The sequence below is a fragment of the Hyaena hyaena genome, unplaced genomic scaffold, assembly GCF_003009895.1.
Source record: "Hyaena hyaena isolate Hyena2069 unplaced genomic scaffold, ASM300989v1 scaffold_1009, whole genome shotgun sequence".
In the NCBI taxonomy this organism is placed as follows: Eukaryota; Metazoa; Chordata; class Mammalia; order Carnivora; family Hyaenidae; genus Hyaena; species Hyaena hyaena.
In genome coordinates, this window is record NW_024081645.1 from 1 (window position 1) to 72,089 (window position 72,089).

At 37.1% G+C, this 72,089-nt stretch overlaps 3 protein-coding genes across 4 annotated transcripts; 1 reads left to right on the forward strand and 2 right to left on the reverse strand.

Moving 5' to 3' along the window:
* Nucleotides 1–5,060: 5,060 nt before the first annotated feature.
* Nucleotides 5,061–12,034, reverse strand: MAIP1 (matrix AAA peptidase interacting protein 1). Of its 2 annotated transcripts, none has more exons than XM_039221785.1 (5): nucleotides 11,516–12,034; nucleotides 9,067–9,138; nucleotides 8,310–8,436; nucleotides 7,051–7,198; nucleotides 5,061–5,311 (listed from the first exon to the last, which is right to left on the reverse strand). In XM_039221785.1, the coding sequence occupies exons 1-5, from the start codon at nucleotides 11,954–11,956 to the stop codon at nucleotides 5,233–5,235; spliced, it is 867 nt and encodes a 288-aa protein (XP_039077716.1). In that variant the 5' UTR covers nucleotides 11,957–12,034; the 3' UTR covers nucleotides 5,061–5,232. The 2 variants fall into 2 exon arrangements, 1 of the variants encoding a protein (XP_039077716.1); XR_005526334.1 differs by lacking the exon at nucleotides 7,051–7,198 and adding an exon at nucleotides 6,860–7,013 and having other exon boundaries at nucleotides 5,251–5,311.
* Nucleotides 12,035–12,189: 155 nt separating this feature from the next.
* TYW5 (tRNA-yW synthesizing protein 5) lies at nucleotides 12,190–32,083 on the forward strand. Its single transcript, XM_039221783.1, has 8 exons — nucleotides 12,190–12,365; nucleotides 16,801–16,955; nucleotides 21,463–21,532; nucleotides 25,432–25,476; nucleotides 26,551–26,688; nucleotides 28,746–28,833; nucleotides 29,265–29,381; nucleotides 31,664–32,083. The coding sequence occupies exons 1-8, from the start codon at nucleotides 12,288–12,290 to the stop codon at nucleotides 31,918–31,920; spliced, it is 948 nt and encodes a 315-aa protein (XP_039077714.1). The 5' UTR covers nucleotides 12,190–12,287; the 3' UTR covers nucleotides 31,921–32,083.
* A 4,058-nt stretch (nucleotides 32,084–36,141) lies between these two features.
* Nucleotides 36,142–48,611, reverse strand: CUNH2orf69 (chromosome unknown C2orf69 homolog). Its single transcript, XM_039221782.1, has 2 exons — nucleotides 48,183–48,611; nucleotides 36,142–39,031 (listed from the first exon to the last, which is right to left on the reverse strand). Exons 1-2 carry the CDS (start codon nucleotides 48,519–48,521, stop codon nucleotides 38,204–38,206), a joined length of 1,167 nt encoding a protein of 388 aa, XP_039077713.1. The 5' UTR covers nucleotides 48,522–48,611; the 3' UTR covers nucleotides 36,142–38,203.
* Nucleotides 48,612–72,089: the final 23,478 nt, after the last annotated feature.

Below are 72,089 nucleotides of genomic sequence, written 5' to 3' on the forward strand. Positions count from 1 at the left end.
GGGGAGAAGAAGGGTGGAAATGGTGGGGGAAGGGAGAGAGGCAAACCATGAGAGACTCTTGAATGCTGACTAAAACTGAGGACTGATGGATGTGGGGGGGAGGGGGGATGGGCATGGAGGAGGACACTTGTGGGGATGAAAACTGAGTGTTATGTGGAAACTAATTTGACAATAAACTATTTGTAAAAAAAAAGAAAACCTTCATGGCTGGTGTGAGGGAGACAAGAGGAGGATTATTGTCCAGGATGACTTTTACTATCACTAATGGAATCACTGCTATCTACTGGCTCAGTGGAATCCTTTTCTGCATAAGGGCCATTGTATTCGCTTGCACAGATGTTGACTACAGTACGGTATTAATAAACTCTTGTCATATACTGTATGCAATGTAACTGGCAATAAGGGAGAAGAAGAAAGGGTCTAAATCTGTAGAAAGCCGACCTAGAATGAAGCAAAGCATTCCTAAGCTTACTCTTGTATGGAAAAGCAAAGGACTGTCCATATGTGCTTTGAATTGACAAAAATTACACTAGTACCCATTGTGGGCACCTTCCCAGTGTTTTGAAATAATCACCAATTTCTACCAAACACCATGACCTGAGACTGTGCATCCAAGCATTGGAGACAATCACCCATAATCCCACAGAAAGAGAGAGAGAAAGAGGGAGAGAATCATTGGCTCAGTTGTGATCATGTGACATTGGATGTCTGTTCTACTTGTAATGCAAGAACATTGCTCATTTATCAAGTTAAAATTTATTAGAAGTGCTTGCTCATCTTTTTAAAAAGTGTTTATTTATTTTTGAGAGAGACGGAGAAAGAGAGAGAGAGAGAGAGAGGCAGAGACGGAGGGAGACATAGAATCTGAAGCAGGCTTCAGGCTCTGAGCTGTCAGCACAGACCCTGATGCTGGGCTCGAACTCACGAATAGTGAGATCATGACCTGAGCCAAAGTCAGACACTTTACCAGTTGAACCACCCAGGTGCCCCAGATGTGTGCTCCTCTTGTGGAGCATTCACTGAAGAAGTTACTTGCAGTCCAGGGTTTTACTGTATATCTTCCTTGGCTATCTAATTTACAGTTAGCTTACTTATTTGCTAGCCTCTCAAAAAAGCAAAAAATGATTAAGAACAGCAGGATGTGGAACAGCAGGAGATTTAAATAACCCAACTGTGCATATGAAAATGGCTTCAAAAGGGGAAAAATATATATATATATGAAATGCACTACATAGGGACATGTCATTTTTCCTTTATGGATAATTGAAGGCAGATTCAAAATTATAAAGAAAGTGATGGTAAATTAATAATAGACTTTAAAAATAAACTTCAGGAAACTTTTAAACAGTTGGAGTTGACAGAGTACACCCAATACCTGAAAGAAAGGAAGTTTGTTCTCTTAGTGTGACTGGGCTTACACCTGAAATAGGGGATTTAATCATAAAAAGTACAATGAAATGAAAAATTGTCAATTTGGAAAGTTTTAACATGTAGCCAAATATTTTCAAAGAGCTTTAGATGATAAACTAGCTAGAAATCAAATCAAACTATGTCCCTTCAGATAAAATATCTTGACTATTGTAAGTAATTCTGCAATGAACATGTTTAAGCTTTTCTAGAATTTCAAATAAATATAATTATCCAGTAAGTACTCTTTTGTGTCTGGCTTCCTTCACTCACTTGTCTATCCATCCATCTACTGAACATTTGAGGGTCTTTCCAGTTGGAGTCATTAAGAAAAAAGCTACTATGAGCATACAACACTTTGTGTAGATGTATGTTTCCACTTCTCTGGGATAAGTGTTGGGAGCCATTTTCTGAATTAAGTTGAGAAAATTCCTTGTGAGGTTAAGGCAAGTTTGCACGATCTCTTGCCATCAGATGACGACTGATATCTACCCCCACTCAATTATTTCTACTTGAGTACAGACCCCCAAGGTACCTTGTTGATTGGTATCGGAGGTAACTTGTCCCCTTATTCTGGCCCTGATATGATGATTGCACCTTGTGAAGGAACTTATTGTGGGAATTTCTTCTTTTGATTATGGGAATAGGCATCATGTCTCCGGTAGGTCCTGTTTTCCTCCATACTTTCCCTTGAGCTATGAACAGGCTAATGACCCTTACTCATAAAAGATTGACTTTTACGTGTATAATTCTGTTTCTACTGTTGTGTTAGTCCAAGAAGTTCATACAGTTCAAATCAACTAACCAAAAATGTTTCTCATGCCCTACCTATTCAAGAATTCATAGACAAAAAACTAGACACAAAGGTAAATGCACTCGAAGAGGCTATTCTATGTATTGGAAATGAGCTAAAACTCTTTAAAAGTATGGTTGGCTCTCCGGTGCCATAAGGAATATAACTGGACAATTAAGTCTTTCCCAGAGACAAAAAGCCTGACTTAGAAGGAACAGATAAGGGCAGAACATTAGTTACTACATATTCCTTTGCTGATGATGTATAGCAGTCCCTTCCCTAAGGCCTACATTCCACAAACACCTTCCCTTACACTAGCAGCTGTGATGAGGATGGATAAGAGTCTACAACTTAACCTATGACTTAGTCTTAGCGTTATTAAAATGTGTATGTTATCCTGTTTTTCACTAAGAACACCCTGTTATTTTCTTAGTTACTCAACCTCCCTATAATTGGGGTAGTTCTGCAAGAATACTTCTGTAAAACCTGTTTCTGTAATTTTCCAAAACATCTTATCACAGAGAACTATCCATTGTAAAAGTTCCATTTTCTGATGCCATGTTAATATTTGACGTATAAATAAAGACACCAAGACGGACAGGGCAGAGATGCCTGCCTGGTGACCAGAAAGAATCTCGGGGTTCTCAATCTCTCTCTCTCTCTCTCATTGACACCTTCCAATCTTCAGGGACACCTGGACCGGCTGGAGTGGACCTCCAGCAGATAAGTACCTAGGAATAGAATTGCTGGATCCTATGGTAAGCACATGTTTAACTTTATAAGAAATTGCCAAAATACCTTCCAAATGGCTGTACCATTTTGATTGCTGACAATATTAGAGAATTCCAGTTGCTTCAGATCTTCACCAATATTTGGTACTTGCAGTTTTTGTAATTGAAGCCATTTTGGTGGGTTTGTGGTGGTATCTCCGTGTGGTTCTCTTTTCCTATTGACTAAGGATGTAGAGCATCCTTCTACGCGTTTATTGGCAATTTTAATGTCTTTCATGGAGAGTCCATTCAAATGCTTTTTGTTTTTTAAATTTCCTTAAAGCTTCTATTAGGTGAGATCTGTCCTGCAGTTTAGATACCTGGAGAGAGCCTTCCTGGTGATTGCCCATGGTCATGTAGCATGCATGCTTTTAGTGGGTTCCTACCAGAGATCAGGACAGATTTTAACTGGAGATTGTTGGAAGCAAGGTCTCTTGACCCTCTGTGAGGGTGTTCTGACCCCAGGAATACCTGGCACATAAGCCCTGAAGGCGGGCCCTTTGCCTTTGGTGTGGCTCTGAAACCAGCACAGAGTTCCAGTGGACACCAGGGAGCCCCCAGGGGCTGGAACTAAGCTGGAGCTTTTCCCTGCTCAATATTCAGCTCATTACTGAGCTATAAGCATCATTTATATATTCCAAATATAGGTCTTTTGTCAAATATATGTATCACAAATATGGCATCTTAATATTAATATATTCCAATTATTGTTTTCTTTCATGATTCATGCTTTGTGTCTTGAGAAATCTTGGTCTCTCAAAAGAAAGCAATTTCAAAATTCAATTTCTTTCTAGAATTTCTAGAGTTTTAGATTTTATCTAAGTCTATGACCTATTTTGCAATCTCAATTTTGTACTAAGAGTATGTATGGTGTGAGGCAAGAGCTAAACTTATTTCCCATTTGAATATATAATTTTCCTATTTGTTAAAAGAGACTACTTTTCGGAGTGCCTGGGTGGTTTAGTCAGTTAAGCATCCCACTCTTGATTTCAGCTCAGGTCATGATTTTATGGTTCTTGGAATTGAGCCCTATATCAGACTCTGCTGTCAGCATGAAGCCTTCTTGAGGTTCTCGTCTCCCTCTCTCTGGCTCTTTCCCACTCATGTCCACACACATGCATGCTCTCTCTCTCAAAAATAAACATAAAAAAAAGACTACCTTTTCCTCACTGAATTACTTTGGCACCTCTGTCAAAAACCAAATGTCCAATAGGCATGGATCTATTTCTGAACTCCATTCTGTCCATTGGTCCTTAACATTTCTTATAAAACACGTCTGCTGGTCTACTAGCAACAAATTTACTCATCTTTTCCCTATCTGAAAAAGTATTTTATCACCTTTTCTGAAGGATATTTTTGCTGAATATAGAATCTAGGTTGCCAGGCTTTTTCTTTAAGCATTTTAAAGATGTTATACCAAGGTCTCTAATTTTCACTTTGAGAAAAGTCATATGCAGTCATTCTCTGTATGGAATGTATCCTTTTTTTCTACAGCACTTTATAATTTTCTCTGGTTTGATTCTGGCATACCTTAGTGGGGTTTTCTTTATGTGTTACCCTGCCTATTGAATTTCTTCAATCTGTGAGTTTATAGTTTTCATCAATTAGAGAAATTTTCAGACATTATTTCTTACATTGTTTTTGTTTCCCCTACCCCAACTTCTAGGATTCAATATACAAGTATGTTAGAAGACCTGATATTATCCCAGAGGTGGCTGAGGCACTGCTGTGATATTTTTCTCTTGATCCTTTTAGTAAGCTTCAACTTCACTGATCTTTAGTTCTGCAGTGACCAATACAGAATTCCCTCTAGTCCTTCTCAAATAGCTAGTGACTAGAGGTAATCAAATAGCAATGGTGATTTTTAAAAATAAATCTTGAATTATTGGTATAGATGTATTAACCACAAAATATTAAGGACTATTAATTTAGAAAGGTATAGTTTTTTCAATACCTTCCTTACTGTCTATAAAATTAGTCTGTGTACATACACAATATAGGTAACACTAGAAATGATACTGAATAGGACACCAACAATGGGCTGCTGTAGTTTTTTCTACTTTGATCTCTTTTATAGAAGGTGATAACAATCTGTGGAAAAGGCTTTATTGTACCATGTCAATATACTACAAGGAATATTTCAAAATAATACAAAAGTGATCCACAGACTTGACTAAGTGAAGATCAACTGATCCAAATATTTTCCCTTAATTTTTCATAGTAATTGCTAAAAGTCCAACAAGGTGATTTTTCCAAGAAAGATCATTCTAATAACTTTGAGTGTTCAATCCGTGCGATGGTCCAGTCAGGTTTTACTCCTTGCGTAAACTCCCTCTGAAATCTAGGGGAAAAATCACAAATAAAGTGAATCTTACATAAGTCCAAACTACATATTGCAGTTTTTTAGCAACAAGCTAATGGTTAATCATGAATAAAAATCAAAACAAAAAGTTTAATTTACCAATTCAATCAGGAAAAATATCCTCACAAAATTAGAAGAATATTCTCCACTAAAATGTTTTTTTTTTTTTTTTTAACTAGAGAGCACGCACAAACAGAGGAGAGGCAGAGGGAAAAGGGGAGAGAATCTCAAGCAGGCTCCATGCCTAGCACAGAGCTCAATGTGGGGGTCAAGCTCATGATGGTGAGACCATGACCCAAGCTGAAATCAAGAGTCAGAGGCTTAACCAACTGAGCCACCTACATGCCCCTAAAATAAGTATTTTGGAGGAATTGGTACATACTCCTACATCTGCCAATCCTTGAGAGAAACTTGGGTATTATTCCGCTGTTAAATACTAGCTGGAACATATGCCTAATATGGGGAAAAATAAATTGGACTATGGTGATGAAAAGAGTATTTTATTGGAATTTGGTTTATATACATTAGATCAATCTTGAAAATAACAGTGTTTATAAGCTGCCCATGGCCTTAGTAGGGAATATCAGAGGAATCAAAGATGAGTACTGACTATATTGTTCTTTAATTACAAGTGATCTCTTTAAAAGGATATGATTCAGTAGATTTAAGTATTTAAATATATATTTTGAATAATTACAAATAAAACATTTTAAAAAAGAAAAAAACATTTCTTTCAAAAAAAGGAAAAAATAAGGATACAATTCCCTTTTACCTTAGTGAAACAGAATATAATTTCTTCCTTAGGTCATCTTTGGGATTTGTTATTTTAAAATTAAGCTTATATAGTTTTGCAACATAATAGTGTTCTCTTTTAAATATTAAATTATGTCTCCACTGACTTGCTTGACTGGTTCAGTGTTCCAAATTTTATAAGCACAAAAATACATGATAGTGTCTCTTTTAAATAAGTTGCTAACCTACTAGACAGTACCTCTTTACAGGCGGGAACCCTTCAATTTTCTGAGTATGGATATAACCATAAGCCCCATCCGACATGCTCTTCTAAATGGGACCCTGCTAGTGCCCCATAAAAGGTGGAATCTCTCCATGTCCTTTCAACCTGTAGGTCCTATGACTGCTTTGACAGGTAGACTAAGGTAGAAATGATGTTCCAATCCTGGGAGAGCCCTTTACCGGCCTAGCTGACCAGCAGGTCAAACAGCTGGAGACTGCCACAGGCCCAAGCTGTGAAGAGAGGCCCTGGAGAATGAGACATTATGTGTGGGAGCCAAGGAGCACCAAGTGGGGGAACATGTGAACGAAGAAGCCACTGTGGAAATGAATTCTCCAGCCCCTGCCATCCTGGTTGATGGCAGGTGAAGCAACGAAAACCCCACAGCTGCACCTTTCCAAAATTTCTGAGCAGTAAAGCAGCAGACAAAAGAAATGGCTGCTTAAGTTTGGGAATGGTTTACGAAGCAGCGATAGGCAGCTAAAACACCCTTCAATTACATTCAGCAGCATTACCTCTTTCTAATTTCTCAACACTTCTGTTTCATGTCCAGTATGCCTTTAGGACTTTCTCTCTTCTTAAATAACTTGTCAAATTTCAATGCTTTTCTTCCTAAAGCTCCCTTTAGTTTTCATACCTTCATACTTCCTTCACACTACCTTCCATTTTCTAGAGAAAGGAAACAATGAAATGGGATTAGACTTACTCATAGCTTGCACTAAGAAGTTGTTTAGTCTCCACGTTCTGATCCCCCAACTTAACCTGGAATACACTGGTTCCACTTAAAGTTTCACTGGGGATATTGGCACTGGTTAGATACCAAAAGCACATCAGGATGTTAACAAACTTCCTTCCTTAGAGAAAAAACACACACACACACACATACAAATACAAATCACAATAATCTATCATCCATATATCCAAAATGAAATTAGAAACTATCAGTAGCAATACAAGTTGTTACAAATCCTATTTTATACTTACTCTAGTCTAACGTAAGATACTTACACTGATCCCTTTTTATTTTTAGAAAATTCTTAAGGTTTATGACATATTTGCCCTCTATGTATCTCAGAAATAGTAGTAATGATTTATTGAGCATGTACTTATTTACCCTCATTCACTCTGCTTTGTGCCTAGTGATTCTAACAAGGTTCTGGGTTAAAGTAGTGGCCATGGTGCCAAGATTTAATTTTCAAATGTTAGGGAGAAGAAAATATTTATCACTAAAAGTACCTATTGAAATGTTTCAAATTAACATGTATATGAAAAATGTTAAACTATTAAAGAGTCCTATATCAGAACTGCTTTGCAAAGTATGTAAGCAAAGGCTAGATTTCCTGTGTGCCTGGCACATAATACATTTACAAATATTTGTAGAAAGAATAAACGAGTCAATAAATTTTTGGGAATATGACAGGGAAAAATGTTTGCATTGCACAAGGAGGAAAACGAGATAACTAGTAAAAGTCCTTTCAATCTTTTTCAGTATCTCCAAAATAAATCCAATTTGGGAGTTCCACAGTTCGTCTTACTTTCAAAACAGCCTTTAATTGATATTTTTCACTTTTCCTTTTACTCCTCAATCCTTCTATTTAAGCTACCGCTGGACATTTAAAATGCTTAATTGTTTCCTTCAAATTAGGAAATCTGAAACACAAATGCTTTCTATTTGAGACATGATAGGAGCCTTAGACAATTTTCACCAATGTAAGTGATGATATCCTCTCTTGTGAATGAACTAAAGTAAAGGAAGGTGCTTAGAGAGGCTTAATTAAATAACTATGACCATATCTTAACTCTTCCATAGCTAAGTCTTTAAGGAATGAATGTATTATTTTCCTTGAATTTCTAAAAAAATCCTCTTGTACCAACAAAACCCCAACAATCATTTCATGATTATCCACTCATTTAGCCTATCTGGGCATTATGTCTCATTTAAAGTTGATTATGCCCCAGCATTACCTTTCTCATCATAGTAAATGGAGATGTCTCCTGTTGATGTGTATACAATATCATCTATGTCAGCAGCAAGGGCATTTTTATGGTTATCGGGTAATGATGCAACCTTTTCCTTCAATACATGTAGCACCTAAGTATGGAAAAAAGCAAACCATAGTTCGCCTATTGGATTTTCAAAAGCCTTTCAAATAAGCAGGTGAATTCTTTATGGAATGAGTTTGCCTAAACCTTTTTTTTTCTTTTTTTTTTTTTTTAGAGAGAGAGACAGAGCACAAGCAGGGGAGAGGCAGAGAGAGAGAGAGGGAAAGACAGAATCAAAAGCAGGCTCCAGGTTCTGAGCTGTCAGCACAGAGCCTGACATAGGGCTCAAACTCACGAACTACGAGATCATGATCTCAGACGATGTCGGATGCTTAACCGACTGAGCCACCCAAGTGTCCCTAAACCTATTTTTTAATTTACTACCATATTTATTCATATTCAAAAGCAAGGCTCAAAGCCATCTAATTGTTCAACAGGTAATTCCTACAGAACATTCAGTACAAAAACAACTGTAAGACATCATATTTACTTAGTTATGTCTTAAGTAGCAAGTCATTCTATGCTTTTATATGACCCAAATTACCCAAAAGATACAGGGACTCTACTTTGGCTGATGGCATACATACTACTTTTAAGCATAAATAAAGGTAATGCATATCATTCTATTGCAAGAGAATAATACACTTATTTTTAAAGGAAAATTAAAAGTATATTTTACCTCTTTGGCCACAAGTTCTTCTAAGAGATCAAATTTACATTGTGACAGCAACTTGGACACATGAGCAAAAGCCTTTAAAAGAAAGTGGGGCGTGGTAACTGTTATTTCAAAAAACCATTCAAAAATACCATACAATGTACAATGCTTATACTTAAATAGCTTAGTATCAACAGACTATTTTATGATAAAGGTGATAAACAATGTCAAATACTATGATATGCTTCAAAATTGGCTGGCTTGTCTCTTCTCATATGGCCTCCGCAAATATACAGTAGTGAGCTGATTGCCAATTATGTATCCACTCTCAGGACCTGGGAAGAGACGGTGTGCGTATAAATACGAACTCCTCAATAAGAACCCTCCTATAAAATTCTTTTTTAAATAATAATTAGGTAATTACTCTTATCACTGTAATGACTGTTATGTGACCCCTCCCCTCTTAACCAAGAACCCAAAGAAATTTGTAAGGAGTACATTCTAGATTGTACTGGGAGTCTAGAGATCTGGGCTGCAATCTGAACTTCATTAAGATACACAGGGAAGGCAGGTTTGGGAAGAGAGGGAGAAAAGATAATGAGTTTACACAGACTAATACAGTGAGATGTATGAGATCTCATTTTTTAAAAATGTTTTATTTATTTATTTTTGAGAGAGAAAGAGACTGCGAGCAGAGGAATGGCATAAAGAAACGGAGACAGAGGGGCGCCTGGGTGGCTCAGTTGGTTGGGCGTCCAACTTCAGCTCAGGTCATGATCTCACAGTTCGTGGGTTCGAGCCCCGTGTCGGGCTCTGTGCTGACAGCCAGCTCAGACCCTGGAGCCTACTTCAGATTCTGTATCTCCCTCTCTTTCTGACCCTCCCCTGCTCAGGCTGTCTATCTCTCAGAGATAAATAAAACATTAAAAAAAAAAAAAGGTATGTTAGAAGTAACCATTGGTTTAAGGGAATTGACAAATATTTGCCATGGATGGCCCAACATTCCTTTTGGAAATCACAACGGTTAAATGCAGAAAAACTAACCTAGATGAGTCAAACCATGTATACAGACTGGCTGATGAAAGGGTGGAGATACTACTTAATAGCAAGGTCGAGGACAAAAATAGCTAACAGCTGGAGACCAGCAGCATCAGAGAGGGGCTAAAAAGTGTCCCAAGCTCCTCTGTATTCAGAGGAAATAGGGCGAAAGGCCTGATTCCTGCCCATAAAGGGGAGAGGATTTCCATTTCTCACTGACACACAGATGAGCTGGTACAGTCATATAATGTGTTATGAGATAGACAAGTTCACATGTCATCAGTGGGCACTGTGGAGGATAGTAGGATCATGCCAATTTACTTCTACATGACAAAAGATTTTGAGAACTGACATAAGCAGTTTACCACTTAAAACACTATTATTCAAGCTTGCCCTTTGCTTTTTAATTTTTTTTTATAAACACATAAATCAGTCAAGAGTTGAATCCTGCAGGAAGCAGGAGTTAATATTGACACTGATTATATGAAGTTGGAAACATTTATTTGTAACTGACAGGTGCCACAAATAAATATAAACAGCTGTGTTTACAGAAATAATCTGAAATAAATTAGGAATAGATCACTATCAGTATACAATCAGAAATGCGAAATGATTACCCTTATAGCCTAAGTTTAAGTTATATGGCAGTAAGAACTGGGAAATAAGCTATGAATTCTATTTATCAATAGTTCTAAAATAAGGCAGGGTATTATCCTCCACTCAGAAAGGAAAATAGGCAAGGGGTCAGGTCTATGAATCACCAAAGGCTATTTCTCAGTGTGTAGGATGCTATGCACTTACCAGCGACTAGGTTGCTCAGCAAATTCTTTGAAAGGGGAAAACTGCTTATCTCTAGGTTAGTCTATAAAGAGTATGATGGGGAAGAATAGTGGGGTGGGCAGATGGGGTATGGAGCTCTGACAAATAGCTAGCAGGAAGTTTTGTTTTTCTACCTAAAATTACATTATCGCATTTGAAAATGCTACCTTATTTACTCTTCAAAACAATCGTATCTACTCATTCACTTATTCAACCAACATTTGTGTAGCGTCTACTATGTGCCAGGAGTGGTCTTCTTAATTTTGCAGAAATTCATGTTCAGAAAGATAAAGGCATGTAGCTTTTAAGTGGCAGAAATGGGCTTTGAATCGAGTTCATTTCTATCGGATTCAAAACCTGTAGAGCAGAAAAAGGAGTTGGGGGGCTTCAGCTGCTGGAACTGGTGTCTCAATCGAACCCCACCACCTCGGCGACCGTGCAAACGTAGGCAGCAGCTTAATTTAGTCAAGAAGTAGCGGAGGGCTGTGTGTCTGGGTCACTACCCACTTTGGATACTTTGGGACCCAGCGAGGAAACCCCATCGCTAAACACGTTTTGCATGGAACAGCTGAATGCAGGAGAGGCGAACAGGTCAACCCCAAGTAAATGAACAAACCTGCTTCGCTCCCTCAGAGAATTCTGCAATGCTGAACTCTTGGTCGAAATAGGCCCAGATTAGGAAGGCGTAAATTCGAGTCCGAACCCAGTTGATGGGGTTGGAGAATCCCAGAATGATCATCTTGGTTTTCTGGCGCGGCGGGGGCTGCTCCTCGGCGCTGTAGCTGCGCCGGGGGTAGGCAGGGAATGCGGAGAGGGCTGCCGGTGGCCCCAGAGGGCCGAGCAGGGGACGCTGCGGGCCGCGAGCGAGCAGCGCCGAGGCCCAAGTGACTCGAGGAAGCCGGGCGGGTCCGGAGCCGAGGCGGCGGCGGCAGAAGCGGCAAAGGTCAGCCAACTGCGGTCTCGCCTCGGCTCCACGGGGAGTCCGGGGTCGGCCGGCCCCGCTGGGCAGTTGCGGAGCGAGCAGCAAGCGAGGCAAAAGACGAACGGCCAGCGCCATCTTTATGACTTTTCACCCCAGTCCCTATTTGTGCTGAGTCGAATGCAAGTCGGTGGGAAACCAGCTCGGCCGCGTCCGGAGAAAGAGACTGGAGAGTGGAACCGGCTTGTTGCTGCCACCTCTGGTGAGTCAGCCTCATTCCAGCTCCCCGGCACGCAACTCACGCAGACGACCTTTGGCCCTGGGTCCGGATCTCAGAGCAGAGGCTCTAGCGAGCCGGCCGGCCCCGCGGACCTTTTCTCCCCGGGTCGCGTTTCCGGGCGGAAGGCGCGCTGTGGGACGTGTCAGGCCTGGGTACCCAGGACTTGAAGAGGACAGGCCGTGAGCAACCATGGCCTGGCAGAGCATCCCGGTACCCCGGCTGGAGGGCGTGTCGCAGGAACAGTTCACGCAGCAGCTCTACCCGCAGGTGAGGCCCTCGGGCAGGCCGAACCGCAGGGAGCCAGGAAATACCCGTCCCTACCACTCGGGCCGCTCCGAACTGGTTTCTTGAGACCTAGGGTATGGGGAGGAGGCGGCAGGCGGCTGAAGATGGCCTTTTGGCCGGGTGGCCAGGGGAGAGAGCACGTGAGGGATGTCGAATGGATCGTCTGTTAAGTTTTTCTGAGAGAACAGCTATACGTTTTCGGGGAGCAAGATGACAGCGGAGACATGAGTGCGAGAAACAGCTTGCCTACTAAGCACTGCTTGCTGCGGAGAGTGGCTCTCTAGAGACTCATTAGTTTGTCTTCCTCCGTTACCATGGCAACGGGGGGTTTGCGTGGGGTTTCCTAAAGTTTAGAGGTTTCATCGCCCCACTGGTTGCGTGAAAGGCGCCTATTAGCCTACTTGAGTTACTGGATTCGGAGGAGCAATTTTTCACTGCATTGAGCCAAAAGGGAAAGCAATGGGAATCCCTCGGGAAACGAGACTGGTCTTGGCTTCTAACTAACCTGAATTCTAGTTCAGACGTTGGAATCTCTTATATATGTAATTCGAACCTTAGTTCCCCAAGATCATATTCAGGAGGAAAATATTAAAGAGAAGTATTTTTACTCGCAGTGTTTTGTAAAGGAATCCAGACTTCAGAACAACAGACTAAAGAGTCCAGCAGGTATTTAAAGAAAAATATAATCCACAAGCTTACAGTTAGTATGCTTATGATGGAACTCCTCCTCTCCCCCAGCAGTTTTACTTGGTATTTACAAGAGTGGCCATAGAGCTATACAGTTCTCAGTATTTAAAAAGTCAGGAACAAAGTTGTTTGTTTGTTTTTAGGAGTTAGCAATCTACAGTGAAGATCTATTTGTGGGTCTAGTGCTGGATGGTTTGTTGTTGCCCTCCCTATCCCCACCTCAGCATGTGGTAGTCTAAGATGCTTGCAGGGCATGATTGTGGAGAAACAATGTATGTGAAAATGCTTTGTAAGAGGCATGGCAAAGAGTATTTTGTAACGTAATCTTACCAGGGAAGATACATATAATATGTCACAAAGCATCAGTAAGTTTCATAAAGTGGAACAGAACATTGCAAACAACACTCTGGTCATGATATAATAAAGGTGGAAATTAATAAAATTGTGAAACAAGACCTTTCTATTTGGAAACACTAAAGAAAATCTATGAGGGGGCATAGTCCTCAGATTTTTAACATGTTTTAATAATTAACAGTGTGATATAGGTGTATGAATAGCGAGACCAGAGAAACAGAATGGAAAGCCTGGAGGTATACATCCCAAAATAAATTTCCATTCATGGGGATTTAATATATGATGACCATGACATGTTAAAAGTCACTGGGGCAAAGGAACTTTTAAATAAATGATGTGGAAGCAACTAGATAGTCATTTAAAAATGATAAAATTAGATTTATATCTGACATCATACACAAGAATAATCAAATCTCTAAATGGATCAGAGACATAAATGTAGAAAAATGAAACTACATGGGTATTAGAAGAAAACATGGATAAATTCCTCCATAATCTAGGTCAGTGGACGGGCTTTCTAACTATGACTGAAAATTCAGGTGTGGTAAAAGATTAAAATTTGAATACATAAACTAAGCTGGGGAAAAAAGTATTTGCAACATGTTTCATAAAAGATCAGTAAAAACCCATGTTTATAAAGAACTTCTAAAAATTAAAGGAGTGGGGTGTAAAAGGCCAAAAATCTGATAAAATGTGAGCAGTAGACCGTAAAAAAGATAAAACTGGTCTCTAAACAGGAAAAGATGTTCAACTTTACTCTTAAGAGAACTTAAAGCTACACTGGCATACCATTTCTTATCTATGGCACAAATCAAAAGGCTTTAATAATACTCTTGGTGAGGCTGTAAAGAAACTGGATCTCTCACACTTTATGTCAAGTGGTACAATCCTTGTGGAGGGGAATTTGGCATATCTAACAAAACTGTATATGTTTACTTTATAACCCAGCAGTTCCTCTTTTAGGATTTTACTTTGTGGATTATTGCAAATTATCTAAAAAAAAAAACCCTCTGCATAGAGAGTGATTGATTCAGTTGTTCATTTACACTATGGTGTACAAAGCAGTAAAAAAGAATGAGGGAGATAATCTGAACTGATAGCAATGATTTCCAGAATATATTTTTAAATTAAAAAAATATCGAAGTACAAAAAACCCCACAAAATATGCCACTGTTTGAGGAGAAAAGAAGGGGAAATAAGGAAGTATATGTGTTTTTGGTGTCTGCAAAACAAACAAACAAAACCAGGAACAATAAGCCAGAAATGAGACTGGTTATCTTTAGGAGATGAATGAGTAGGAGGTGGAAGAATATGGATGGTATGACCTTTCTGTATAGTTTTGACTTTGGGATCACATTAATGTTTTACATTCTAAATTTACATACTGATAGTAAAATTAATGAGTCATGATTAGAAAGACCAAAATTCTAATACAGAATATAAAAAATAACAAGTGAACCTAAGTAAGGGGGAGGAAAATAAGTAACCCAAATTACTTTTGAACACAGTACCTGGTATGTCTTAAGCTTAAAGACAAAAAGAACTATAAACAAATACTGAACTCTAGTTAATAGACTTGCTTTTTACAATGATAATGATTTAGCAATCATGAAAGTATTGTGAATTCTGGGATTATGCAATTGATTAAACATTGAAGATGATAGGAATGAGGTTTCTCACTGTTAAGAGAGTTACAAATATATAAACAATGAAAATTAAAATGAATCTTGTGGTATAAGATCGGTATTGGGGTATCAGTTTTGGTGGTATTATGGTTCATTCATACATACATCCATTAAGTGCATATGTGTATCTAGTATATATGTATGTTTGGAGAGAGAGACAAATAGATATTGGTATATACATATGTGGGCTATGTGTTTATGTGTGTGTGTGTTTGGGAAAAGGGGAAATGAGCATATACAGACTTTCACATATTTCTTAGCTCTGTCTACTGAGAAAGGCCGAGAAGTAATGACACCCCAATAGCAATGAACATACCTAATACCAAGATCATGGTTTGTAAATAGCATTCCCTTTAAAAGAGACCAGAGCTGCTTGAAGAAGTGACTGTAGGACTGGGATAGAAAAAGTATAAAAGGATTCTGGATTGTGGATTTTTGCTATACAGTAAGGAAGTGTTCAGGTAAAAATTCATAGGAGCCAACTTGATTTGGATCCTACTGGCCAAATGCGAGATAGAGCATCATAATTAAATCAGATTATAACCAAGTGAATAAAATAAATAAATGATGTTAGAGTTCATTTTGACATTAGAATGCCAACTAATGTAGAAGATGTGAAATTTTTAAAAAATCATGGTCTTTGCATTCATCATAGTAATACTTGATTCTGGCAGTTGATCAAAATTAACATCACAAATAATAGGGCAAAATAATTTGCTGCCTGATGTGTTGCACTGAGGAGGACACAGCGTTGCTTCTGTGTACGTACATTCCTTCCAAAAATGTATGACTTGAATAGAATCATGATGAAACATCAGATAAACTGAAATGGAAGGACATTCTGCAAAATATTTGGCCTGTACTTTTCAAAAATGTCAAGGTCATGGAATAAAAAGGCTGAGAAACTGTTCCAGATTAAAAGAGACATGGCAACTAAATGCAATGTGGCATTTCAGAAACAGGAAAAATAACTATAAGGGATATTAGGACAATTAGCAGAATTGGATATAGATTATAAAGTAGTAGTATTTTTATCTCTTAAATATAATTTTTATAATTATTCTGTGGCTATGTAAGAAAATGTCTTTGTTCTCAGGAACTATACTCAAGTTTTTGGAGATTAAGAAGTATGATTTCAGCAATTTACCTTAAAGTAGTTAAAATTTTTAATTATTTTTAATAATATGTTCTTTTCTATGCACATAGTGAACATGAGAGCAAATGGTGAAGTAAAAGGGCAAAATGTTAATTTAACAGTTGGCGAATCAGTAAAGAGTATATGGGAGTTTATTGTAATGTTCTTGCAACTTTTTCACAAGTTTGAAACAGTATCAAAATAAAAAGTTATAAACAATATTGACTGTTAAGTACAAATTTTAATCATTTATATCTTTTATTATAAATAACACTTGTGAAAATGCTTTAAATAATAATGTTCAGATTTTTTGTTCCCAGCTTTTGATGGCACTGCTGTTTTGTTTGGTTTGTTTTCCTAATGTTCAAATTTTGTTCTAAGTATATTGTTGCTCTTCCTGCTTTAGTTATAGCATGAATTGTCAAAAGGTTTGAGTTTGAGCATCTTAGGATCAAGAATCATTTCTTATTGGTTTTGTCCCTGTATTGCCAAATATTACTCCTCATATACTATTCATTTTCCCAAGTTTTTTGTTGTATTTTTTCACCACTTACAGAGAAAACCTCTAGTGTTGGAAGGCATCGACTTGGGAACATGTACAAGCAAATGGACCGTGGATTACCTGAGCCAAGTTGGAGGGAAAAAAGAAGTAAAGATTCATGTTGCTACAGTTGCCCAGATGGACTTCATTAGTAAGAACTTTGTATATAGGTATTTTCTTCTGAGGCTTACTCTGGGATTACAAATAACTTTTAAACCTTTAAAATATTTTGTATTATTATAAAAAGACCATACTGCATATCATCTTTTGGTTAGTTTGATATAGTCATGGGATAGCTTACCAATTTTTAAATTCTAAATTTACATAATTATATAAAGACATTTTCAAAGATCATTTTTTAAATAGGATATGCCTGATATGTTCTGGAGCTATGAAAGGAACCAGATTTCTATAACATGAGTTAGATTAACCCCCAAGTTGGGTCTGCTATATTCATTCAGTACTTCATCAATTAATTGATCCTACCTCATTAGTAATTGTTATCTGGAGTAATGAATTCTGACATTTCCCTTAATAACCTAGCTTAATTTTAATCCCCTTATTTTTAAAAGATTTTCTAATTCTTAATTGTTAAGAAAGCATAAGCACATGTTTTCTTTTTTCTGCTCCCTCGAGAAATATAGGACAGGTAGTCGCTATGTTTGGTATAGGTTTTCATCAACTTGGAAAACTTAAAAAAATCATAATTTTCTTTTTTGACAAAATAACCTTAAATACTTTTAATTTCCTTTGTGGTTGTCATTTTGTGCTTGAGATGTCTTAAAAGTAAGGAAGATAGTTAAAAGCTGCTGAGTGTCTAAACATCAATGTTTTAAATGCTATAATCTTATAGATTTAATATGCTATTTATTCCCATAGGTTTCATTAAAAATGTTTAAAAGAACACAAATTTTTGTATTCTGAGCACATGCAGTTTCCAGCAAATTCAGTCTGTTTAAAAACCATGTAGTTCACAAAAGACTGATTTTTAAAGAAAGGTGGCTCTCACTGTTCCTTCCAGAGTTTAGAGATGAGTTCAACAGAGCTTCTAATGTCCAAAGCCATCCCTTTCTCATTAGAGATTTCCAAGCTCATATAGCAGCTTGCCAAAGCATTTCTTAGTTTTTGATCCTTTGAATATTCACCATTATAGTTTTGGTTTTTAATGGGCCGTGAATTGAATTTAATTGCCATAAGTTTTCCTAAGCGTAAGAACTTTTCATTTTTTATTAAATCAGAAAAGTGGAAGAAAGTGCTGGAATGATGAACATTTTTAAGCCAGCAATTAATGATGTTTATTTTCCAGAGAGTCCAAAACCATAACAAATGGGTATTGAAACTTCATCTTGAATTGCTTTGATGTTTTGTCATGTTCCATAAACTTTTCAAAACTTGTTTTGAAGCACATACGTTATGTAATAGTTCCTATCCCAGCTTTCTCCAAGCCTTTTACTAGAGCTATTAACGAGTTGCAAGATTATTTTCTTAGTGCAAGAAAAAAATAGATTTAGTCATTTTTGGCAGTTACCAACCAGGGAGTAGGAAAGAAGGGAGGCATCTAGGTCAAAGGGACTCTAGAAAGTAAGAAATCCTACACACATATATCATTGTTATCACTTCAGTTTAAGGTTGCATTTCTGCTTATTAAATATTTGAAAAGCAATGCATTTCCAAGTCTTAGCTTTTACTTCTTCTTGATGGCTCTCATTTTCCTTCTAGAATCAGGGTACTGTTAAGGGAGTCTTGTGTGGGAAAAGAATATTGTTGGTATTCTTCTGGTCATAGATTTTTTTTTTTTAATTTATTATTATTGTTTTTTAATGTTTTATTTATTTCTAGGAGACAGAGAGAGAGACAGCGTGAGCAGGGGAGGGTCAGAGAGAGAGGGAGTCACAGACTGAAACAGGCTTCAGGCTCTGAGCTGGCAGTCAGCACAGAGCCAGACGCGGGGCTCGAACCCACGAACCCCGAGATCATGACCTAAGCGAAAGTCGGACGCTTAACCGACTAAGCCACCCAGGCGCCCCTCTTCTGGTCATAGATTTAAAAAAATAAATAAGTATGATTCTTACATAAGCATTACTTAACTGCTTCTGTCTGTCACATCATCTAATTCCTGTCATCATCCTGCTTTTACTCACACTTTTATCAATCCTGATCTTGATTTTGCAAAGCAGCCTTTGCAAATGGAGAATGGGACAGTGAAGATTTTTTTTTCTTTTTTTAAATGTTGGTAACTACTTTCATGCTGCTAAAGGGCACATTATCATTGTTGTTAACCCTACCATCTGTCCTTTTCTGAGCACTTACTATATATCAGGTGCTGTGCCATGCATCCTAGATTATGTTAGTCATTTAATTTGGGAACTGTCTGTGAGGTAGTTTTTGTTGTTGTTTATACAGTTGAGAAAATGGAGGCTTAAAAACATTAAGTAACTTACCCAAGATCATATACCTTGAAATAATGGAACCAAATCTATACCCAAATTTGCCTGACTCCTCAGAGCCCATGATCCTAACCCCTCTTTGATACTTTTCCCCTTACTGGTCTGTCTGCTAGTCCAGACAAATGGAATTTAAATAGCAGATGTCCTTCTTTTTGAAACATGCATAGGATAGATAAAACCTCCAGGCCAAGGAACTTCTTAATTCATACCTCATTTCCCTGTCTCTCAGCTTTGCTTCCATAGAAGCTCTGACAGGCACCACTACCTGAGGAAAAAGATTGCCGAAGCACCCAAGTTCTGCTTCTCTGCATTGCCTTGTTCTTGTGCAGGTCTTAAAACACCTCTGAGTTTTCTCTAGTAAAAAGATAAGCTTGGGCTACTCTGCCAGTTACCGGAGTAGCTCTGGACCAGAGAGGCTTCCAGATTTTCCCCAAACTCTTCAAAGTGCTTTGGTAGGAATGAAGGGTATATGATGAGGTTAGAAATGGAAAACATTGCATATGAGGATGCCAAGTAAATTTGTTGATATAATTAGTCAGAAACTGTAGTAGGAAATTGGTCTGAGCAGATGGCAGACCCCTTTCTTCTCTCTTGGCAGTGCTCACTCTTGTGAGCACTCTCGTCAGCAATGTCCTCAAGTTCAGATTGACATTCATACCCACAGGAACCACTAGTTCATAATCTGGCATCAGATTCACTTAGCTTTACAAAAGGATAAAAGGCAGGAAACCACATTCTAGCAGTATAAGTATCAGTGGGAGGCTTTATACCAACCCAGGAGCCATTTCTTGGCTTGCCAAGTGACAGCTTAGTTGTTAGGGAGCAGAAAGATATAGGTGGGTACCGAAACACCTTAGCTTAGTCAAGCCACATAGTCCACAGGAACCAGTGACATGAAATGGCCCATGAATTTAGCTTCTAGTTCCCTCCAAGGGACAAATTCAGTTATGAGAGTTAACACTGCATACAGGGAAGCCAAATCTTCTGCTTCTTAACAAAAATTTACAGTCCACTCATCAGCCTTTTAGTTCAGACATAGTTCATCAATCAAGGGTCATTTTTACAATAAACAATGTTACCTGATATCACAGCTGACATTCCATGTTTATCTTAATCTCGTAGGTTTTCATGGAAACATTGCTAGGAGAAGGTAAGCCCAAGGTCATCTTCCTATAGAGAAGGAGAAGGGGTTTTGGGTAACCCTTTCTCCCTACCTCCTCAGTACACATTTCAAGTGGAAAGATACTAGGTAAGAATGAAAGGATTACAACTCTTAATCAGATGTTTGGAGGTTGGAGTACAGTGGAGGAGGGTAGTAGAGGCTTTTGACCCAGATGCTTTTGAGGACTTCATTGTCTTGATGTTACTGTTGTCATCTTCATGTAGGGGTCAGTACTTTTGATTCTAGAATGTTGATGGGATAGGATGGGGCCCAGAGAAATGGTTGCCTTCCAGGCTTAAGAGTAAGAAGGAAGGAAGCAAACTGTTTCTGTGATGTTCATCCCTGTTTATAAGGATGTAAGGAGATAGCTATTTGAACAGAACCATTAAAGAAGAATAAAATTTAGTCACTTCACTGAATTCTTGAGGTATTCCTCAGGAGCCTTAAAACGACAGAGTGGTGATGGGGCACCTGAGTGGCTCATTTGGTTGAGTGTTGGACTTTGGCTCACATCATGATCTCATGGTTCGTGGGTTCGAGCCTTGTGTCAGGCTATGTGCTGACACCTGGGAACCTGGAGCCTGCTTCAGATTCTGTGTCCCACTCTTTATCTGCCTCTGCTTACTTTCTCTCTCTCTCTGTGTGTCTCTCTGTCTCTCTCAAAAATAAATAAACATGAAAAAAAAATTTCAAATGACAGAATGGTGAAGGAGATTGAGAGCAGTGTTATGGGGCTCTGTTTCTGTGGTAGTGCTGAAAGGCAGGAAGATCAGTGAGAGAGAGAAGGACTTGATCTTCACTGGACCGTTTGCTTACTGTCTCTTCCAAAGTAGCACTAGTAGTTTGTCCCATTTGTCAGTCACAAGACTTGTTTTGCCATGACACTTAAAAATAAATAGCAAATTTGAAAGTTTGTATACTTCTGGAGGTAACCAGATACCACAGAAAAATTATGGATACTGTAAAACAGAAGATCATACAACTCCAACAAGCCTATATATATATACCCATAGGGTATTACTAGTTGATTTATTATTAAGTCTAAGAGTACTTTTGTGTTTATTTCAGAACTTTACCTTTTGATAAGTTGGTTCAGAGGGCAGCTGAAGAAAAGCATGAAGAATTCTTTATTTCAGAGGTAACTGCTTTGAATGTTGTTTTCTTTAGAAAGCATTAATATCTATATACTAACTGGATTTTCTTGCATAAGAACATTAGATATACAAGAGTTGTAGTCTTCTCTGATAGCTATTTTTAAGGTTTGGTTGTATATACCATAGATCTAGATTTGCTATTTATTAGATCTCAAACCTTGGCCATGTTATTTTTCTGTGCCTCAGTATACTCATCTATAAAATAGGAACAATAATAGTACCTATTTGATTTGAAGTTTTTGTGACTGTTAAAAATCAATGACTGACATGTAGAAACTCCTCACTAAATGTTAGCTATCAATAATACTTTCTTTGAAAATGCTTTGGTCTGGGGGTGCCTAGGTGGCTCAGTCAGTTAAGTGTCTGACTTCAGCTCAGGTTAAGATCTCACATGTGGGGAATAAGCTTAGGAATTCCCTGGGCTTGCACCAATGGGTTAACAAGGCATAAAGAATTAGAAAGCCATAAGATGCTCACACCCAAGTTTGGATAAACAAGATTAGGTAAATAGGTATAGAGAGGGCAGGGCAAAGGCCCCCACGTAAGACAGAGATATAGGAAAGCAAGATTAGGTATTCAAGGCGGAAACACTCCCCAATTTAGTACTATAGCGGAAAGTTGCTTTCACAGGAAGGAAGGACCAAATTAGGTGAACACGTAATTAGGGCTATAGACCCAGTGAAGTTACTCAGAGTGGAACTAATTAGCAAAAGAAAGGTGCCTTGTTGACCCTGGGGTAGCATGCTGTGTCTGTCTTATCCCCTTAGGCTAGCTAAGATAAACTGACTGGGAACCTCCTATCTGCTATTAACAACCATCTGCCTGGCATCAGGATTTTGTTTTATGTTGACCCAAACCCCTAACACTATATATCTTCAAAACCCTCTTTCCCTCATGCCCATGAGTTAATGTTCACAGATTCATTGTCTTTTTGCACGTCCATCACGCTTGTAAGCCTTCTGATCCTAATAATTTCTTGCTGGACAAGAAAGAACTTCAGACCTGGAGTGTACAACATGATTTGTGAGCTCAAGCCCCATGTCAGGCCCCACTCTGCTCCATGCAAGGGATTCTCTTTCTGCCCCTCACCCACTCACACTCTCTCAAAATAAATAAACTAAAAAAATTAAAAAACTTTAAGAAAATGCTTTGGTCTGTAAAGTTCAAATGCTAAAAGAGAACTTTATTTTCATATCTTATTGACTGTTAGACTATTTCTATATTATTGTTAATCATCATCACTGTGATTTGTTGTATTTTCTGTAACATTTGTTCAGGATTAAATGCAGAAGAATTCTACTTATTTACATTATAATCCAGTTTTAAATAATTCAATTTAAATATCTTGAGATAAGGCATTGAGGCTTATATAGAAATACATTTTTAAAAAATTCACTGTTATCTCAAAAGCACATTTTAAAAATAAAGTGCTTGTTAAGTTTTGAATAAAGCTGTTGTCTGCATTTGAGCCAGCTAGGCCGGTGGCCAGTTTGGTTGTGACAGGTGCTGCATGTTCACAGTTGGTTCAGCAGGTAGTGGTTGCCCTAGATTATCACCAGGATCCCTCCACACTCTGCAGGTCTGTGATTCTATGGTATGATTAGATTGTCTACTAACACTGAATCCATTAGCTGTACTCAATAACAGTGTATATTCATCTTATTTACATACTTTCCATAATTTTTAGACATAAGTCTATAATTTTTATATGTAAGATGAATATAGACTGTCTTCCAGGAAGCAGGTGCTAAGACGGACTTAGGAGTGCAAAAAGGTTTATTGGAGAGTAATACCTCTGAAAGGAAAGGGAGGGGGGGTTTGGGTGGGGGAAGCCATCAGACAGCAACATAGATCTGCCAAGCATCTCTGCCAGCTCAAGGTAGAACTCCTCAGCAAAGACTGCCTGTTAGAGGAGTCCTGTGTGGGTGGCAGTATCTAGGCCTTTCACCATCTTGCTCAGTTGGTGATTGGGGCTACCCCAACAAGAGCGTGACCTTGAAAGGCTAAGATGGACCTGAAAGAATTAACAGCTGGCTGCTGTTAATCACACTCTTATCAACTTGCGATAAGCTCTTTCTTGAAGGGGTTCTGAACAGTGCACCTCTGGGTCTGCCACCTGAATTTATTTTTTTCAATCCTGAAATACTGGAACTGGGAGAAAACTTAGAATTTTGAAAATCATATTTTGAAACCTATTTGCCCAGTAAGAAATAGAAGTTATATGAGACTAGTTAAAAATATAAAAACACTGGATCTGAGAGTTGAGTTAAATTTTTGGTCCTAGATTTATAATATGTTGTTAGGATAAATAACAGATTTTGAATTTTGTGTTATGATGGTCAGGTGTAGGTATAAAAGAAGCATAATTCCTGAGTTGGATTGCCCCTGTGCTTGACCCAGTATCTCAGTTCTTCAGTTTTTAGAAGAAATGTAAACAACAGTAGTGTTTTATAATTCAAACACTTCTACTCTAGCTACTTAGTTTTTTTTTTTTTTTTTGAGGGCATTAAAAGGAACTTATTTTTTTTTGACTTTTTTTTTTTTACAAATAGTTTATTGTTAGCTACTTAGTTTTTTAAAGTATCAACATAAATTTACTACTCTGAAGTGACATATTTCTTTTTTTTTTAAATTTTTTTAAACGTTTTTATTTTTATTTCTGAGAGAAAGAGACACAGTATGAGCAGGAGAGGGCCAGAGAGAGAAGGAGATACAGAATCTGAAGCAGGCTCCAGGCTCTGAAATAGCTGTCAGCATAGAGTCTGATGTGGGGCTTCAACCCATGAACTGTGAGATCATGACCTGAACCGAAGTCGGACACTTAACTGACTGGGCCACCCAGGTGCCCCAGAAATGACATATTTCTTTTTTTTTTTTTTTTATGTTTTTTATTTATTTCTAGGAAAGAGAGAGAGAGACAGCATGAGCAGGGGAGGGTCAGAGAGGGAGGGAGTCACAGAATCCAAAACAGGCTCCAGGCTCCGAGCTGGCAGTCAGCACAGAGCCCGACGCGGGGCTCGAACCCACGAACCTCAAGATCGTGACCCAAGTGAAAGTCGGACGCTTAACCAACTAAGCCACCCAGGCGCCCCAGAAGTGACATATTTCTAATTCATACATGAGTTGACTCTAAAGGATTTGGCTTGAGAAATTCATATGATTAGTTATAGGCTTAGCTTGATAAAATACACTGTTCTAGGATTTTTAAATATTTTTTACTGAAAATATAAATTATTGTATTTATCTTCTATTCTACATTTGCATTATATGAAGAAGTTTGTTGTTAGCCTCCAGAATACCTTGAGATCATGTGTGTTATACAAATGAGAATTCTTTTAAGTCTTATAATACTGTTAAGAGTCTAAATAATTTAGAGCATAAAGTCTAAACTAAGCATATAGGGACGCCTGGGTGGCTAACTCAGTTAAGCTTCCAGTTTCGGCTCAGGTCATGATCTTGCAGTCTGTGAGTTTGAGCCCCACATGGGTCTCTGCACTGACAGCTCAGAGCCTGGGGCCTCCTTCCGATTCTGTGTCTCCCTTTCTGTCTGCCCCTCTCCTGCTTGCACTGTCTCTCTCTCTCTCTCTCAAAAATAAATAAACATTAAAAAATAAATTAAGCACTGTGTTTTAGATACAGTAGGTTATGTGTTGCCTTTCAAACACGTTTATTTCATGTAACGTTTTGTGGATCTAGTCCTTACAAGCAGCCTATAAAGCTATTTCTTCATACAGCCACCAGAGAGCATTAGTAGAAAGGGTAAGAAAACAACTGTTTTGAAAACAACTTAACTGGGTTAGATTTTAAGACTCATTTCCTTCTGTCTTCACTTTCTAATATTTTTAAGTGAATATTTATATTATTTTTCTTCGGGATATTTAAGGATGAGAAGTACTACTTACGGTCACTTGGAGAAGATCCTAGAAAGGTAAGAATTCTAAATGTAAAACAAATGCTTAAAACCCAAATGGATGTATATATTTTAATTGGCACTGTAGTTTTAACCTTATTGCCTGACACATGACTTGTTTCATCTTTTTCTGTTCTTTTCTCAATGATTTGTGCCCTTGAATAAGAGGTAAAATTATTAAAAGTTGGTTACTTAGTTCTTAAGCAGTACCACAGTATCTTAGTGTTTAAAGTCATCTACTCTAATCTCTATACAATTAAGAAATCCTTTCTATATTTTATTGATGGCCATTCAGCTAATAAAATATAATCTAAAATACAAACATTCTGAATAAGCTTACATTCTTACATAAGCTTTGATATGTATTCAGAGTCAAATTAATATGGCTGCAGTGTTAAAGAATGGCCCCTGAAATGATCAAGTAAGGGGCGCGTCAGTGGCTCAGTCAGTTAAACATCCAACTTAAGCTCAGGTCATGGTCTCACAGTTCATGGGTTCGAGCCCCACGTCTGGCTCTGTGCTGATAGCTTGGGAGCCTGGAACCTGCTTCAGATCCTGTGTCTCCCTCTCTCTCTGCCCCTCCCCTGTTCATGCTCATGCTGTGTCTGTCTCTCAAAAATAAACATTGAAAAAACGAAAAAATTAAATTATCAAGTAAGATTCCAGTTTTTCCTTTTATTTCTCCATTTAATTCTTTACCTTCTTTTGGTTTCCTCCTTTAGTAAAGCCCACAGGTTTTACGTAGTTGATAATGTTCAAATTGTTGACTCGTAGATTTTAAATACTTAATATTGGAGTAGTTGGCAACTATATTATTGTTTAAATAGAAAGAACCTCTCTATTAATGAAGCATATTAAGCTTAACAGTCCTGATATTGTTGAATTTGCAGTCTTGTTACGTAGTCTGTTATTCCTTCATTTGAAAGATCATGTGTTGGCTGTGATCACCTATTAGTATTTTAAAGCAATGAACAGAGTTTTGCCCCATTCATCCTTAATATCTTGGGCTCTGATGGTAGCCTGAGGTAAAACAAGCATTACACCAATATTGCATCTATTTTTAAAATTCTTACCATGTTTCTTTCAATGCAGGATGTTGCAGATATCAGAAAGCAGTTTCCTTTACTGGAAGGAGATATTAAGTTTCCAAAATATTTCAAAGAGGAGCAGTTCTTTTCCAGTGTCTTTCGAATTAGTTCACCAGGATTACAACTTTGGACCCACTATGATGTATGCTACGTAAATGAGAAATCTGATACTACAGTAAATCTTTCACATTTATAGATACAACATTTACAGTTTGAACTTTCTGCAGACTACCCTAAAGATCTTGGAGATAAAATTTGCTGAAACATGAGCTTTGAAAACAGGTGCTCTGCAAATTGGCAATATGGGAGTAAATTATTTAGCTAATGCTAAAGCCTAGTTTCTCACATTTACATTTCTCTGTGGTTTGACTTGTTATTGTGTGTGTGTGTGTGTGTGTGTGTGTGTGTGTTTTATGCAGTGTTTTTTTTTTATATGTGAAAAATGGCCACCAGATGAGGGGTGAAAGTTGTACAAGTGGCAAAACCATAAGGTTAAGATATAAGGATGTGGAGATGGGGAAGAACTATTATTCAAGAGAAAGGCAGAAGTTTGTGGGGAGCCATTTTCAGTTTTAAGAATTTGGAGATATCTAAAGGTCTTAGATTATGAGAATGTGAAATGTCCACTGTATTGGTTGAGCAGCAAGATGTGTAGAATATTGTCCCTGATCATCCCATGGTATAATTTTACTTGCTTAAATATACACATATAAATATTTTAAACATATTAATCCTAACATTAAAAGTGTAGGAATGTGTATGGTTCAGTGTTGGGTGGAGAAATTTAGGAAACTAAAGTAATACCTAATAGGTTTATAAAGATAAAATAATTTTGGGGGCACCTGGGTGGCTCAGTCACTTAAGTGTCTGACTCCTGGTTTCGGCTCAGGGCATGATCTCATGGTTCATGGGTTCTGGCCCCATGTTGAGCTCTGCGCTGCTACCGCGGAGTCTGCTTGGGATTCTCTCTCTGCTCTCTGCCCCTCCCCCTGCTCTCACTCATGTGTCCACTTTCTGTCTCTCTTAGAATGAATAAACTTTAAAACTTGAAAAAGATAATAAAGAAAATAATTTTTTAAAAAGTTTTAAATCAACCTATATTGTTTTATAAATGTGTTATAATTCCGCTGAGGATCTCTTGGGAGAATTATAACATAATAACTCTAAATGACATAAACACATTCTTAACATTTTTTAAAGGCTTTACATAAATGATATAGTGAGAAAATGATATGGTAACTCAAATATGTTTTTAATTGTATTATGTGACTATTTAAAATTTTAAATTTAGTATCACTTTTATCTGGATTTGTAATGAAATTCTATAAAGCTTTTCTTAAAAATAAGTCAAAGGAGTGCATGTTATATAGTTAAGGTTTACATAAGAAAACAGTTAGTGAAAGGAGAAATGCTTAGGTGGAAGCAATATGTAAATAATTATGAATATACCTTGCTTAGTTTATATTTTAATTCCTTGGATGCAAATTATGTAGCTCTTCCTTTTAACATTTTCCATAATGTGTACCAGCAAGTATACCCTTGCATATGCAGAAATAATCAAGATTAATTATTGTTTATGTATATATATAATATGTACATATTATATATGTACTCATTAATGTACTCCATTAATGTACTCCTAATGTACTCCATTAATGAGTACATAAAGAACATTTCCAAGATATAGTCCTGCAGAAATAACTTGGGAATCAGGATGCCTGTGACTAAATTATAGTTGGCTAGATATTAAGAGTTTAGCAGTGGTTGATGACAGCAAAACCTTGTGTTTTCCCAGTACCTAATTTTTCTAAGTGCTTTCAATCTGTTGTCTAATGTTCACTGTATAGTATCCCTTGACAGATGAGTAAAATAAGAACTAACCAAGGGGAGCCTCATATAGATGTAACTACCCTCTCTGTCAGAATGGTGGGGCAAGGGCAAATAGTCCTCAGATTTCATAATGGTTTCCCAGTCCTTACCATTTTAAGGCACTGATGCTGGGATACCTTTAATAAAGGCACAGTTGTATTTAGAATACAAATGTTTTCATTGTTAGACTATTACTGTAAGAGTTTTAGATAATGTAAGGATAATTCTTTACTAAAGAATAGGATTTACATTTAACTGTTTGGAATACCACTGGTTCTATTTATTTGAATTTTAGATATTGCTTATCCATAAGTTCTTATTGGCCTTCAGGTAATGGATAACTTCTTGATACAAGTGACAGGAAAGAAGCGTGTTGTACTCTTCAGTCCTCGAGATGCTCAGTATCTATATTTATCAGGTACTTTTTTTTTTTAAGTTTATATTTCTAAAGTCTGGTGTATTCAGTTACTCTTTTTAAGAAATCTATTTTCATAGAAAAACATCTTAGGGCTTCTTCCTATTTATGATGTATTTGTATTCTCCACATATATATGTTTTCCACATAAATATTATGATGTGTTTGTGTTCTCCACGTGTATATAGGTAATAATAGGCTGTATGAACAATGACATTTTCAAATTTTCTTAATTATATTACATGGATGTCCGTGATCATAAAGGATGGGTCACTGAAAACTGGCTTAGTTTCAGAATAGTAATTGTTCTCACAGTGTGGATAAAATAAATAGTTGTACAGAAAAGAATAAATTTTCAAGTTTATATTTGTGATTACCTTTTAAGAAATGCTAACTTTGCTTAATCTATATTATCCTTTTTTGGAACTTTTCAGGTACTAAATCAGAAGTACTGAATATAGATAATCCTGACTTAGCTAAATATCCGCTGTTTTCCCAGGCTAGAAGGTATGAATGTTCCCTTAAAGCTGGAGATGTATTATTCATTCCCGGTAAGATTTCTAGACCTCACTAATTTGCTGTTTATAAACTCTGTACTCTGTCACTCATCCATTGTATGACTTTTTTAGATAGAAGTATATTTATTATATGTTCTGTCATATACAAGTTGATTTTTATACAGAATTGTGTATGTGTAAAGTATGCTTAAGCAAATTCTTATAAAATTAATAATCTTGTTTTTCAAAGGTAACCTATAAATATATTATTAATTACTATAATACTCTTAATTATTTTATTTAATGACATCAAGCAATAGACTTTATATCTGGGAAAAGATTATACCTGTTTGTTCTTTTTTTAATAATTTCATTTCTAAAATATTTACATAATTTAGAACTATGTTACTTATTTACCAAGAAATGGTAAATATATTTCAAAGCCAAAACAGATTAGAAATTTTATTAAATAGCAAATTATTATAATCTCAGCACCTGTGATGTTTTCTGTGTACATTATTTTCTAAGGTCTGAATTAGTGTCACTTAATTTATTTGTACAATAAATAGGCATTATTTGTTATTAGTGATATAATTAACATCTGTAATTATTCAAAAGTGAATACTTGAAGATTAAAAAAACATAATTAAGATTAAAAGAGTTCATTAACAAATTCTGTTTATATAGTATTATATCCCATATTTAATATATTTTTTTAATGATTAATACCTCTTTTCAGTGACAGAATTAAGTAAAAAAGTGTTAGTAAAAATATGACGAGGGGCACCTGGATGGCTTAGTTGGTTAAGCATCCAACTTCAGCTCAGGCCATAATCTCATGCTCCTGAGTTTCAGCCCCACATCTGGCTCTGTGTTGACAGCTCAGAGCCTGGAGCCTGCTTTGGATTTTGTATCTCCTATCTCTGCCCCTCCCCTGCTCATATTCATTCTTTCTTTCTCGCTCGCTCGCTCGCTCTCAAAAATAAATAAACATTAAAAAAATTTTTTTTAATATAATGATTTCTGGAGCTACATTATACATTGCTTGAGGATAAGGAACCATGTTATGGTCATCTTTGTATTCTCTAAGGGGCCTGATACAGTGTCTTTAACATACTACTGATTTGATACATTGACTTCTTATTCTTTTGTCCTCTGTAAACAACCAGCCCTCTAGTCTTTAAATCTATTGCCATTATTTAAATCTTGGGGTTTTATATCTTTAGAGAATGGTTAGGAGCTATGCAGTTTTCCCTTATTCTATACACAACTTAAAAAAAAAGCCAGAAATACTGAACATTTGCATTTATTTTGAAATAAAAGCAAAAACCCCATCTTTGCATTCAAATTTAACAGAATGGTTAGCTTTTTTTCTGTTATACTGAATAAGGAAAAAAGAGTCTTAAAGAAAGAATAATTAAGATTAAATCCATGTTTGAAACTAGTTTTGCAAATCAAAATATTTTAAGCTTTTGTTTTTCCTAGAGCACTCTTAGAATGAGTTTGTTTCTAAAATTTAGCATCTTGTAAATCTTACTTTCTCCCATTCACAAGATTAAACATTTTTTGATGTGACTAGTATCTCATCTTTGTTATATTGTGTTGCTTTCATATTCCTATAGTGCCTGTAAGTTTGAAAACATTTAGACTCAATGGAAAACAAAGAAATGTTCTAGAGGAAGTGAAATATTAATTAGCTATATCATTTGATAAAGTTTATTCATCCTCTCCACCACCAAAATATTTGCTTTAGTTTTATATACTTTCTATAAAGGAGCTGAAAGAAATATAAGAAAATTATAACTACATTAGAAATATGATACTAAGGAGGCTATAATGAATGCAAATTTAAGCAAGTTAGAAAACCAAATGCAGCTTGAATAGGAAGTCTTTGAGAACAAAAGTACTGTGCTGAGGCAGAAAAGGTCAAAGATACTCCTCAAATAATTGAAATGTTCTGTGTGCAAAAAATAAACACTTTTGATGTGGTTGTAGGACTCAGGAAGTGTAAATAAGTAACACAAAACATAGCCCCAAATTACAGAACTACAAAACAAATACAACTTTATTATGTCTTTCAAGCTAAAAGGGAAAATTGCTATTTCCAAAGGTTTTAAACGTAGGGTTGTGTTATTGACACTTTAAATTGGTTGGCAGTTCATAAAAGTTAAAATGATTCTGTTAAAAGCTGGGAGTGTGCTAACGAAGGGATCTAGTTACAAGAATTTCTTACATTGGCTATATGCAATTTGTGATATTTCCCTGACATTTTGGTTTTCTTAATTTTTTTTACTCTGGGTTTTATTTTTAACTTTTTTTTTTTTAACTTTCTCTAGCTTTATGGTTCCATAACGTAATCTCTGAAGAGTTTGGAGTGGGAGTGAATGTTTTTTGGAAGCACCTTCCATCTGAGTGCTATGATAAAACAGATACCTATGGAAACAAAGACCCTACAGCAGCATCAAGAGCTGCACAAATTCTGGACAGAGCTTTAAAAACGCTCTCTGAATTACCAGAGGAATACAGGGACTTCTATGCACGGCGAATGGTCTTACACATTCAAGATAAAGCCTATAGTAAAAACTTTGAGTAGATAATGACCTGAATGCAGTGAATATAAACTTTGAAATACAGTTCAGCTCAAATATTGAAAAGAATAACATATAAAATATTTTTTAAAGATTCATTCTTTGTTAAAATAGGAAAGATAAATCAATTTCAGATTTATAGATTAAATAAATATGAATTGGTATTTATATGGTTTCTATTTAATACAGATGGTTGAAAGAATGCAGTACTGGGTCAGACCACTCTAGCTTTCAGTTGCAGATAATAAAAAATCCAATTTGAAATGACTTAATAAAATAGGGGCACCTGGTTGCTCAATTGGTTAAGCAACTCAGGTCAGGATCTCAGTTTGTGGGGTTGAGCCCCGTATCGAGCTCCATGCTGACAGTGGGGAACCTGCTTGGAATTCTCTGTCCCTCTCTCTCTGTTCTTCTTGCCTGCCTGTGCACTCTCTCTTTCTCTCTCTCTCTGTTCTTCTCCCCTGCTTGTGCTCCCTCTCTCACAAAATAAACTTAAAAAAATAATAAAGTGACTTAATAAAATATACTGAATCATTATACACGTGGTCTACGATAGAATGGGCTTCACTATTTCTGATCCAATGATTCAGTGGTGTCACCAAAAACCTCTAGGGTTGTTTCTCCCATTTTCAAATGCAGCACTGGCATCATCTTAAGGCTGGCTACCCTCGTGGTCATGGGATGATTGCCAATAGCAGTTGGAGCCATGTGCTTCTTCATTTACATGCTGTGGAGGAGTCAGGCTGGAATCCAAGGGCCTTCTCTTAGTATGCAAAAGCTTTCCCAGGGTCTCATTGATCTAAAGTGGCTTAGACCTGTCTACTCCTGAGCCAGTCACTGGGAAATGGAAGGAGTAACCCTTAGACCAGTTGCATCTCCCAGAGCTTCTAAGTAGAATCCTCTTCCTCTGCATGAGCTAAACATGAGGACAGCATGGATAATTTTTAAAATTAGGATTCAGACTAGGAAAAAAAGATGAGCAGCCAGCGATGTCTTTCTCCTTTGAGCTTTTTAAAACATACAGATCTAGGCTCCAACTTTGTAGACTTTGATTCGGTATGTTTGGGGTTTGATATAGTATCTATATCTGGTAGACTTCATAGGTTGTTTTGATGTACAGTTAGGATTGACAACAACTGGATTAGATGGTAGTATTTGGATTATTAGTTTTGTGACTTGTCTAAAACGTTGTCTGATCCTGATTTTTTTCGGCACTCAGTAGGAGTCAGGGCTGCCCCTTTTTTTCACTTATTCAATGTCAGAAAATGTTCAAATCTGTTTTAATTTATACCTACAGCTAAATCTCAGCTCAATTAGTTTTCCCCACTAAATGCTTTTCCACCTCTTTTTAAAGAGAAAAATTCTTTTTTTAAGAACAAATACAGGAGACATCCCAATAATGTTGTCATTATCAAAGACAATGAGCCATTGTATGTGGATCTGTGTTATTCTTTGTAATTATATTGCAATTTCATTGAAAAAAGACCAGATATATTTACTGAACACAAATGTGTTCATCTAAAGCAATCTGAGTGCATCAAGTTGGTGCATTTTAATAATGGACAAAATAATTTTTTGTTAAAGTAATTTATCCATTCATATGCTGTGTTTGGAGTTGGATTAATTTCAGGTATAAAAAACAGATTACAATAAATAAGAATGGAAAAGTATATAAAAAATCATTCTGAACTTCCTAGGTGCCTTTGGGGAGAGAGATTGAAGTTACTCAGGTCAACAAAAGTAAAAAGACAGTCTGTAAGAAAAGCAGTTGTCACATTAGCCAGATTTAATTACTAGATTTGGTTACTTCTTAGATTAAGCAAAGAAATTCTTTAATGATTCCTTTTCCTTTGGGAAGAAAAAAAAGAGAAAACCTCTGTTAGTTTGAACAGTATTTATGGTCAGATTTTTAATAAACCTTCCTTGGTTTTGCCTCTTTTTAAAAAAACCAGAAAGAGAATCAGTGCAGAGTATATATCCAGAGTCATGTAGAAAACTTGGAAGTAAAACAAATTATAATCTTCCCAATGAATATTCATTTTAATCAGTTTGTTTATTTAGGAAGCACACTCCATGACCTTAGGCAAGTTAAATAACTTAATCTTTCTGAAGCTTATTTTCCTCATCTTTATACTTCCACTTTACAGGGTTGCTACAAAATTACAGAGATAATTCCAGGGCAGGGACAGTTGATGGCTGGTGCTAGCTTTTAGATTTGGGGTGGCTCTTGTGGCAGTATTAAATTATAATATCTATAAAACTAGAAGTGAACCCTTAGGGAAGTTTTAAAATTATTTCCTTGGTCATAATTTTTAATGTTAGAGTCTTGTTTACTTTGCATTTATCTTTTTTGTTGACCTGATTGAGACCAAATGAGATGTTTTCAATATATATATTAAACAGTATGTGTTAGCTGCAACTTCTCAGGAATTCCAAATCTTATAACTTTATTGCTGAACGGGATCTTAGAAATCATTTTATCAATCCATATTGCTTAAGTGATTGTCCAGGCATATACAGCTAGGTGATAGACACTGGAATTACATTTGTGGTAACCAGATCAGTAATTCTCCATGTTTTCTCCCTCAGGTGCAGCTCAGCTCTTTTGTTATTCTTTGACTACAGTTTGGGGGCTTGACCTGATACACAAAGAAATTTTTTTTCCTCTGTCAGCAAAACTTGTCACTGTACCACTCATTGTACCACACAGATAAGGTATACAAAGCAAGACTAACAAATAAGTAAACAACAGAGTGTAATAGAAAATGGAATACTTTGCAGTCAAACAATGAGACAGAGGTATTGTAGTACCAGCAAGAATTTTTTCCAATTAAATGAGAAAAAGGTTAGAAACTATGGATATAGTTAGTATATTGCCATTTGTGTAAAATAAAGGCTTGCTGTAAGTAAACATTTATTTGTATATGAATAGATGCATATATGCTAGGATATATCACAAGAAACCAGTGATAGTGATTGCCTTTGGAAAGAAGTTAGACAAGTTAGATGGGCAGACTGGAATATGTAGTTGTGTATTATTTTTTGTTTCTTTTGGCCCCTCTCATTCTTTCAAAACAACTCTTTTAAATACATGTGTTAGACTGTATTAGTTTATCATGAACACTAACAGTGTTTGTCTTGGCACATAGTTACATTGGAATTCTATTATTCAGTAACTGATTTAATAATTGTCACTCATAGTTTTTAAAAGGGAAATAAAGTCAACAAGGCTTCTTTTGTTCTTTCCACCCTTTTGAAGAGCAGCTAAGGAAACATTTGGAAAGAACCTTGGTAAGGAGGCTTTTCTCTCACCTATCTGAAGTTGCCAACACACATTTAAGCTGAACTGAGATGTTGATGAAAAGCAAAATGCAGGAAGCTGGAGTGAGGTGTGCGTGGGGGTGGAGCCATGCTGCTGGGACTCCTTCCTCCAGTGCTAAGATAAGATGTGGTGAGGAGCTGCTGCTGACCAGCAGTCACTCACACATCCCTGCTGTTACCGTAGTCTTGCTGCAAGCACACAGGCTATGTGTTGGGGTTTTAAATACACCTAGGTTGTATTCTATTTCTAAAAGCTCCATTAAATGGGATACTAAAATGACTATCCTAAGTGACTGTCTGTCTTTACCACTAAGAGCTACTAGACCAATCTGAATTTACAGATGAGGTCTATCTGTGTGTCGATCTTACCCTCCAAAGCCCTTAAATGAAGTATAACAGAATAGCTCTTAAGAATACTACCTTTTGTTTCATATTTTCACTTTTAAGCCTTAGTCTATTACATATTTCCATACTCAAATGCTTGAGACTGTTTTGTCTGTGCCTAGATCTTTCTTGCCTTGGGCGGGTGCTTAGATATCATCACATGAATAAATGAAAAGCAGACCACACTGTATTTTAACTAAGACTCTTAAGGAGAGCAAAAGAAATACAGATACCTGAAATGATTAGCACATGAAAGGAAAAACCTACTTATTTTTGAGAGATATTTTCCCCCAAGAAATTCAGCAAAAGAAATGGAAATAAAGCAAATTTTTGTGGGGCAACTTAAAGGAGAGAAGAAATGTATTTTTACAGGAAAGGCTCAAAGTGGCTCATATGAAAAGACATAGAAGGTTAATGAAAACATATACAAACCTAAACTGGCAAAGTGAAGAGAAATCACTTCCTTCCAAGTAACAATCTAACATTTTCACAAATCTAGTAATATAAAGCACATCCAAACAGACTTCTCCGGATTAAATTTAATACAACTGTACATTCATGCTGTGGCGGTAACAACTTTCACATTATCTGTATGACTTCTCAGTTGATTCTCATGACACAAACACAAAGGCACAATCCAAAGGGATACACTAACGTTTACAATAGTTTTAAACAAATGCAGAGAAGGAACAAATTGGAAGTCATAAATATTTGAATATGGATCAACTGGAATATAGTTTCATTCAAGAAAATATTTCTACTTTCAACACTCTCCTGTTGTAGCGGCAGTTCCAGGGAACACATAACAATTATCATTAAGCAGTCATAGGACTAGACAACTAAAGAACCCAGATTTTTTAGATGAATCCTTCTGCTAAAAGTCCCACTTCTCCATTCTAGCTAATCCTGTGAAATAAGTGCCTTTCCTTCCCCCCGTGGTAGTGCGTTCAGTAACTCAGCTACTTAACATGAGATACACATGAGTTTAACCAAGGATTATTAAACATTGAAAGAAGCCATCCAATCATCATAGTACTTTAAAATTAGGTAATAAAATGCTGGAATCGGGCTGACTTGTTTCCTTATTGGGAGTTTTTGGTCTCAAAAACGGGTATTTAAAGAAACTGAACCAATAGAAACTACCTTGTCCTTAAAAATTTAAGATAGTATTCTGTACTTTATAGAATTAAGGGATGTTATTTCTAAGCATTTGGTAAGCAAAAATTCTTATAAGTATTTGGAATGTATTATATAGTTATTAAAATATAATTCTGGGAAGAAACCAAGAGATTAACATTTTAATTCTATATTTTATAAATTTAGGTCCTCTGGGTTATTAAGATATTAAGCTTCAGTGTCTTTTTGTTTTATCAGTCTGAAAGTGGCAATCCTTGCTTAATTCATGACCTGAAAAAGCTAATTATTAATGAGTAATAAAAAAGTGACTGCTCACCTTTTATTTTAATCATATAGCTGTCAATGTTGGTTGACATTCATCAGATCTTGGTTTCTCAAAATGTATTTATCTAGGTCAAGAAAAACAGGCAGAAGGAAACCTCACCCAAATTATGTAGCAGTGTTAAGCAAATTCAGTTTTTGAGCCAAAACTAAATCATTTGTGTCTTCAAACTTTCCCTTGTAACTTTTCTTACAGCAATATAATTTTGCATTTTGGCCAAAGAGAGCTGCTTTCTTTTGGCAGACAAAATCAAGCTTCTAGATGTATAGAATCTGCCTCCTTTTCAATAGAGCAGTTAACAAATAGAGTGTTATATATTTATTTCACCTAAGTTGATCTCTTTCAAAAGACTGATATGATGAAAAGATTTTAAATCTGTAGTATATTTTTACGCATATCCCTAATTATGTTCTATATAAAACAATTTTCCAAAAGAACTGGTTTTTGGCCAAGAGTCAACAAACTCCAAAATGTCTTATCTAAAAGTTGTCAATTAAAAATTAAGCCACAGTGCTTAAGTGTAATGTTTTCAAAAACCAACTGTACACTACTACGTGTTTTTGGAAATTTGGAAACATACATTTTGACTCTTGAGAAAAAACACTTGGTGGCACATTGAAGAATGACTATGAGTTTATAAAACATAAGAAGCAGGGTATGGCTATTTGAAAATTATTGAAAACATCAGTGTGCCTTTGCTTTATTTGAAGAAAAATGGAGTTTTGAGTGCCAAAATAGCTAATTACCGTTAGTGTCACCAAAATTAGTTCCAAACATTACTATTCAGAAAATAAACTATTTCCAACAATAACAATTTTCATTACCTGTTAGAAGGCCTGTATCATAACTTTCATTCTTAAGGGTTTTGTATCTCCTTGTAGGATTATCACAAATCACCTTTTACTTTTCAAATGAACTAATTCTAACCCAATCCAAATTAAAAACTGTTAACATTCACAAGCAAGGAAAACTACTGCACATTATACTCTTTAGGAATGTGTGCGTCCTCCCCCCAGCCCCCAGAAAAACTGACAGTGCATCTATGAATTAGATCTCACTATCTGAATATTAACACTCAAAGTGATTCTTTTCTTCTTAACAAGTACATTAATGTTCTTGTAGTCTCAAAATACTTCATGAACCCTGAAGTGATTCTCTATGGAAGGAGCTTCATTTGCAAAATGAATTTGGCTAGTCACTTGCATGCCAAAATCTCCAAGTATCTGAACAAATTTCTTGTGTTCCTTTCCAATCCAAGATCTCATTGGATCACATACTTGGTAAGGTGTTACATGGGTATGAACAATAATTCCTGTTTGTGCAAATTCTTTCAAGACTTCTGGATAAGTAACCCAAGTATTGCTTCCTCCAGAATGACCACCATCCAACCAGTACATTGTTCTTATGCTTTTGATAAAAGCATCTATGTTCTTGTCTTTCCTGGCTTCTTTTAATTCAAAAAGCAATTGATTCAAAACAACACAACCTTTGCTGAATCCAATCAAAGTAAAAGAAGCACCATTTAGTGATGGAGGGTAAAAACTCATGGTGGACTCATCAAATTTTTCACAGGTCCTCTCTTTTTCTCCCTGGCAACCATTAGTAGTGTGAGAAGAACTGGAACTACAATTGGATGCTCTGGAGTCCTGATTCAAATCTTTCCCATTCTTCTTTGAAAACAAACTGCTCTGACTTAAGTTAAAAGCATTAACTAATAACATATGAAGGTGCTTAAAAGCTCCAAAGTCAGTATTGTGTTCTGGAGCACCAAACATATTACTTTTCACAAAATTATCATAGCAGCTGAATTTGTGCAAATGCATTCGGGAACACTTTATCACCCAAATGTAACTATTGGGGAACCGGTGGGCTAAAATGTTGGCCACATTTTCTAGACTCCAGTTTTCCCACTGATAATTCTCAGGATGACGAGTCATTATTTCATGGTAATTCTGAAAGGTAAAAAAGATGAAACAAGCATTAAATACATATTTACATAAAAATATTTCCACAAAATAGTTTCCCATTTTTATTATGGAGGAAGTTGGGATGTTATATGACCAATGGTTAACATACTAGAAATGAAAACTATAAATCTGTCATTACTTTCTGATCATAAGGTTTTAAACAAATCATTTTAACAGTTTAAACCCAAAATCCATCAAAAGACAGGGTTATGAGATACAGCTAAATAGCACAGAAATTTAAAAATAAAACTTACCTTAAGAGGATTATAAATAATTTTAAATAATGTTATTTAGTATGCAGTCTCCTATTCCTAACATATTAACTGAAAATAAAAACTGGTTTATTAAGCAGACTTTTTGACCAAAACATAACTTTAAAAATACTTTCCCTTTAAAGCTGTTACTCTGAACCCCCATCTCCCTGGAACGACCTGAATGCTAAGTTTTATTTCATTTTGGTATTAAATACAGTTAACCCTTCAACAACATGCATTCAATCTGTGACGGTCCACTTATAAGCGAGTTTTTTCCTATAAATACAGTAAACTGTGAATGTATTGTCTCTTATGATTTTAATAGAATCTTTTTTTTAAAAAAAAAGATGTTAAGTAATGTCTACACCCAGTGTAGGGCTCGAACCCGTAACCCTGAGAACAAGAGTTGCCTGTTTCACCTACTGAGCTAGCCAGGTACCACCTTAACATTTTCTTAAGAAAAATGTCACTGTATTGTAAGAATACAGCATATAATATACAAAATGTGCGTTAATTGGCTGTTTACATTATCAGTAAGGCTTCCAGACAACAGTAAGCTATTAGTAATTAAATTTGGGGGGAATCAAAAGTTATATGTAGATTTTCAACTGTGTGGGGGGTCAGTTCCCCTAACTCCTGCATTGTTCAGGTTTTCATCTGTACAAAGCTGCAATGGACGTTAATAGAAAAATCTTTTTATACATCTGTGATTACGTCTTTAAGAATAAGTTCCTGGATATGGAAAAACTGGGTCAAAAAATACTCATAATTTAAGATTAGTTAGGGGCACTTGGGTGGCTGTCGGTGAAGTGCCAACTTCGGCTCAGGTCATGATCTCAAAGGTTTGTGGGTTCAAGCCCTGCATCAGGCTCTGTGCTGACAGCATGGAGCCTAGAGCCTGCTTCAGATTCTGTGTTTCCCTCTGTCTCTGCCCCTTCCCTGCTCACACTCTGTCTCTCTCTCTCTCTCTCTCTCAAAAATAAACATAAAAAAAAAAAAAAAAAAAGATTAGTTATACAGACTACAATACTGTCTTCCAGAGAGGTATGTATAACTTTTCTTCTATCTTCGTTCAATTTCTTCTGCAAAGCATAGCTTATTCTAACTTGGATTTATTGAAAATCTGAATGAAGTTGAAATTTTGTTTATATATTTATTAGGGATCTGGATTTCTAATTGTGTCTATTTATAACTTTGGCCTTTTTTATTTGGATCTATAAGCATTCTATATATAGTAATAACTTTTTGCTCAGGTTCTAGGATATGCATGTAAATTTTGTTTTCCTTTTAATTTTTATTCATAGTAGCTTTTTTTAAAAAAGAGGAGATTCATTCAGATTTATTCATTTATTTTATGAAATTTATTGGGTTCCTACTGATTGGGTATGGATCACAACAGACTAAACTCCTGCCCACATGGAGCTCACATTTTAGTACAGAGGAAAACAGTAAACAACTGTATAAATAAACAGAGCAACACTGTCCAACAGAAATATAACATGATCCACACATTTCTAGTAGCTACCTTTTAAAAAGTAAAAAGTTAACAGGTGAAACTATCTTTAATAATATATTTTAAGCCCAATATATATAAAATATTATAATTTCAACATGTCACCATTATAAAAAAAAAAAAACTACTGAGAGATTACATTTCTTTTTCTTATGAAGTCTGTGAAATCCGGTGTGTATTTTACACTTATAGCACATCTCAATTTGGATGCTAAATTTTCATTGGAAATACTAGATCTGAATTTAGATTTCATAAAATTTACAGTCAAAAAAGTAGACTCATATATCCAAGTTGTTCAAATATACTTAAAAGTTTTCTAGGAACTGAATTAAGTATCATCTTTTAGATTTCAGTTTAAAGTTAAATATAATTAAAAGTTTCATTCCTTGATTAGACTAACCTTTCAAGTGGTCAATAGCCACAGCGGCTAGTAGGATAAAACATTAGTTGGTAGTTAAGTGCAGTGGAGTAAAATTTTTAAAAAGCAGGGCAAAAAGAATACAAGGCTTTGGAGAGGGTAGAAGATTCTTATTTGAAACACAGGGTGGTCTCCAATAAGGCAGCTACTTGAAAAAGACCAGAAGGAACCAAGGGAGTGAATCATGATATTTCAGGCAAAAGGAACTGCAACTGCAAAAGGCCTTGAAGTGGAAGCATGTTTGGTACAGCCAAGACACCATAGCTCCAGTAGCGGGAACAAACAGAAAGAGTCAAGGTCAGAGAGATTGTTGGGGAGGAGAGGAGGTGTGAGGACTTTGGCTTTTGCTTGATAGGATTTGGAGCAGAGGGCTGAAACAATTTATGTTTGAAAAGGATTACTCTGGCTCCTATGTTGAAGGATCAGGAGTTGAAGCAGGGAGACCAGGAGGAGACTACTGAAGGATAATCCTGATAAGAGATGGTAGTTTGAATAAAAGTGGTAGTAGAAATAAATGAAGGTGGTAAAAAGTGGTCAGACTCTGAACATATTTTGAAAGTAGAGTCAACAACATTTGCTAGTTGACTGAATACAACTAGCTAACAGCCATAACTATGTATGTTGAACAATTTTAGATTTAAAAAGGTTTTTTTTGTAATGTTTATTCATTTTTGAGAGACAGACAATATGAGCAGGGGAGGGGCAGAAAGAGAGGGAGACACAGAATCCACAGCAGGCTCCGGGTTCTAAGCTGTCACCACAGAGCCCAATGCGGGGCTCGAACTCACAAACCATGAGATCATGACCTGAGCTGAAGTTGGATGCTTAATCAACTAAGCCATCCAGGAACCCCTATGTTGAACAATTTTAAATGCACTTCTCTTCTGACCTAGTAACTCCACTTTTAGGAATTTATCTCAGTGGTATACTTGCATATATGCATAAATATTTTAAGTATGTAAGGTTATTTATTTGTTTCAAAAGAATAGGCATGTCTGAGTACTCATATAGGTTGTAAAATAAGGGCTAAAAATCTACTGTATGCTATGCTACCATTTGTGTTTTTTAAAAACGTTTGCATTGGCATAAATGTCTCTGGAAGGTAACAATGGTAGCCTTGGGGAAGAGAAATGGGGGAGACTGGAGAGTGGGATGAAAAGGAGATTTACTTACCGATGTATAACATAAAGAAACTGAATTTTTAACAATATGCATATTTTTCTACTGAAAAACTAAAACTAATAAAATATTCACTATAAAAATTTCAGTCTATATACAAAGGTATAAGGAAGATAGAAAAACCCTCCATAAAGCCATCAGTTAGAAGTAATCATTATTAAAATTTTGGAGTCTAGCATTCCAGTTTTCTTTAGTGTACATACATACATACATATATACATACATATATATGTATATGTATATACATATACAAATACATATATAAGAGAGCATTCTTGGGGCGCCTAGGTGCTTAGTCAGTTGAGCGTCCAACTCTTGATTTCGGCTCAAGTCATGATCTCGGTGAGATCAGGCTGGGAGTCAGGCTCTGCACTGACAGCATGAAGCCTGGTTGGGATTCTCTCTCTCCCCCTCCCCCCTGCCCCCACACACTTTTACACATGCACACTCTCTTCTCTCAAAATAAGTAAATATTTAAAAAAAAAGAGACATTCATGGAGATAGACATTTACGGAAATGTCATGGAGACATTCATGATAAAGTTTTAAGCTAGGTAGACCATTCTTACAGCAGAGTAAGGATAACTGTATTGGATACGAGCTGTACTTCCATCAAAAATGGGGGAAGGGGGCATCTTTGTTGAGCATAAAGTGGACATCCCAAGGAAGCAAGCTAGAAGGACCATAACAGCCTAAGAAGGCTGCATGACAAGAAGCACAGGAAACCCCAGGGCATATGATCAAGTGCAAAATAGAATACATATATATACTTGCCCCTGGCTCTTTGCACAGAGCTCCTAAAACCCTTGGAATTTCCTGGGTGACAGGAACCTCTTTGCTCTAATGAGATGACTCTTGGTGGACTCCTGGATAGGAACTGGTCAACCAAAAAGACCAAGACATGATTAGAAGTTTGAAACTTTCAGTCCAACTCTCCATTTTCAAAAGAGAGGCCGGAAAACAGAGTTAATGATTGACCATGACCATATAATGAAGCCTCCATTTAAAAATCCACAAATATGGGGCTCGTGGGTGGCTCAGTTGGTTAAGTGTCTGACTTCATCTCAGGTCATGAATGATCTCACAGTCCATGGGTTTGAAACCCACGTTGGGCTCTGTGCTGACAGCTCAGAACCTGGATCCTGCTTCAGATTCTGTGTCTCCCTCTCTCTCTGCCCCTCCCCTGCTCACACTCTATCAGTCTCTCAGAAATAAATATTAAAAATAAATTTTTTTAAAAAAATCCACAAATATGTGTTTGGGTAGCTTCTAGCCTGGTGAACACATGGAGGTCCTAGGGGAATGGTGCACAGAGAGAGGGAATGGAAGCTCCATATTCCTTCCCACATACCTTATGCTATGCATCTCTTCCATCTAGATGCTCATCTGTATCCTTCATCACATCCTTTCATAATAAGTGGGTAAACAGTAAGTAAGCTGTTTCCCTAAGTTCTGTGAGCTGCTCCTGCAGATTAACTGAACCCAAGCAGTGAGTCATGGGAAGCCCAATTTATAGCCAGTTGGTCAGCAGTACAGGTAACAACCTGGGACTTGGACTGGCATCTGAAGTGGGGGGAACAGTCCTATGAGACTGAGCCCTTAACTTGTGAAATGTGACACTAACTCCAGATGGACACTGTCGGAATTAAGGATACCAGCTAGCGTAAAAGAGGATATGGGGAAAATCTGGTATGGGGAAAAACCTGACACATCAGCTTTCAGAAGTGTTATGAGTGTGGTAGTAGTGTGAGAAGGAGTGACACAGAAGTGAGTCTTCTACTTACCACGACATATACTTAGGGCATAGTCATTTACATATCCTAGCCTTTAGGAAAATAGAATTTCTTTAAAGGTAAAATTGGAAATGACCAAATGTTCACCAAGTGCTGAATGAATAAACAAATTGTTTACTGTTTACTGTGTATCCATACACAGAATATGACTTACTAATAAAAAGGAACACACTAATGATACAGGCAACAGTAATGATAAATTTCAAAAGCATTATATGTTAACTGAAAGAAACCAGAAACAAGACTACATACTATACTTCCAAATTATTGAAAATCTAGAAAAGGCAAAACTAAAATTAAAGAAAGCAGATCACTGGTTGCCTGGGGCTGAGAAGAGACTGACAGAAGTGGGACACAAGGGTACGTTTTAGGGTGATAGAGATGTTGTGTAACATGCTTGTGGTGTTGGTTACATAATTGTAACATTTGTCAAAATTCATCAAATTGTAAGCTTATACTTAAAAAAAAAAAGAGATAAGTATAATTTTATATCCTGAGGCTTCACAAAGCAAGGGAACTCAAAAAAATTGGAAAGTGTCTACTTAAAAAAAATACTGATTCCTCCAAATTCAAAGCACCTAAAGAAATATAAATTACCATGTTCTCAGCTCATCTGTTAAGTCAAATGAGAATATAACAAGTATAGAATAAAAAATGACGTACAAAAACAAAATGATTGCAAAAGGAACATCAAGAAAGTAATGATAATTAACATTTAAAATTACATGGCCAATCGGATCCAATTGATACCAAATCTGTTGTAACATGACGTAAAGCTTTTAATCGTACCCTATAAAGTTGTGTTGGTCCTATTCTGTTCACTACTTCCCCAAATTAAGAATAAAGATACAGAAAGAATGCTTATTTAATCCATATATGATACAAACCAAATGGTTCTATAAAAGCACCAATAAAAAAGATGAGCTGTATTTAACAGCGTAAATTTCATATGGATAAACATTAGGCTCAAAAGAACTAAGTACAAAGATACAGATGAGGAAATCTGAGCCCAAAAGCATTTCATATAATAATAACCAAAATTTATCAAGCAGTTCATCATGCATTGCTCAAAGCAACTTACATATATTCATTTATTCATTTCATTCAACAAGTTATCTACTGAATACTTATAGCATGCCAGTCACTAAGCATCATTAATATATTAGTGAAGAAAACAGACATGAAACTTACACTGTAGTGTTGGAAGACAGATAAAAACCAAAATGAATAACTGATACAGTAAATGAAATGGATAAAAATAAAAGAGAAAAGCTGACAGGGATCCTGTGCATATATGTGATTACTAAATAGGTTGGTCGTAAAAGACCTCACTGTGAAGGCAACTTTTGAGCAGCCTTGAAACAGGTAAAGTAATGAATCCTAAAGATATTTGCAAGAAGACTGTGTTCCAGGCAATATGTGCAAAGTTTTTGAGATAAAGTATGCCTACTATGACTGATATTTAGAATCCTGGTGTGGCTACAGCAGAGTAAAACAGAAAAAGGAGACAGTCAGAAAAGCAACATAATGGGAAAAGGTAAAGATAGTGAAGAGCCATGCAAGCCATAAAGAGTTCTCTGGCTTTTACTCTGAGTGACGTGGGGAACTATTGGAGAGTTTTGAGCAGTGGTGAGGCATGATTTGACTTCCATTTTATTTTTTTAATAAATTTTTTACATTTATTTATTTTTGAGAGACAGAGTGTGAGAGGGAAAGAGGCAAAGAGAAGGAGACACAGAATCTGAAGCAGGCTCCAGGCTCTGAGCAAGCATTCAGCACAGAACCTGATGTGGGGCTTGAACCTATGAACCACGAGATCATGACTTGAGCCGAAGTTGGATGCTCAACTGACTAGGCCACCCAGGCGCCCATTGACTTATATTTTAAACTGATAATTCTGCTTACTTCCAGATAAACTTAGAAGGAGAAGCAACTTTGTTGATCGAGTAAGATATGATGTGTCAAAGAGACGTTACTAAAAAATAACTTCGAGGTTTCTAACTTGAGCAACTGAAAAAGAACTTCCATTAACTGAGATGAGGAAGACTGCAAAAAGAACAGATTTTGCAAAAAGCCAAGATCCAAGTTTGCTTTGAGTTATGTCTGAAATATCTATTAAATATCCAAAAGGCAATACGGTGCATGTGATTAGTAAGTCCAAAGTTCCTGGAATGTATTTAGGCTACATACCCAAATGTTGAAGGTCATCAGAGTATAGATAAGTGTGTAAAACAACAAGACTGAAAGAGATTACTAAGGGACTAAAGGTTGAGTAGAAAAGTCCACAAACTGAGCACAAGGGAAGCCAAATAATAAACAAGGTCATCAGAAAGAAGAGAAGAAACTGTTAGTCATTAGGTATTCACACAGTTAGTCCTCATTGATATCTTCTAAATTATTATTCCTATTTTATAGTTGAGATAGCTGCAATTGGCCAGAGATTTCATAGCTAAAAAGTGCAGAATCAGGGTTCAAACCTAGGCAATCTGGCCTCAAAGCCTTTTGATGCATTATCCTATTCTTCTCTAAAGGACCTGGGTTTTTAAAGCACTTCACATTCTGCATGAATCAACACTGTATCACTATCCAAAAAGCTAATGGAATCCCAGGCTACATTAGGAAATGGATGATGTCAAAATGAAAGGAGGTATTACTCTAAGTGTATTTAGCACTTCTCAGACCTCATCCAAAGACTTGTACTGTATTCTGCCGGTACACTTACATTTAGTAGGTACTCAATAAAGGTTAGTTATCATTACTACCATCATCATCATCATCATCATTATAGATGCACACAGTAGCTGGTCCTCAAATCTCTGGAAGTCACTGTTAGCAACGTCATGCTGTTTTCCCAAACCGAGCAACAGAGCATCAACTGAGTAAATTAAGTATCCTGTCTTAAATCTAAATACTAGCTTTTTCATAGTTTTTATTAGGAATCAATTAGACCAGTAAATTGTTTTAAGAACAGGAAAAAAGACTACATTTATCTTAACTATTATTTGACACAAGGCACAAAGTTTGTAACTATATCATTTTAAAGCATCAATTTCAAAAAGAATAAAGTAATATTGTTTCATGGTAGCCATGTTGTCTAGCAAGCCATGCTGTCTACATCAGCACTACCCAACAGAACTTTCTGTGATGATGGAAATGTTCAGTGGAAATGCCCTGTATTTGTGCTGTCCATTAGGGCACACATAAACCTTAGCTGCTACTGAGCACTTGAAATGTAGCTAGTGAGCCTGATTTATTTTATCTGATTTAAATTATATATGAGTAATGGCTGGCATATTAGACAACCAGGTTCTGAATTAAGATCTAGATTAAGACCCAGCTTTCCAGGACAAAATAACCACAAATATTTGCCTGGTGCTATAAAAATAATTAAGATAAAATCATATACAAAAACAAAAGTATTTAGGTGAGCACCAAAATATTGACATGCTTAGCAATTACTGTCCCCTTTCTTCCACCCACCCTCCCTTTCTAGGGTTACTGAATGTGTCATATACCCTTGTAGTCTTTTTTTACTTGTTTGCTTTTTAATTACTGCCAGCGTTTTCAGAACACTACGTGCTAAATTAATCTACATGTCATCCCTGTTTCCTAACACACACACACACACACCACCACCACCACCACCACCACTTTTGAGAAACCAAGTTACAGAATGAATATACATTGTGTGTCTCATTCCTCGGTCTCAAATTCCACTCCGTCGAAGCCTGGACTAACAGCTGGCTCTTTTGAGGTCGTAACCCTCCAAGGACACCTTCCCTATGTGGCTCCAGAAGCGGAGGGTCAGGGGTGTGGCAGAGGCGGCTTTGGATTTTGTGGAGTAGCGGAAGAGCCACGCCGTGCATGGGTGGGTGTGTTCAGGAGAGGCAAGGAACCAGGCACTAGCACGAGGGGGGAATTGAGGGAATTCGCATCTGCACACGAGGAAGGAACAGGTGTCCAGGCAGGCCCCAGGTTACCTGCACATCCCCCGGGAAATAGACAACGTGATGCTGGGGCGCTGGCTGCGGCTCCTCCTTCGCCGGGTCCCCAGGGAGGGCCCGCCGTTCCAGTCCCTCCCCGGCTGTCTCCGCCGCCAGCAGGAGCAACTCGTTGCTGCGCTGCGGCTCAGCTCCCGGCACCGTGGACAGCTGCAGGCACTGCGGCCGGCGCCCCTCCGCCGACTGGGAGAACCGCGCACCGCTGCCGCCGCCCAGGTTCATGGTGTCGGCCTGCGAGCGGGACGCGGCGATTCCGAGGCTGAGCTGCGGCAGGAGGAGCAGCAGCGGTGGCGACCGCAGGAGCCTGAACTCCCACATGGGTCGCTGCCGCGAGAGCGGTTCGGGGGTGGGGGGACGTCCTGAGGGAGGGACATCGGCAGGCCGCCCAACGGTCGCCTGGAGCGGCCCGGGCGGGACTCGGCGCGGGGGCAATGACAGCGTCAGAGGCCGACGTCCGCGCGCAGCGTGCGTAAGAGAAGGAGGGGTGTGCGCGAGATCCGACTCGGCTCCGGGAGGGGGCGGTGGGGGCGTGGCCCTGAGAAAGACGTTTGTGATTGGTGGGTTCTGCTGTTCCCGGGAAGTTCGAACGGAAGTCTGGTAAAGAGCTGGAGGAGAGCAAACGAAGAGGGAATGGACTCTGAAACAAGGGCAGCGTTGTACCTTACGCGCAGCAGCAGGAGTGTCTCGAAGGTCGTTGTCCAGGAGCTGGGGAGAGGGTTGAGTATGCTATACTCCCGTTTCGGTAGGTTCACCTTGCAGGTCAAGGGGTTCTTTTTGTCGTTCTTTGATGGTTGAATCACAAGCTGGAGTTTTCTTTGTAGATAAACGAAGATTTCTAGGTTGATGAGAATGTGGTTAGATATGAAATCTAATGCACCTTTAACTGGTCCTGAGGAACGGGGCAACTGAGTTGGAACAGGAAAAATGGGGCAAGGCATTAGCTGTTACACAATTGTCTCTGGTGTTTGCAGCCAACGAGATTAGTTATTTTAGGGTTTTCAAAAACCAGTTCGGACAGTAGGAAAGTGTTAGGTGTCCAACAACCATCTGTGGCCAGTTGTGTAAGAGTAAGGTTTGGCCAAATGTATGCTAAAGGCAGGAAGGGTAAGAGGAAGGTGCAGTATTCTAAACCTCAGGTGCTTGTTGGGCCAGGCACTGTAAAAAGCCCTACAGGAGACAACATTAGTGATGACTGTAAAAATTATAGCCAACATTTACTGAGGCCTTACTGTAGGTCAGGAGTTAATACAATATAGGGAGTTTTCAACTTTTAGTGTTTGTGGGCTTGCTCATGGATTCTCAAGCCGTACATTAACATTTACCAGCGTCAGCAAAACCTCAAATGTGGGCTGTTTCTGCCTTGAGCACACATTGTACATCTGCTTTGTTTACAAATAATCTAAAAAGGAGCATTTCAATCATAAAGAGTTTAAAAAAGCAAAACCAAAACCTCCCTGGTTCCCATAAGATTAAGGTCATACAGCCCTGCATATACTAAAAGCTTAAGATTAGGTTTGTAACTTTCTGAAATGTCTTTTATCTAATGACTTGTAACTGTGTAGACAAACTGTATATATGTATGTGTTTCACTACACATACTGTTTTCTTTGTTCCATATATCAAATATTAACAAATAGTCTTGAAGTAAGAACAGAAATGAATAAATGATAAAATACAATTTTCTTATAGGTACTCAATGACTTCATTGAGGTGTACTATGCTAACCTACTCTGGTCCAAATTATTGGGTTCCAGCTGACATCATAATAGTTTAACCAATGAAAAATTAATTATTATTACTAAGTAAGTCTGCTTTTTATTTTGTTTATTTCTGAGAGAGAGAGAGACATCGTGAGCAGGGGAGGGTCAGAGACAGAGAGGGAGACACAGAATCTGAAGCAGGCTCCAGGTTCTGAGCTAGCTGTCAGCACAGAGCCCAATGCACTGCTTGGGCCCATGAACCATGAGATCATGACCTGAGCCAAAGTTGGACACTTAACCGACTGAGCCGCCTAGGAGCCCCTAGGTCTGCTTCACAAAAATCACTGGTTAAAAAGAAACTGAGACCAATTGTATAATCATGAATATATAATCATATTTAGGAAACCAGCCTTCACTCTATTTTGCAAATCACATACATACTGCTACTTTCTCTTGTTAGGTAGAGGATTACTGAAATGCAATCCAGTAACCCAAACATGTACATGTACTCCAAATGCAGTTTTTGGCTTATGTAGTCTTGTTTTTAGGTTGACCTTTTAATTTAAACTGTCACTGTTGAAAAGGATGGAGAGGATGCTTGGGTAGCTCAGTCAGTTAACAATCTGACTGTTGATTTGGGCTGAGGTCATGATCTCATGGTCATGAGATTTAGCCCTGAGTCAAGCTTTGCGCAGCATGGAGCCTACTTAAGATTTTCTCTCTCCCTCTCTCTGCCCTTCCCCTAAAAAAAAAAGAAAAGAAAAGAAGAGAAAAAAAAAAGAGGATGAAAAGTTCTTGTGCTCTAGAAAGATTAACTGTAGTAAAAATAAAATACTACAAAGCTATCCCAGTTGTCCTAAGATAATTGAGGTTTTTAAGAAATACACATAAAGATTTAAAGGGTCAAGTAAAGAAACAGAAGTAAACACAAGATTTATTTTTTTCCTCTCACAGTCAAGGATTTACATAAGCCTACAGGAGCCACTTTCAGAGAAAATAGCAGCTCTTAGTTCATTAGTTGAGGTATGTATGTCATTTGTATTGTCATTGACATTATAATTCCTTTTCATAGGTCCTATTTAATGTTACTGTAATATCTCTTTTCTTTCTCCATCTCCTCTTCCTTTTTCCAGGAAGACCCAATTTTGTAAATCTCTACTTTGCTAACAATAGGCATAGATTGCCCAGCACTTTTCCCCTTTATTCTCTCTTGGAGATGGACTTCTCTTCCCTGAAAGAGGTCTTGCATATACAAAGTTAGTTAACCAGTTGTTTGGGTTTCTCCTTTGTATCAGATAGAGGTCTCCACACCAATTTTTTTTTTTTTTAATGTTTTTTATTTATTTCTAGGAGAGAGAGAGAGAGACAGCGTGAGCAGGGGAGGGTCAGAGAGAGAGGGAGTCACAGACTCTGAAACAGACTCCAGGCTCTGAGCTGGCAGTCAGCACAGAGCCCGACATGGGGCTCGAACCCACGAACCGAGAGATCATGACCAAAGCGAAAGTCAGACGCTTAACTGACTAAGCCACCCAGGCGCCCCTCCACACCAATTTTAATATGCTTAAAGGGACCAAAAGTCCACAGCTTATCTCTGGACTCCAGACAGTGTTCAACGGATCCTATGGGGCTTTCAGAACTTTTGTTATATTATTCAATATAAGAAACAGAAAAAGTTGCAAAATTGGAAGGAATCTGAGAGAGCATAATTAATATAAATTGAAAAAGGATAACATTAAAAGGCCATAAATTCCATTATCATAAAGAGTAAAATTGGCCATATGGAATACAATAGGCAATGGTAAAGACTGCAGCAAACTAGAAGAACATAATCATATTTGAAGGAGGCAGTCACTATTCACGGCCAGCCAGTGGTAAAATGAAGTCAATATTTTGCCAAACTCAAATTTTTCTTGTTTTTTCCAAACTCAAAATTTTCAAGAGAAATCAGATACATAGAGTTTTATGTGTCATTTGCTAATTTATAAATCTTGCAAACTAATTAAATTTGTGTTTAAAATATAAGTTTTTTTATGGAATTTAAATTGGATCCCATTTGATATTCTTTGAGAGATTCCAATAATGTTTTAAATCTTTTCAGTTTTTCTCAGTTTTGGTCAGGTATTTTGTGTGCTTTAATATGCCTCTGCACTAAAATTGGACACTGAAAGGAGAGGGCTTCAGATGAGGTATACAACTCTAGTGTATAATTTTGCCCCCAAAATGCCTATTAAAACAAAATTAGAGAATAAAGTCATTTGGGGATTTGAAAGCTTATTTCATGGCTAGTATTGCTAGCTAAGTGACACTTTTTACACTGGTCTTGTAGCACATGATTTAAATAAAATACTTAAGCAAAATCCATTGCTTCAGCAAAATATAATCACTACATGTCAAGACCTTATGGATTATCTTTAACACTCAGTGAATGCTAAAATGCAATGATTTAACTAACTGTACTTGTATACATTGTACTTAACCCACTATTAGAAAGTTAGGAAATAGCAACTAAAAACTTAATAAATCTTCAACAAAATACTAGCAAGCTAAATTTAGCAACACACAAAAAGAATTATACACCATGACAAAGTAGGATTTATCCCAGGAATGCAAGGTTGGTTTCACATCTGAAAATTAATTAACATTATACACCATACCAATAGAATAAAAAACAAAAGTGACATGATTATGGTAATGGATTCAGAAGAAGCATTTGACAAAAATCCAATACCGTTTCATGACTAAAAAAAAAAAAAAGATTTCAATGAACTATGAAATAGATATGATGTTTTCAACCTAATAAAGGACATCTATGAAAAGCACAGAGCTAACATCGTTCTTAATGGTAGAAGACTGAATGTTTGCTACCTAAGAACCAGGAACAAGATAAAGATATCTACTCTTGCCACTTCTAATTGACAGTGTACTGGAGGTTCTAGCCAGGGCAGTTAGGCATAAAAGGAAATAAAAACTATCAGACTGGAAAGGAAGAAGTAAAATCATGCAGAAAGCATGATCTTGTGTATAGCAAATTCTAAGGAATCCACTAAAAACTTTTAGAAATAATAAAAAAGTTCAACAAAGATCTAGGATGCAAGGCCAATATACAACAATGAATCATATTTCTCTACACTAGCAATGAACAATATAAGAGTGAAATTAAAATTGCATTTACAATAGCATCAAAAAAATAAGCATAAGTTTAATGAAAGAGATGAAGAACTTGTATCCTGAAAGCTACTAAACATTATTGAAAGAAATTAAAGACTTAAATGGAAAGACATCTCATGTTTGTGGATCAGAAAATATTATTAAGAGGTCAATTCTCTTGAAGTTGATTTACAGATTCAGTGTAATCCCTATCAAAACGTCAGCTGCCAGGGCGCCTGGGTGACTCAGTCGGTTAAGCATCCGACTTTGGCTCAGGTCATGATCTCACGGCTGGTGGGTTTAGGGCCCACGTCTGGCTCTGTGCTAACAGCTAGCTCAGAGCCTGGAGCCTATTTCAGATTCTGTGTCTCTGTCTCTCTCTGACCCTCCCCTGCTCATGCTGTCTCTCTCTCTCTCTCAAAAATAAATAAAACATTAAAAAAATTAAAAAAAAACAACCTCAGCTGCCTTTTTTGCATAAATGTACAAGCTGGTCCTAGAATGCAGATGAAAATGCAAGGGACCCAAAATAGTCAAAATAGTCTTGAAACAAGATGATCAAATTTGGAAGGCTCATAAGTTTCCCATTTTCAAACTTACTACAAAGGTATGATAATCAAAACAATCTTGTACTGGCATAAGAATAGATATATGGACTAATGGAATAGAATTGAGAATTCAGAAGCCTTAAATTTATGGTGAATTCTTTTCTTTTTTTTTTTTTAATGTTTTATTTATTTCTAGGAGAGAGAGAGAGAGACAGCGTGAGCAGGGGAGGGTCAGAGAGAGAGGGAGTCACAGACTGAAACAGGCTCCAGGCTCTGAGCTGGCAGTCAGCATAGAGCCCGATGCGGGGCTCGAACCCATGAACCGTGAGATCATGACCTAAGCGAAAGTCGGACGCCTAACCGACTAAGCCACCCAGGCGCCCCGATGGTGAATTATTTTCAACATGGGTGCCAAGAAAATTCAAGGAAGAAACAAGTCTTTTCAACAAGTTGGTGCTGTGGCAACTGAATAGCCATATGCAAAAGAAGGAAACTGGATCCCTTTCTTACACCATACGTAAAAAGTAACTCAAAATGAATCATAGGCCTAAATGTCTGCACTAAGACTATAAAACTCTTAGGAGAAAAAAAATAGGAGTAAATCATGCATCAGCTAAAGCTTTTTTAGATGTGACGTCAAAAGTAAAAATTAGGTAAGTTGGACTTCATCTAAATAAAAAGCTTTTCATGGCTCAAAGAACACCAGTAAAAAGTGAAAGAACAACCCTCAGAATGTGAGAAAATATTTGGAAATTACATACTTGATAAGGAACTTGTATCAAAAATAGATAAAGAATACTTTCCACTTAACAATAAAAAGACAAACCAGTTTTTAAAATGGGCAAAGGATTTGATATTTCAGAAAAGATCTATAAATGGACAATAAGGACACGAGAAATACTCAACTAACCATTAGGGAAATGCAGATCAAAAGCACCCACCAGGATGGCTACAATAAAAAAATATATAGATAATAACTAGTCATGGTCATAATGTGGACAAGTTGGGGAAATGTCAAGCATTGCTGGTAAAAATGGGGAAGCTGCTTAGGAAACAGTTTAATAACGGTTTTCTTTCTTTCTTTCTTTCTTTCTTTTTTTTAATGTTTTATTTATTTCTAGGGGAGAGATAGAGAGAGACAGCGTGAGCAGGGGAGGGTCAGAGACAGGGAGTCACAGACTGAAACAGACTCCAGGCTCTGAGCCGGCAGTCAGCACAGAGCCCGACGCGGGGCTCAAACACACGAACCGCGAGATCATGACCTAAGCGAAAGTCGGACACTTAACCGACTAAGCCACCCAGGCGCCCCTAATAACGGTTTTCAAAATGTTAAACATAGATTTGCCATGTGGCCCAGAAATTTACTCCTAGATATGTCCTCAAGAGAAATGAAAACATATCCAGGTAGCAACTTGTTTATAAATGTTCATAGTAGCATTACTCAAAAACAGCCAAAAAGTGCAAACAATAAAATGTCCAGAGGTGCCTGGGTGGCTCAGTCGGTTAAGCGTCTGACTTTGGCTCAGGTCATGATCTCACGGTTCGTGGGTTTGAGCCCCGCATTGGGCTCTGTGCTGACAGCCAGCTTAGAGCCTGGAGCCTGTTTCAGATTCTGTGTCTCCCTCTCTCAGAAATAAATAAAACATTTTAAAAAATTTTAAAAATGTCCATAACTGATGAATGAATAAATGTGATATAGCCATACAACGAAATATTATTCAGTAATAAAGAAAAATGAAGTGTTGATACATGCTATAACATCGATTAACCTTGAAAACATTATGCTAAGTGACAAATGCTAGTTTCAAAAGACCAAATATTGTATGAGACCATTTATATGAAGTATCTCAAAATAGCACATCTATAGCACAGAAGTAGATTAGTAGTTGCATAGAGCTGGGGAGGAAGGAGACTAGTTAAAAACTACTCACTAAGTGTAGCCCACACTCAAGGGAAGGAGCATCAGGCTCTACTCGAAGGGAAGAATGTCAAAACTCATGGACATATTTTAAAACAACCACACCCAGGGGTGCCTGGTGGCTCAGTCAGTTGAGTGTCTGACTTCAGGTCACGATCTCACAGTTCGTGGGTTCAAGCCCCATGTCAGGCTCTGTGCTGACAGTTAGCTCAGACCCTGGAGCCTGTCTTCAGATTCTGTGTCTCTCTCTCTGCCAGGAGCTGAACTTCATCACCCACCTTGATGGCACAGCCCAGGGGGTCGACAAGAGAAGACTACACGGCAGTTCTCTGAAAGTGAAGCTACTGATATGTCTTCTGCTATATAATCAGCTTATTTTTCAGCTTATTTCTCTTACTAGGCCTTTCCCTATGACTTAGCAGTTAGTTGATCATTAAAGGCACTGTAAAGAAAACATGTCCCTGTAAAAGGTTACCAAAAGGGTAGATATTAAGAAAGCAGTCACACTTCAATTTCTCTAAAGCATAGGCTCTACCTGTCTCAGCTGTAACAAATGAAACCAGCAATATAGAAAACAGAATTAACCCTCTAGCTTGTAAGGCATAGAAATAGTAAGATTGAAGATTAACTCTAAAAAATAAAAGAGCAGAAACGCAAGAGAATAACCAGAAAGTTTCCTCATGGATGAATTCCCTGAAAAACATTCTGAGAATAAAAACAAAAGCTTGATGCAAACATAGAGGAAGTAGAAAGCATATAAAGCTTGCTGAAGAATCAATAAACTGTCCAGACTGGTTCACTCGAGCTGTCTGTGTCCATTCCTTCGCGCCAATGCCATCCATCCTTCAGGGATCCCTGGACCAGCTGGAATGAGACTCTGACACCTCTCTCTCTGACCCTCCCCTGCTCACCCTGTCTCTTTCTCTCTCTCTCTCTCTCTCAGAAATAAATTTTTAAAAAACATATGAAAAAATAAAACAACCACACCCAGATTCTACTCTAGGCATATTAGAATTCAGAGATCTTTGAACTTAAGCACAAAGGGAATAAAATAAGAAGTGAAGCAGACTTGGCTAAGCCATTATCTATAAAACAATCACAAGGTGACTCAAAGGTAGAAAAAAGAAAGCAGACAGGCCAGGCCAGGGACCTTGACACTCAAAGAACAACAAGATGGTTAATACCCTGGGTTTCCTTTTTGCCTTGTATGCTGCAGAATTAAAACTAAAGAATCCAGCAACTAGGGAACTCCAATAGGCACAGACAACAAAGATTTCAAGGGAAGGCCGTCTGTCTGTAGACAGCAGGAGGGAAGGGGAAGCCTCGCAAGATAGCAAACTTTTAGATAATCAATGCTCTACTCCAGCAAAATGCCATAGGAAACACTGTGGGCCACCCAAGAAGCAAAGGCTGAATGGGGAGCCTAGACTTCTACTCTCAGGTTGAAGGAGGTGCCTTGACACCCCTACTAGGGTAGTGTCAGAGAAGCCCAAGTAGAGGGCCTGGACTTTTATCTCCATCACCAGTAACAAGGCTTCCCCTGTCTGCCACATTGTCACCGGATACCATATGGAGATTCAGGTCTTTCACCATTGTGCAGCAATAATGAGGCCACCCCTAGTACAGTGTCATTATAGACCACGTGGAGAGCTGGAACATCTCTCTACACTCAGTAGTAATGAGAAGCTCTTCCCTCCCATCCACTGTCACAGCAGACCATGCAGGGAATCTATGCTGATGTACATCACAGTTTAACTTGTGGAAACTGAAGACAAAGGAAAAGTCTGGAAGGCATCCAGGAAAAACTGACAATAATGGAAATTTTCAACTTTTAACATTTGTGGGTCCTGTTCCTGGGCTCCCAGAGAAGCTATATTTTAGCACTAACCAAGGACAAAGTGACTGTGACAAAACTTCAAAGCATGGACTCTATTTCAGCCCCAAGCACATATTGTACATCTGCTTTGTTAAAATAACAAAAAAGGAATATACTGAACAAGATAAAGAAAAGGAAGAAACTTTCCTGATTCCTGTAGGAGTAAAGTCATATAGCCCCACATATACTAGAAACAAGATCTGCAACTTTCTGAAATGTTCTTTGTCTAATAACTTGTAACTTTTTCTGTAAAGAAGTGTATATAACCCTACACCAAATGTTCCTCTGTGGGAGCACTCTCTTCTTTGAGAAGGAAATAACATTTTTCAAATGCTGAAAGAAAAGAACGATCAACCCAGAATCATTTACCCAGTGAAAATATCATTCAGGAAAGAAGACACATGAATTTGAAAATAAGTTCAGTTTTTAAAACCTTCATTAAACTCATTTTTTATCTTTTTATTGTAGGCAACAGTTTTGACAGTTGTTTGCTATCATGTAACACAGGTCATCATTTTTCCAGGCTTCAATATAATTTCCTACTTGACATAGTATCCCAGATTCCCTACACCATCACCAGCCTCAGATACCAATCTAGGTCTTTTTTGGTGGAGGGAGTGAGGAATATCATTATCCCTGGTATGTGAAGAAAACCTGCTTACTTATCAGAAAAGAAACCCCCTCCCCCCCCAAAAAAAAACCCCAGAAATAAAATTCTCAGTTTTAGGGAGGTGGGTTAGGGGGATGGGCTGAATGGGTGATGGGCATTAAGGAAGGCACTTATGGTAAGCACTGGGTGTTATATATGTGACAAATCCCTGAATTCTACTCCTGAAACTGGTAATACATTATATGTTAACTAACTTACTTGAATTTAAATAAAATCCTGGAAAAAGAAATTCTCAGCTTTAGTCCCTGAAGCCCTGGGCTGTCTTTGTTTCTGGAAATCACCACAGTAGCATTTTTTTTAAGTACAACTTTTTCTTTTTTTATTAAAGTACATGAATTTTATATATACTGCTTAGAAATTTTTAAATTTATAACTTTTTTTAGAGCAGTTTTAGTTTTCCAGAGAAATGGAATAGAAAGTACAAAGAGTTCCCTTATTTCCCCTATCTCCCTACCTTAGTTGCCCTGTATTAACATCTTCCATTAGTGTAGTACCTTTGTTACCATTGGTGAGCCAATATTGTTACATAATTATTAACTAAAGTTTATAGTTTGTTTAAATTAAGGCTCACTTTTTGTGTTTTACATTTTATGGATTTTGTCAACTGTACAATACATGTACTGACCATTATAGTATCATACTGAATAGTTTCCTTGGCCTATATATCTCCTATGCTCCAACTTACTCATTCCCCTATCCCTCCCCCTACCAAACCACTGGCAATCTCTTATCTTTTTACTGTCTCAAGTTTTGCCCTTTTCAGAACACGATATAGTTGAAATTCTATAGTATATAGTCTTTTCAGATTGACTTCTTTCACTTAGCAATATGCCCTTGAGTTTCCTTCATGTCTCTTCCTGGTATAGTAGTTCATTTCTTTTTACTGCTGAATAACCTTCCATTGTATCGATGTACCACAGTTTGTTTATCCATTCACCTACTGAAGGGCATCTTGGTTGCTCCCACATTTTGGTGATGATAAATAAAGCTATTATCAACACTTGTGTGCCATTTTTGGTGTGTATGAAGATAAGTTTTCAAGTCATTTAGGTAAATACCAAGAAGTGTAATTGCTGGATCATTTGGTAAGAGTATGTTCAGTTTGGTAAGATATTGCAGAACTGTCTTCCAAAGTGGCTGCACCATTCTGCATTCCCACCAGCAGTGAATGAGCATTCTTGTTGCTTCATGTCTTCACCAGCACTTGTTGTCAGTGTTTTGGCTTTTGGCCATTCTAATGGATGTGTTGTGGTATCTCATTTTATTTTGTAATTTTCTGCTGACATGAAATGTTGAGTATCTTTTCAGAAGTTTATTTGCCATCTCTATATGTTTTCTGGTAAGGTGACTGCTTAAATCTTATTCCCTTTTTAAATTGGATGGTTTGTTGTCTTACTGCTAAGTTTTAAGAGTTCTCTAGATTTCAGATACCAGTCCTTTTACCAGATATGTGTTTTGCAAAGATTTTCTCCCAGCTTGTGGATTGTCTTTTCATTCTCTTCAATTTTTTTCATAAAGCTATATTTTTTAATATTTATAAAGTCCCACTTAACAGTTTTTTCTTTCATGGATTATATTTTGGGTGTTGTATCTAAAAAGTCATCACCAAGCCCAAGGTTACCTAGATTTTCTTGTATGTTACCTGTTAGGAGTTTTCTAGTCTTGCATTTTACATTATATTTAAGTGGATTTATTTATTTATTTTGAGAGTGAGAGTTGGGGAAGGGCAGAGAAAGAATCCCAAGCAGGCTGTACACTGTCAGCGTGGAACCCAAAGCAGAATTTGATGCTACGATCTGTGAAATCATTACCTGAACCAAATTCAAGAGTTGGACACTTAACTGACTGAGCCACCCAGGCACCCCAGGTCTATGGTACATTTTGAGTTAATTTTTTGTGTAGGGTATAAAATGATGTCTAGTTTTTTGTTTTTTTTTCACATGTGGATGTACACTTGTTCTAGCACCATTTTTTGAAAAGACTCTGGTGCATTGTTTTACCTGTGCTCTTTTGTCAAAGATCATTTGATTATCTATGTGTGGTTCTATTTCTGAGCTCTCTATTCTGTTCCATTGATCTTGTCAGTAGCGTTTTAATAATTTCCCTTATTTGCGTATGCTGATTTGAGTTGAATTTTTATCAGTTGCAGCTGAAATATCACTGATTAATTCAAGCACTTGGTACATGCCAAGCACTGTGTTAATCTCTTTACATAAATTTAATCACAACAGTCTTTTGAAATAAATGAGGAAATTTGGGGTTTGTGAATTTAAATAACATGTTCAAGATCATATCACCAGTAAGGTCTGTCTACCTGTCTATATTATACTACCTGTCAAAGACGACCTTTTAACTCCTCACTCAGACTGTTATGGTACTCTGTTTTCTTTTGCTAATTACTGCCTTTAATTACACTATAATTAGTTGTAATAATATAATTAGTTGCCTTCTAAATTAAATACTGACTCCTTAGCTAGCATTTAAAGCCTACACTACTTCTCCAGCTTTTTTCCTGTATTCTCTTACATGCTTGGTGAGACTACTCTGTGATCTCGTATTATACCTTCTGCTTTACTATATCAGTTTGTGACTTAACATATTCCTTATACTTGCTTCATCTCCAAATATCAAAGTTCATCTTGTCAGAGTCCATCTCAAATATCATCATCTCCCTTGACCCTTCTCAATTTTGTACCTCCACCTCACCCCAGAATTGGAACTAGGAGCTCTCTCCTTAAAGTAATCACAGCTTTTTATTTATACCTCAGTTGAGGCACATCTTATGCCTTATTTTTAGTTATATGAATTTGACCCACCCTTACTACCAGACAGCCAGCACCTTGGCAGCTTGTATACTGTGAGAGCCTGGCATGTATTTTTTAAAAACTTTATTCAGTATATATATATATATATATATATACACCAAAAACTTTATTCAGTATATATATATATATATATATATATATATATATACACCAAAAACTTCACTGAATGCTGGGATGGCCAAGATAAAAGACATAGCCAGCACTTAAAAAAAAAAGTGTCGTCAAGTAGAAGCCAGAGCAGAATGCAATTGTTCTGTAATTTACATTCTAATATGAAAGTAAACCTCCAGTACTGTAGGATGGAGCACAGAGTATGGAATACTTAAGGTAATGCAAGCTTGGGAAAAAGAAGACTTATCAGAGGTAACAGTAGGTAGGCTGCTAAATGAACAGCATATGCAAAAGCAGAGAGGCCTAAGAGAGCGTCACATTTGGAGTGCAGTAGTTCAGTTAGCTATATGGCAGTGTTTGAGTTAAAGAATGACTAACGATGAAGCCATACATGTAGAGAATGGCTATATCTTAAAGAAATTTGAATCTTGCAAAGGAATTTGCATGGCATCTCCTGAAGGACATGAAAGTCATTGTAAAATTTTAAGCAAGGAAATTTCATGACCTTACTCATATTTAGATGGACCACTGTGGCAGATATGTGGATAACACTGGAATTAGCTGAGACTAATGACAGGAAGGAAGAGCAGCTACCAGAATGCTACAGTATTCTAGACCAAATCATATTAGGATCTGAATAGGCCAAGGTAAAGAGAACTTATTTGAGAGATATTTAGGAGATAGTATTTATAACAACTGGTGATGGGGTAAAGGAATTCGTTAAGATTTCAAATTCTCTACACCTGGAGATTCATTTAAACAGTGTCTTTCTCATGCCAACTTAAAGAAGCACTGCTTCCATGGCACCTCCATGGCTCAGTCGGTTAAGCATCTGACTTTAGTTCAGGTCATGATCTCGCAGTTCGTGAGTTTGAGCCCCTCGTCGGCCTCTGTGCTGACAGTAAAGAGCCTGAAGCCTGCTTGGGATTCTGTGCTTCCCTCTCACTACCCTTCCCCTGCTCATGCTCTGTCTATTTCTCTCTCTCTTTAAAAAAATGAATAAACATTAAAAAAAAAAAAACAAAGAAGTACTTCTTCCTATTCCACTGTATAAATTACTGGGATCCACCTCCTTCATTCTCATCACTAAGAACCATCTTGCTAAGACAACCTCTGCTACCAAAGGGAGTCTCCAAGGAGGTTCTGCCTTATCAGAGCCTCTGGTGCTACCAGAAGGTAAAGGAGCCTCTGCTCACACTGCCACCCTTGGGAGAAATGTACTTCTAAAATGAGAATTAGAATTCAATTTTGTCTTAGAAATAATATTAAAAGATAGGTACTCAGGCACATCACGTGTTGAATGCCCCCTTTAGGGTCTGTTCTAGAAACATATAACTGTCTATGGCACTTCGATGATAATTGCTAAATAACCTTCTTTTTTAAAAACCTTGAAAATTAAATTGAAGGCTCCTGCAGTGGTTGGATGGCTCAGTCAGTTGAGCGTCTGACTTCAGCCCAGGTTGCGATCCCAGGGTTTGTGAGTTCGAGCCCCGCTTTGGGCTTGCTACTGTCAGCCTATAAGCACAGAGCCCACTTCAGATCCTCTGTCCTTCTCTCTCTACTCCTCCCCTGCTGATGCTCTCTCTCTCAGAAAATAAATAAAACATTTTAAAAAAAGAGAATTAAGTTGAAGGCTTCTTATATATATACTGGTAGACCTGGGAGTAGGGAACATTTCACCTCAGCAAGAAGGAATGTTTCATTGCCAACATCTTTGGCATTGCTGTTGCGTGATGACAACAGTAATAAAGTTGACCTATTTTTAGTCTGCTTGATTATTATCTTAAATTATCTTGCAGCTAATGCAGCCCTTGTTGCCTGCTCTTAAAGCTGCTTCTTCTAGGCTTCCTTCTGCCTCACTACTTGGTCTACTGCTGCTTATATATGAATTAAAAGTTGGGAAATGGAAATTCGAGGGATCTTTTAAGACAAAAATTCTTAAGGAAAAAAGCCTAGACATGAATCTGTGTTCTCTATTTTACCAACAAAACGACCTGGGGCTACTAACAACTTTGAGCCTCAGTGTTCCCATCATTAAAACAGGGTCAAAACATCTATTTCATTGAAGACTAAATAATGGAATCTATTTAAAGCACCTGGCCCTTAGCGTACACTCTCAAAATATTAATTCTTTCCTGTAGAAAACATTTTCATATTTTCCAGCTGCCCAGGTTGTTTTGAATGTACTTGCTATGCTTAGGGAATTACCAATCTTAATGTAAGTGATTGGTAATCACTTACAATCCCCAGGGTAAGCTCTGAAAATGAAATTTCCAGACTCTCGCAGCTAGGGTGCAGACATATGACCTGGGCTTCAACATCCAGCACACCTGCATCAGACTTTGACTGGAGGTTAGTAGCTTGAGGAAGGAAAGATTCTGCTTGGAGACCAATTTGTTGGCAAAAGCATCAGACATTTGGGAATGGGGGTGCTTGCAAGGTTAAATTTCTAGTGCAAAAGTGGCCCTGGTGGGCAGTAGAAGTGGCAACAGTTGCTTTTAGTGTTTGTTGGAGTAGTTAGTAGTGGCTGTGACCTCACTGAGCCAGTTCCATGGAGTGGTTGTGGTTACCCCTCAAAGCTCAGTTCCATACTTGTCCCTCCAGCCTCCCAGTGATTCAGAGTCCTCCTCTTAAACCTCTTTTCTACTCACTCAGCCAGAATTAGTTTATGTATCTTGCAACTGGGAGCCCTGACTGATCTATGTGTCTTCACTAGAATTACCACTTGTAAGTAACAGGCCAAGAAGAATGTCAAGGTAGAGGCAGTAATGATGTTGTGTATAGCCACCTTAAACAAAAGTACATGGTTCTGGAAAGCAAATCTTAGAAAACTGTAATGAGTTATAATTGAGTGGAGATTGAAGAATATAACTTTTGAGGAAATTATAATGTTAGAATACTTCTACCAAGTTTCCCTTTCTCTGTTATGTTGGAAATAGTTAAGAGAACTAGATTTTTATGCTCCCCCAAAGAAATTATTTCAGAACCAGTTTATAAAAACAAAAACAACAACAACACATTTAGTCCCTGGATGTTGATTCTGCAGAGCGGTCCCAAGTGAGTTTATCAATTCAAGTCAAAGCCAGAATCAAAATAAATCAGGCATTATATGGCATATTAAATTTCTGGAGCTCAGCTCAGTTCCCTTAATCTCTTAGCAGCAGTAACAGAGTGGCAGCTCTCACTCATTGCAGTGGGGAAATAACAAAGCAAGAGTAAAATTGCTGTTGCAAAATGAAGCACATCACCACACTTCCATCTAATGCATTATAGTTCATGAATCTCCCAGGAGCCAGAAAAACACAGTGAAGTCTTTAAGAGTGAATCCAGATGTCAGCCATCACCATAGCAGTGCTTTAATTATCAAAAAACAAAGAAATAACTCCTTAGGTACATCCTAAGCAGGTGTTCCTTCACAAAAAAACAGAATAGCTGAAGAAACAGCTGTGGTATTATATCTGCTTCAGACTAGAAGAAAACTACAACCTAAATAACACACTACCCAGAGGGAGCACAGAAAAATCAGTTATTAGGATTTTGTAAGTATTACTCTATACAACATAATGACTGATTAATATTAATTACTCCATTTTACAGATGGGAAAACTGAGTGCCTCCTATGGCAGCCATTTCTAATTCAAAGTCTATCAGTCTTGGACAAGTTCACTATATAATGAATTTATTTTGCAGGATCTGATAGCATGGAGTAATGTTTTTTTTTAAAAACATATCTTAACACAAATAACCATTTTCACTTTAGGAAAATTAGAACATAAAGAGCAAAAAGGAAACCTTTAAAACCATCTCTAATAACTGCTATTTTAAACTGAATTTTAAAACTGGGCCCATACTTCGGCTTCAGAAGATCTGTGAGCCTCTGAAACTAAGCAAAAAATGACATTGTGCATTTTTCTTGGGTAGGGATCTATATACCTTTCACCAGGTTCTCAAAGTGTCATCATTCAGAGATTAAGAACTGTCTGTCCTTCTGGGCTGTATCTATGTGACAGGAGCAACAAAGACACCACCCCCAAGTCACAGCCTGGAAAAGAAGATGACCTTTATTTAAAATGTTAAATGGGCCAAAACAAATAGTCATTCCTAAAATTTGGCTTCGCTTCTGTGCATTGGTTCTGTTAAATTATGGAATATTAGGAAAATATTTCCTTTCTTAAGGGTTTTATTTTTTACTTTTGTGGTGTGTGTGTGTGCGCATGCGTGCAATCTTGACTCTTAGCTGCTGCTTTTCAAGCAGAAAAATAGATACTTTCGCAACTCACATTAGTGGGAAGATCTGACAATAAAGTGTCTACAAGAAGCAGCACAGTCAAGGTGGTGATATCGTGGATGAATAATTAAAGCCTGAATATACTTGATGGCAGAGGGGAAAAAGCCAGCTGAAGAAGAAAGAGTGAGGAGATAAATGAGGGAATGAAAGAACCGATAACATCTTTTGGATGCACTTAAGCTAGGAGTAAGGGCTTTGTGATTGAACATGAAAGGAAAGTGGGGAACCACATTCCTTTGATGTTAATGAAAGAGGAAAAGGAAAAATATTGAGAGATACCCTGTGGTATAAAACATATTAAATGGATGGGTTATTTGATGAATTATATCATCCATGCAACAAACTTTTAGTGAGAACTTACTATGTATGAAGCACTATGGCTAGAAATACATATAAGAAATAACTCTTGGCCCAAGGAATTTATAGGATAACTGGGGAGACAGATATAAATCAGTCTTGCAAGGTAGCAGAGTCACAAACGGGGAATAGTAATGTCTGTGAGATCATAGTGGGGGTGGTCAGGAAAGGCTTTGAAGAATGGTGCTCAAAATAGGCCTCAAAATATGAATAGCAGTTAAGGAGAGAAAGGACAATGCAGGAGACAAGAGCAAACACAAAGGGATGAGAAAGCATAGCATGGGTAGAAAATGCCATGTGCATTGAAATGGTGGGGAAACATAAGACTCCATAGGGGCAGGGCTAGTAATGAAGCTGGTTTCTGCAAAAACCCAGGGAAAAGAAAAGGACCCTCAGCTAAGGCAGTGACAAGTGGGGAGAGGGAAAAGAGGATTAACTTGAGAAATATTTAGAAAGTAAGAGTGTCAGGATTTAGTACCTTGTGGGAAAGCCATTATGAACACTTGCCAACACTACATTACCAACAAAGACATTGATAAAGTTAGAATCAAAATCCCATCCTTCTTAAGAGACTATAAGAAATAGTCCTCTGTTTACCCCTGTTTATCTCTATTTGGGCCAAGCTTCCCCCAAATGCCCACCCTATATTGCTCCAGTTACTATCTCCAGGGCCTTCATGACGTAGAACTCAGGGAATACTATTTACATTGTATTCTATGTGAATAGGACATAAGGTACAAGATGAATGATGTCTTGCTTGTCCCTTCCTTAACTCCCAAATCCTTTCACTGTGATCTTCAAAATGCCCTCAAGAACATCTTACTCTGTGATCAGCAAACTGTCCTACAAACTCAACCTCTTGTTTGAATGGTTCCATGCATCAACTGAAAGCTGCCTCAGCTCCGAGGTCCTTGCTGTTCTTGCAGACTGCCCATGTGGAGGCTGTTTTATCTCGAACATCCAAAGCACCTCTGGCCAAGAGGTGGAGTAGATAGTTTTGCACCCATGGCTTCTTTTGAACCATTCTTTTCTTTCTTCAAAACTCATTCCCACTCCTTCCTCTCATCACCAATATTTAATGTTCTCCCTCCTATCTTAACCACTGAAGACTTTAGCTTTTGGTTCAGTTTTTCTCTTTTTCTCCTTTGCCATCCCTAGAATTGTGTCATTTGTGTGGACAATTCATTTCCCACCTGCTTTCTCAGTTCTTGGATCTTCTCACCTCCAACACCTATCCTCCATTACATCATAGCCATACTACCACAGCCATTTTTTTAATCGATTAGAACCAAAGTTTGGTAACACCGAAACCTGGGCTGTTGATGTCTGGCTTTGGGCCATTATCCTTTTATTCTTTATACTCTTTTTCTGTAGAACCCCCTCAAATAAATCTGTCGATTTAATTGAGACTCCCACAACCTTGACCTCACCCATTTTCATTATCACTCAATCCCCCTTTCTCTTTACCTTGTTCTCTGGCTTAAATTCTATGGGTGAATATTATAACAATTCCTTCGAGTATTCCTATCTTTTCTTCTTTATTCATTCTGCCTAGAAAAGTAGAAAAACTTGTCTGATTGGAAAATTTGGGAAGAATATACTGGTCATCTTCAGCTCAACTTTTTCTTTGTCCCCTTGGTGATAAGGCTGCCTTCAAAGAGGTTCTAAAGGCAGGCTCAGCCCTGTGCAAAGATGGGAAGAAGCCTGGTCTGGCCCCGTGCTGCACAGTTGTGGGTGAGCAGCTCGGTGGTAGGAAACTCATTTCTGTTTTCTCTTTTACCCATGGTGTCTTTGCCATACTGGTCTTTGATTTCCTAGAAAAACCCAACTCTTTGAATCTTCCTGATTGTGGCCTTTCTTTGCCTGATTTACTCTTTTTTCTCCTCTTTTTTTTTTTTTTTTTGGTGAGCTCTTAATTTTTTCAAGTTTCAACTTCCACTTCTCTAAAGAAGTCTACCCTGAATTCACTATTTAAGGTAGGTTGTCATCCTCCTATTATTCTTATCTCAGCCTCTTGTGGAGTTTAACGTGAATATATTGATCTGGACCTCAGAGGAGAAGGTATATGCCAATTAGGATTTAAACATATGGAGACATATATTCCTTGGCATGTTTCCCAAGGAGACAGTGTTGGATAAGTAGAAACAGTGTTGGCCAAGATAAAAACCATGAAGAATCTGTAAGAATTATCTCCAGGAAGAGAAATTCAATGATGGAACTTAAAAATGAATGGTCAGAGAGAGGAATTCCTTAAGACAGGTGAAGAAGGGGAGATCTTTAAGGAAGGTTTAGTTTACAGTGTCAAAAGCAGTGCTGAAAACTGTCAAAAGGAATCCAGAGTTGGGGCCTGGGCCTTTGCAAGAGAAATTTTAGCATAAGTATGGGGGTCAGAGCCATATTATACAGTGGCTTGGAGACTAAACTAGAGATATGGAATAGTTTAGAGTAAGTATTTTTGGAAAGCCAGCAATGAAAAGAAGAGAGGTAAAGCAGAATGGCAAGAGGGGAACTTAGGATCAAACAATTAGTATTAAGACTGCTAAAAATTTCACCAGTTTTTATAGGTGAAGCTAAAGTATCAGAGTAATTGATGGTATAGATAATCTAGGTGGCTAGAGAAGACAAGAGGCAGGAGGGTAATCAGCCTTGAAGAGGAGTAGCTAACTCCTCCTAACATAGGAACACTTCTTCTGACACTGGAGGGAAGGATGCATATGGACATAGATCAGGAAATCCATGAAGGAGGAAACAAGGCCATCAGTTGAGAATGTAAGAATAGGGGCCCTGAGGAGAATGGTAGACGTTTATAATAGCAGCTTGAGTCAGGTCTGTAGAAAGTACCATACTGTTTTTTAAAGCCAATTCATTCATTCATTTATAATTTCTTAATGCTTATTTATTTTTGAGAGAGACACACACAGCATGAGCAGGGGAGAGGTAGAGAGAGAGGGAGACATAGAACGCAAAGCAGGCCCCAGTCTCTGAGCTGTCAGCATACAGCCCAACATAGGGCTTGAACTTATGAACTGTGAGATTATGACCTGAGCTGAAGTCGGATGCTTAACTGAGTGAGCCACCCAGGAGCCCCTTTTAAAACCAATTTAAATTGAACTCTGAGCCTCAGATTAGTAATCTGGAGAGTAATTCATTCTCAATCATTATTGGGGCTCCTAATAATTATACAAAATTGTGCAATCCCAGAATTGTACAAAACCCACAGAGAACCTTCCAGAAAACTGGATTTAAGTTATTGGCTCATTCTATTTCCTACTGAAATAACCACTACTCCCAAATGTCCATTGACAGAAGGGTGGATATATAAATTGTTGTTTATTATGAAATACTATACAACAGTGAAACATGAGCAAACTATAACAGAGGCAATAAACTTAGGTGATTGTCAGAAATATAATGTTAGTAAAAAGTTTCAGACAAACATAAGGTATGATATCATATAAGTTCAAAGACATATCAAACTCAATGTGATTTAGGAGCATACATAGTCATTTATAGAAAAAAATATGGAAAGCAAAAGAATTGTAAACATAAGAATAAAATAGTAGTTATTTCTGGAAGAAGTGATAAGGATAATCACAGAGAGGCTGGAAGGGTTTCAAAGGTAATGTTCCTTTTCTTAAACTGGGTCGTAGTTATATGGATGTTTATTTTATTGTTTTTTAAATCGTATATATTATTTTATATGTATCATTTTATATATGTGTGTATATTCACATATATACATATATTCTTTTGTGTGGACTAGTTCATAATTTTAAAAATTCACAGTAAAATAAAGTGAATTTATTAAATTTCCAAGTTGTGCCTCAAAGCTTAAGAAAAATGAGTTTTACATTTACAACTTGAATAAATTGACCATTATAAAAAGCACAACAGTTGTTAAGTACTGAGGTCCTTATCATGCATAGAAACACTTCAGAAAATTTCAAAACTCAACTAGCACAGTCCATACCTTTCTTTCTAGGTGCCCTTTCTCTCCTCCCCAGTGGGATTTCTACCACAATATTTTTGATGAATTTTAGCTTTTACAAAAGATGGAAGAAGTTTGAATATATGCAAAGTCAAACTTGACAAACAGAACCATAGCTACAAAACTTCCCTGATAAAGGGGATTCCAAAGCATAGCTGTCTGCTGAAATGGAGGGAGAGAAAAATACAGGGAAATACAGAGAGGACAAGCACAAACTAATAAATTGAATTACCTTGCTATAGATGTTTTATTACACTTTTACAATTTCTCTTTCCATATTCAAATTTTTCAGGATTTTTACCATTTACGCAATCCCTTCCTATCAGTTTGTTATAAATAGTATGTTCATTTGAAAATGCCATATGCTATTTTAATAGTATTAACAGCCAGAAGCTTTTCTCCTCTCACACATATTTTTTTTTAAATGTTTTTTAAAAATTGGTCTATTCCTGAAAGTTAGTCTTTCATCCTGGCATCTGAGTCAACAAAAGAACCTTAAATCATCCCTAGCGACTTTATAATTGAATTTTCCTCAATGAAATCCTTGTGTGCGTATTTTCTGACTTAAAACAAAAATCTCCCCACTACAAATTACCCTTTAGGTTCTAAGTTCTATGCTCTTCCCTTCAGAAATTCTGCCTAATTCTTTTCCTTTGGCAGAATTTTCTTTTATGGGTTTTAAAGTAATAGCTAGGCAAGAGACAAATTTCAGAACCCCCCTGTCTTATTCTTACATGTGACCTTCAGTTTTTCTCTCTTGTATATTCATTCTTTTTCTCCCTGTACCTTTTACTAACTTTCCTTTGAACGCCTTCCATTTTCTGAGTGTGTAACTATTGCCCAGTTTGCAAAATAAACATGAGATTTGGTATTTGGTTGCTAATCTGTCCCATATTTTTGCTGCATCTTTGTTTTGCTTGTCTCCAGTCCTTTCTCAGTTTTTGTCATTCCTCATTCCAAACATAATTTTCTGCCTTTTGCCAAACACATTTTCTTTTGGTTTCATTCCTTATTAAACTTTAACTCTCCTTTTCTTGGCCATTGTTTGAAAACTTAACAAAAGTTATTAATAAATTTTAACTTTACAAGTTTTTAACTTACAAAAATTATTATATTATTTGAAACTTACAAAAATTTCTCCTGGGACCAAAGCAATAGATTTGATCTCTAATTCTCATTTAGTATTTTATGATAAAGGCATAGTTATTACCCACAGTTTACAAATTGCCAAAGGAGGTGTAGAAAGGGAAATATCTTGCCATAAACCATATGTTAAGTCCGTGAGAAAGGCAAACAGAGATCAACTGCCCCCACATCTACCAACACTGTCTTTTTTCTCCAGAGGGATCTAGGGATCATCTGCATCAAAAGTCATCCTCATTGCTCTTGTGCTCTAGGCCTGAGGATTCAGATTCAGGAGATAAGGCCCAGAAATCTCCATTTTTAACAACCCCAAAGTCATTTTTAGGCACAGAAGGAAGGAAGGAAAGAAAGAAAAAATAAAGAGAGGAAAAAAGTCACTGCTCTATTTTAGCTCAGCTTTCTAAGACAGTGAAGGAACTAATCCTTTTTGTGTATATATTGTGTGTCCAGTATTGTAGTCTATTTTTACATAGACATGTTATTAATTGATTTAATTCTATAAAAATCCATTGAGATAGTTCTTATGTTCATTTTAGAGTAGAGAAATTGAGGTCTGAGCCAAGGTCATTTGGCTGGTAACTAGCAAAGTCCATATCTGACTTCATTACCTTGGATTTTAAGAACTACAGCATGGTACATGTTTTAAATTTTAGCATAAATAGCCATCCGATATAGTAATGTTATCATATATATGGGATTATATTAATCCTATAGTATAAGTGCTAACTATAAAACAGATAAATTGATTAAACTCATTCAAGTGTGTGTGCTTTTTTATTCATATGATTGACATAAAGGTTATAGTACCTTCAGGTACACAACATAATGATTTGATATTTGTATATAGTATGAAATGATCACAATAAAATTTGTTAACATCCATCACCATTCATAGTTATAATTTTTTTCTTGTAATGAAAAATATACTCTCTTATCAACTTTTGAATATACAATACAGTATTATTAACTATAGTTACCATGCTGGACATAATAGCATCAGGACATACTTTCTTTATTACCACCTTTATCCATTCACTTACCCCCAAACTCCTATCTCTGGGCAGTCACCAATCTATTCTCTGTATCTGTGACTTAAATTTTTTTTTTTTAGATTCCACATATAACTGATATATTTGTCTTTTTCTGCCTGACTTGCTTTACTTAGCATAATGCCCTCAAGGTCCATCCATGTTGTTGCAAATGGCAGGATTTCCCTTTTTTTATGGGTGTATAATATTCTGTTCTATATGTGCCACATTTTATTCATCTATTTATCCATTGATGTACACTTAGATTGCTTCCATATTTCAACTAC

Excerpts from the sequence above, each read along its gene's own strand:
- MAIP1 (XM_039221785.1), bottom strand. The coding sequence starts at position 11,956 with ATGGCGCTGGCCGTTCGTCTTTTGCCTCGCTTGCTGCTCGCTCCGCAA. Across the intron at positions 8,437-9,066 it reads AAGAACTTGTGGCCAAAGAG|GTGCTACATGTATTGAAGGA; the intron begins GTAAAATATACT and ends TTCCATACTTAG. Across the intron at positions 5,312-7,050 it reads CTTCTTAGTGCAAGCTATGA|ATTTCAGAGGGAGTTTACGC; the intron begins GTAAGTCTAATC and ends TTTTTCCCCTAG.
- TYW5 (XM_039221783.1), top strand. The coding sequence starts at position 12,288 with ATGGCCTGGCAGAGCATCCCGGTACCCCGGCTGGAGGGCGTGTCGCAG. Across the intron at positions 26,689-28,745 it reads AACTTTGGACCCACTATGAT|GTAATGGATAACTTCTTGAT; the intron begins GTATGCTACGTA and ends ATTGGCCTTCAG. Across the intron at positions 29,382-31,663 it reads AGATGTATTATTCATTCCCG|CTTTATGGTTCCATAACGTA; the intron begins GTAAGATTTCTA and ends AACTTTCTCTAG.
- CUNH2orf69 (XM_039221782.1), bottom strand. The coding sequence starts at position 48,521 with ATGTGGGAGTTCAGGCTCCTGCGGTCGCCACCGCTGCTGCTCCTCCTG. Across the intron at positions 39,032-48,182 it reads ATTTCCCGGGGGATGTGCAG|AATTACCATGAAATAATGAC; the intron begins GTAACCTGGGGC and ends TTTACCTTTCAG.